Genomic DNA, 72,089 nt, shown 5'->3' with positions numbered 1-72,089 from the left:
ACTATAGAATCCTTTCACTTGCTCGTTTTTCAATTCCACACTCGGCGTTAAAATACAACTTTGCCCCCTTGTATAACAAATAACTATTATTATGGGACCAATGCTGAAATCGCAAAAAAAGGCTGTTTCATACTCATACTCATATTTATACATTTCGACTGTCATGATGCCGCTCCTTTCTATTGAACAGCCAATTTTTTTTCGCGATTTCAGCATTAAATAATAAAATATAAATAAATATTGGGGACACCTTACACAGATCAACTTAGCCCCAAACTAAGCAAAGCTTGTACTATGGGTGCTAAGCGACGATATACATACTTAACTAGATAAATACATACTTATATACATAGAAAACATCCATGACTTAGGAACAAATATCTGTGCTCATCACACACATAAATGCCCTTACCGGGATTCGAACCCAGGACCGCGGCTCAACAGGCAGGGTCACTACCGACTGAGCCAGACCGGTCGCATTGGTCCCGTTGTTCATAATGACCTCAAAAGTCACTGTGTAAAGTTTGAACGGCCTTTTTTATTTCAGCCTGTATAATGTCATGAGCATAAATGTGTTTGAAGATGTAGATAATTTAGAACACCTCGTCCGTATCGCCATTTCTGACTGACTGTACTTGGGTCAATCCGCGGTAAGAGTAACACGAGTCACGATTTTCTGGCATGTTATATTTATTCACGATGTAAGTTCAAATGATAATCTATCTCTAAATAAATAAGTGTTACTTTCCGTATGGGCATTTTTATTTGGATCCTGGGACACCCCAATTAGCGAAAGTTGTTAACAAAAATTAATTCACTGTCAGTTTTGTGACGACAATTTAGTATAAAATCTGTTTAAAAAAATACTTTATTCACATTCTGAATAATCTACATTCAGAATCGCTTAAAGTTTATGTTATTAACACAAAAACAATATTGTTATAGAAATTTCATGGTTAATTATCGTCACGAAACTGACAGTGATTTAATTTTAGTTAACAACTTTCGCTAATTGGGGGGTCCCAAATTCTGAAAATGCTCGTATATATGCATAGATCCTTTCATTTGCAGCTGTAGTTCAAATACTCAATGAAGTCGTGACTCACGTTACTTTTAAGTGGATTCACCCACTTAGTTATTAATAATACATACAACTATACATCCTTACAAGTAGTTTAGTAGAGTACTTACACTACGTTTTAAATAAACTGGACATTATAAAAATAGATACAAGCATAGAATTAGAAAGCTCTGTTTTTATATCCCAAATACTACGAAGACAACTTTGCCAAGTCAAATACAGATGTACGAAAAGATTTTGCCTTCGAATTGTTACGGAAACGTACGAACGTGTCATGCTGTTTCAGTCAGTCTCAGTACAAGATGTACTGACATTGACTGAACTAGCATGACAGATACGAACGTTTCCGAATAAATACGAAACTCTTTTCGCACTATATCTGTACTTAATCGGTCGTGTCATTCAATATGTCGTGCAAAATGTTCGAATTTAACCTTTAAATTATGAGAATGCGATCAAGGCAGGCGACTTCGTGAATGACACGATTTGTATCTAACTTTGTACTTGATAAACTGTCGTTTTAGTAATTAGGATATAAAACAGATCAGGTAAATAACTGGGGCCCATTTCCCAAAGCTGAAAGTTACAAGTGGAAAGTATCTTTTCAACTTGTCATATTAGACATTAGGTCCATTTCTCGAAGCTACAAGTTACAAGTGGTTGTCAATGTCTAATATGACAAGTTGAAAATATACTTCCGCTAGTAACTTGTAACTTTCAGTTTTGAGAAATGGGCCAATTGACTACCACTTGTAAATTGTAACTTTTAGCTTCAAGAAATGATCCAGTCGTTATAATTATAAGTATTATAACTAATCTTTATGTACATCAAGGTATAAAACCAACATTAACATAGGATTGTAAGAGACCATGGAGAACCATTAAATTATATGATCGGACCAAGTTAAGAGTGCAGCGATTTTGTTAGTATAGCCTGTGTAAGTTTAAAATAAACAAACAAGTCAGCGCATAAGCTCGACATTAAAAGTATCTAACACTTTCACTGTATAGGCTAGGAAAATCACTGCTAACTTATCTTGGTCTGATTCTATCTGCCTCCCTGTCGCTTAAATAAGCAAGTGCGATAGAGACGCAAATAACATGATTTTGAATCGCGTTAGGCAATTCTGCAGTGAGTAATATGTGTCATTCCATGGCTATAAGGCCCTTATTATGCTTAATTCCCAATAAGAACGAATTTCTGACCGAATTTCAGATTAAAGCGTCCTTATTGCAATTGAATCATGAGGAAGGGACCCTTCTGGCTGGAAAGTCACATAATCTTATTTATTTTTACCCCAATGACCGTTAATGGAAATATTTAAAAAAATGCATGGATTTTTCTATTCTCCGGCCGGAAAGCATCAATTTTCAAGTAAGCGCTTCCCGGCTGCGTCAAACAGAAAAATATTAGTATACACACCTTGGCTAGGAAATAAGAAAGGATCAGATCAAGTTTGTTGACCTCGACTCCGCCTCGGCCGAAAATTACGAGTATATGTGTTTTTTTTAATGAAGTTAGTAAGTAATAGTTATTTGTTATACAAGGGGGCAAAGTTGTATTTTAACGCCGAGTGTGGAATTGAAAAACGTGCAAGTGAAAGGATGCTATAGTTGAACCACGAGCGAAGCGAGTGATTCGAAAATAGAATCCTGAACTTAGCGAGTTTTTCAATACACGAGAAGTAAAATACATTTGCACCCGTAACACAAAACTTTTCCCCTCACTACAGCGAGGAAACTACAACGCAAAAAATGCATTTATCACTGCTTCCAGTAGTTCTACAGGTGGTAAATCATCTTCATTACTAAATTCACCTACCCTTGTCAATTTTAAAGCAGTTAATTTTACTATATTCAAGGTCAAATTACTTTACCCACTAGTGGATAAAATGCGATTTTACCCGCTGGCATTAAAGATAAAACACGTGTTTCCGAGCTAGTGAGGGGAAAATATTCTTTATTGCACCACAAAGACAACAAATTTACAAATAACAGAATTACATTAAACATATAGGTAGCAACAGGCGGTCTTAAATAGGCAGTTAACGAGCAGACGAGCCGCCTATGAACATAAGCAACATCAGGGGAGTCACTTATGCATTGCCGACCTTTGAGAACCCCTAAATACCTGCTTCTTGAAGAACCCCATGTGACATTTCTTACTTTACTGGCCTAGGTATGTAATCTAATATATCATTGGCAGTGAAAGGGTTGGAATATAAAAATATTATTTTTATTGATGAGTGAAAATTACAGTCGAGCGTAGTGAGGTTTTTTAATGTCCCTTTTAGGGAAATATAGCTCTCATATCTCCTACGTATTGTACACACGTGATTCAGACAGTACTTATAAATCAGTGATTCCTAAAAAGTTTGTGCGGGCATTTTCAGAATTGTACTTTTTTCACATTCCGAATGTAAATTATCGCTTAAAGATTATGTAACTAACACAAAAACCATATTTTTATAGAAATTTCATGCTTATTTATCGTCATAAAACTGACAGCGAGTTAATTTTGTTAACAACTTACGATTGGGGGGGTCCAAAATTCTGAAGATGCTCGTACATTTGGAACACATGTTCGATATTGATAAAAATTGGTAGGCTGGTAGAGTTCATGATGCTGAGCAAAATCCACCAGGTTTCCCTAAAAGTCCCCTGGGACTGCCTGCAGTTTGTATGAAATTTTCCTTTTTACCGAAAATGTATAAAAATTTGGTAACAAATAAGGAAATCCAAATGTAACTTTTTGGGACTTACTCAAATTAACATTGAAATTTCAAATTGACACATTTACCTTTAGAAAATGAGATTTGTTTTTCAACTTTGCCCAGAAGATTGAAATAAGCTAAGTGTGCAAAGTTGAAACAGAACGGCAAAGTTGGACTGGGTACCTACTAAAACATACAGGGTGTATGTCTTATGTGTGCTTAATATAACGTTTGTACGAAGATTCGAGCATTAATAATTTAAAATTAATATAAATATAGCTATCTGTACATTTACCCCGAGAAGTTTAAAAATAAAATACTAAAGTCAAAGAAGTTGTTTCAGTACGTGAGGCACTGGATATAGTCCGTGATTACCATTTTGATTTTTATTGAGCTCCCGATACTTCGACGCAGTTGCATGCATCATGATCACGGGGTGTGTTTGGACAGACCGCGATCGCGACCAGTGGTAACGCTGAGAGTGAACGCAGCCTACGCCCGCGAATGAGGGTAGATCGCGCGCTGTCTACGCAACTTTGACGTCCACCCACCGTCTTTAGTTTCCCGTGATCGTGATGCATATTGCATGCAGCTGCGTCGAAATATCGGGACCTCAATAAAAATCAAAAAGGTAAATCACGGTTTATATCCCGGTCAATATAAGTCTAATGAAACTAACCGTGAATCATTTAAAACTCTTATATGCTTACATTTTGCATTTACCTAATATTGCCTACATTTATGTTATGTTACAGTAAAAAAGTGTTCAATCTATACAACTTAAAAAAAAATCCATTCATATACTTCATCGATTCAATTGGAGTATTTATAGTATTAAATATAAATAAATAAATAATATAGGACATTCTTACACAGATTGACTACTTATCCCACGGTAAGCTCAAGAAAGCTTGTGTTGTGGGTACTCAGACAACGATATATATAAAATTATAAATACTTATATACATAGAAAATATCCATGACTCAGGAACAAATATCTGTGCTAATGCCCTTACCGGGAGTCGATCCCAGGACCGCGGCGTAGCAGGCAGGGTCACTACCGACTAGGCCAGACAGGTCGGTAAATATGAAGAGTAAAACATTGAAATATTTTTGTATGTAAAAAAGTTGTTTTTTATTTAGTCTGCCTTTAATGAAGAACATACAAATATGTAACGAAAATATTAAGTTACAATTAAAAGCTCACTTAGCTTTCAACTTTGCATCAAGGTTAAGCCATTTGGGCAAAGTTGTAATCTTATTTCTTCTTTCTTTCTAATATTTTGTGTTAGTATAGATCCCAAGATGGAAATGACGGCTGGTAGAGAGGAATGGAGGAAGATGATCTCCTGCCTAACCCCAAATAATGGGAAAAGGACAAGGGAATGATGATGATGACGAATATCAATTCCAAAATGAATGAAAAAATGAAGTATACAAACGATATATATTATTATAACCAGAGGGCGGAATTGCTCATGGCAAAAATCCAACGTCAATAGAGTTGGAATGATAAATTTTATCGACATTTTCAGCTATCGATAAATTCAGTCTCCTTTTACATTTCTGACTTTAAACCTCTTTGATTAGCTATTCGACCATTTGATTTTGACCTCTTTGATTAGATTTAAAGTAAATTGTATGACATATAATTACAATTACCATTTCTGTCACTAGTCCTTTTGAAACTAATTCACGTTTGAAAAAAATGGTTAATCCAAAACGAAAAACAGTCAACAAATGGATAAAGAAGTATCCTTGGCGTACTTACGTCGAAAACAACTCAACAATATACTGATAATTTCAGTGTAATCGATAGTCGATAGAGTTTAACGTTCCAACTCTATTGACGTTTGATTTTTGCCATGAGCAATTCCGCCCTCTGATTATAACCTATGTAGAGTTCAGAATTAAAAATAAACCATTAAGAATTAATCGTCTTTTTGCAAACACCCTGCATTTACGTCAATTTCTAAATATGTAGTTGTAAATGACTTGACTCGCGCATATGACCCTTTGAAGTTTGATGGTTCGACATAGGCACATAAAGTATTGCTTTGCGCACTTGTGCAATAAAGTAGCACCTTAAGTTCTGTAACCGTTTTTTACGATGCGATAGGGTAACAATACAATTTTCTAGCACTTTACATGCATATGAAGAACGTTTACATACATACATACACACTTACATTCTCACAGTAGAAGTTAAAACACATAATAATTAATATATAACACATAATAATTAATATATAGAGAGAGAACGGAGAGCGTTGTGTGTTAGAGCGAATATGGTGGCCCGCAGATTTGTTAGTTGCTCCATTGAGGTTAAAAAGACTCTTTTTAGAGCATTTTGCACTACCTTTTACACTGCTAGTTTGTGGGCGTGCTATACGCAGAAACAATACAACGCTCTTCGTATTCAGTATAACAACGCCTTTAGGGTGTTGATGGGACTACCTCGTTTTTGTAGTGCATCGGGGATGTTCGCGGACGCCAGGGTAGATTGTTTCTACACTACAATGAGGAAACGCTGTACATCCCTGGTGCGCAGAGTGCGGGCTAGTTCCAGCAGCATCTTTAGGGCGTTGGCGGAGAGATTTGACTGCCAGTATCTGAACCATTGTCACATGATTCACATGCTGGTAGCAAAGTCCACCGGACTGTTGTAAATTTAATTAAGATAATTAAGTTAATTATTAAGTATGATAATTATAATTTAGCTCTTAGTGTATTTTAATTTAATGTATTTTAATTTTAATAATATAATTATGATCCTATGTTGGTCGCAAAATAAATAAATAAAATAAAAAAAAAATAAAAAAAATAACATAACTTTTTACAATTCGGCGGACAGGAATGAAAGAGGCGCGTTCCTAGCACACAGTCTAAGCTCGTGTAGGTGAACGCATACCATGCTTGTATGAGTAAGATATGACAGGTCGACTATTCGCGTTTTTGACAGGCAGTAACTGTGAGGTAACCGAGAGGGGGTGGGCGGCACTTTCAGCGGGGAGCGGGAGTGGCCATACTGTACGATAGTACTCTTTATTATACTGTGACTAGTGAATAAAGATATCTTCAACCGGGGGGAATAGGGACAGTAGGTACTAAAATAGTTATTTGTTATACAAGGGGGCAAAGTTGTATTTTAACTCCGAGTGTGGAATTGAAAAACGAGCAAGTAAAAGGATTCTATAGTTGAACCACGAGCGAAGCGAGTGGTTCGAGAATAGAATCCTGAACTTGCGAGTTTTTTAACACACGAGAAGTAAAATACATTTGCACCCGAGTGTAACACAAAACTTTTCCCCTCACTATAGCGAGGAAACTACAACGCAAAAAAATGCGTTTATGACTGCTTCCTAGTTCCACAGGTGGTAAATCATCTTTATTACTAGATTCACCTACTTTTATCAATTTTAAAGCAGTTAATTTGACTTTATTCAAGGTCAAATTACTTTACCCACTAGTGGATAAAATGCGTTTATACCCGCTGGTATTAAAGGACAAAACACGTGTTTCCGAGCTAGTGAGGGGAAAATGTAATTTATCTGATAATTTTTTAATGAATACTTACACCGATTGCATCATGAATATCTAATCACTGTTATTTACAATCGAATGATACAATGTACATAAGTATATTTTTAGAAAATGTCAGACAAGTTTCATTTTAAATTTTGGTCCTATTTGCCCCGGTTATCCCTATTCACCCCGGATTAAACTCATAATAAAATTATTTGCCGAGGTTTTGCTCAAAATTGTATACGTCATTGAGGCTATCTCTCCAACTAAAGTGAATTGGTATTTTTGACTCAAGTAAGAAATATGAAAGCTTATAAAAGTACCTAAAGTATGAAGGAAAATTATAACAACTAATGTTATAGTTTATTCTACTGCATTATGATTTCGCTCATCAATTTATAAATTTTACTTCCAATATTAGTATTTCAATAGTACAGTCAAGTGCAAAAATACGTATCGATTTTATCCGCTCAAAAATATGTACCGAGACCTTATTCCGCCAACATAAAGTGCTATGGGACATATTTTTGATAAGTTGTACGCACCCATATTTTTACACTTGACTGTATAAAAGATGGCTGTGTGACTCAACACCGTATAATACTTATGTTCAGCCTTACCACTCAAACTCGTGTGCGTGTGGATTGAGTGAGCACCTTCCGAAAATTAAAAAAAATATGCTGATCATTTAGTAAAAGTTCTTAAACAATTGTAAAACGAATCTCTGAATTTGTAAAAAGATGAATCAAAAGATACAGTCATTAACATGTGCTCACTCAGTTCTTACAAACTACCAACGAAAACAGTGAATGTATTCATTTAACATATAATATTTATATACTAACATTTAGTAAAAAATATGCCAACTTACCTCTATAAATTTTAGATCATCTAGTGACGTATTTAATTTTTTACAACTAGTTTCTTATGCTCACTCAATCCTCACACTTTTGAAAAGCCGAATTTTGATGAAAAACATAAGATTTAGACCGCTATTATATATGTATAGTTTAGTAAAAGTGAAATGGGAATTTGTAAAATACAAAACGAACCACTAACGTATCAGGTTTTTTTATAATAAATTTTTGTAAGTGCTCACTCAGTCCACGTTTTGAGAAAGTTAAAAATGTAAATATCTTAAGATTTGTAGCACCACAGACACTCAAAAGTACTTCAACATTTAGTAAAAAAATTTACTAAATATCCACCATCTAATATTTTATATTCGTTGTCTGGTTTTAAAGATATTCAGATATAACTTGTCTCATACAAATGTATCATGTAGGGTGGCCACACTATGTCGGCTCCTCATAGCTATACGATGTTGAGTCACGTTGTCCTCGAAATATTAAAGCACAGATTTTTTTCATTTTGAGTAAGCTCGAAATTAAAATTAATTATAACTATTATCAATAAACAAGATCGCATTATCTTAGTTTTAAGTAAATTAACAATCAAACACGCGAAATACAATGCTTTTTACCTCGTATACCAGTTAAATAAATTACAGCTAATAATTTAAAGCTATGAAGACTTAAGAGTAGCAGCAAAAGTACCTGAGCCAACGAAGTCAGTCAGTTCAGTAACTTTTTTATGAACAAGGGGGTTAGAATATTTCACCGACCCAGCTCATCGTCATCATCCTCCTTAATCCCGGCATTTGCCACGACTCATGGGAGCCTGGGGTCCGCTTTGACAACTAATCCCAAGATTTGGCGTAGGCACTAGTTTTACGAAAGCGACTGCCATTTGACCTTCCAACGCGAAGGGCAACTAGACCTTATTGGAATTAGTCCGGTTTCCTCACGGTGTTTTCCTTCACCGAAAAGCGACTGGCAAATATCAAATGACATTTCGCACATAAGTTTCGAAAACTCATTGGTACGAGCCGGGGTTCGAACCCGCGACCTCCGGATCGTAAGTCGCACGCTCTTACCGCTAGGTCATCAGCTTCGACCCAGTTTCTTGTCTATCAGACATCGTCAAAATGAGCGAAGAAAGAAATGAGAGAAGAAGTGCATAATCTAGTAGAAAATAAATAGAGATTAACCTTATGTACCACAGATGTCATATATACCATAGATCAAGCAAACGTATCTACTTAGCGTGTCAAATGAACTCAGTGAAATCCACTGAGTTGTCCGTCTTTACTCGCAGCTTGCAGCTTTCGGGCGTCAATTTTTGTAAGTTGAAGTCAACCAAAACATAAAAAATGCCTCGTTACGTGATATTCAATTGCAACAACACAAAAATTATGAACAATCAAGAGCCTGAGACATATTTAAAATTACAGGCAAGAATTAACTTCAGTACAAAATTTGACACGCTCGGCCCCTATACAAATATATGAATTTGTTTCTTCTATCTAAATTAAGTTCTGTGTTATGTACCTAGATTATTTTGCGTCATTATTCGTAGGTACTTTTGCTGCGTTCTATACGATTAAACTAAAAGGTCACGTTTCAACGTTGTTATTTGATATAAATTTAGTTCTCCTAATAGGCGAGACGACTAAAAAAAACGAATTAGTCCGTCAGTTAGATTATCAAAGAATTTTAGACACGTATTTTTTTTTTAATACTACGTCGGTGGCAAACAAGCATACGGCCCGCCTGATGTAAAGCGGTCACCGTAACCTTGCCGTAAAGCGCGTTGCCACCCTATTAGAAACTTGTACACTCCCTTTTGCTGTGTTAAGTACACAGCAAAAAGGAATGTGTAAGTTGTTCTTTTTTCTCGTAAACGAAAAATGACGACGGTACAGTGCGTTGAAGTTTCGCGTGACGTCACGCCTAGGTACAATCTTTACTTAGAAGTGACGTCACAAGCCCCCACTTCGGAACTTTGTTGCTCTATATCTTTGCATTTTTTCATTAATTAGAAAAAGCGAAAAATATGTGTTCAGTATTTTTGTACGATCTAACTGACGGACTAAGGCACTGGTCCCACCGCGAGCTAGTAAGCTATGAGCTATCGGCTATAAAAACGAACAAAAGATAATCACTCCCGCGTAAATAAAAGAGACACGGCGATGTTTATAGTTACTCGCCCAGCGGTGAGCTATCAATATCGCTGTGTCTCTTTTATTCGCACTGGAGTGCTTATCCTTTGTTCGTTTTTATAGCCGATAGCTCATAGCTTACTAGCTCGCGGTGGGACCAGTGCCTAAACAGAATGCCATTTTTTTATGTAGTCTATTCTAAAACATTTTCGGCCGGTGAGTAAAGCCATATATCATAGAACAGAACACATCCAGTTTTCGGTAATTTTGGTTCGGATCCATCGGGTCCATCCACATATTACGTCACACCAAATTTCAAATTTTTTGATCCCCCCCCTGTCACGCTTTTTTTGTATCCCTTTAACATGGATTGTCACATTTAGTATGACATACGCTGTGACGTAATATGTTTTTTTTTTATACTACGTCGGTGGCAAACAAGCATACGGTCCTGATCGAAAGCGGTCACCGTAACCTATGGACGTCTGCAACTTAATGGGTGTCACATGCGCGTTGCCGACCCATTAGAAACTTGTACAGTCCCTTTTGCTGTGTTAAGTACACAGCAAAAAGGAGTGAACAAGTCTATGTATATGGACGCCTTTTAGTATTAGAGAAGGAAATATTCTATCAAATATCAAACGCTACAACCTAAGTGCGTTTTTACATTATCCGATCCGATATCGGATGTCGGACCGATATCCCATACATTACAGGCGCCATCTTGGATTGTTTCCATTGAAATCCTTCCGATATCGGATATCGGATCGGATAATATGAGAACGGACTAAGCATCTATCTAAAATTAATAAAATATTACATAAACTGCCCAACGAATAGTCTATGTATAACAGCACCAGAATCTACGACTTGTCATTTATAAATCATCTCTTTCTAACACTCGAGAGTGAAAGAGAAAGATACTTTATGTGACCATTAACTTAAAAAAAGTGTCGTTTTAAAGTAAAAGGTACCATATTGTCCTTAAGGACGCTCTAACAGATTATTCGTATAAAGATGCGTGCAAATTTCGTCCTTATGGTAAGCGACAGTGGCATTTTACTTGAAAACGTCACATAGGAGCAAATAAATAAAATGGTATATAAAAACCGATCAGTAAAATTATTCTGAAAAAATATTTTATATACAACTTTTTACTACTTGGCTATTTACCGACCGGTTCATATATATTCAAATTTATACTTTATAATATTAAGACTAATTATTTGAATAATAAATTGTTTTTTCCAAGACAATAGTACATTACAATACAAGTCCGAAATAAAAGAATGTTCGAAATGAGTGGCGATAAATTAATAAATACATAAATAAATATTGGGGGACACCTTACACAGATCAACCTAGCCCCAAACTAAGCAAAGCTTGTACTATGGGTACTAGGCGACGATATACATACTTATATAGATAAATACATATGTACATAGAAAACATCCATGACTCAGGAACAAATATCCATCACACAAATAAATGCCCTTACCGGGATTCGAACCCGGGACCGCGGCTTAGCAGGCAGGGTCACTACCGACTGCACCAGACCGGTCGCCATTAAAACACGACCGCACGTGTATCGTACGTTTTTTTTAAAAAAAAAAAGGAAATTCGTAACTAGTACCAAAGACATAATGTAACTCCGTATAGACGGATAATTTATTTATTATTATTATTTAGAGCCTAATGTGTCCCACTGCTGGGCAAGGGCCTCCCCTCTCTTTTTCCACTCATCCCTGTTTGTAGCAACATTACATTACATTTGGAGACAAAAAAAAGTCTTCTAGCCATAGAGAAAAAGGTACGGTGGCCAAGATGGCGTTACACCTTAGGGGAACGCTCGGCTAGATGGCTCTGATATTCATATTTGACAGTTTAACACATATCAAGCTAAGAATATGGGCCAAATTGTCAAAACTGAGGTCCAAAAGTTTTAAGCCTGTGTCGAGAGACGGCAGTCTATGCACTGTGATTACACATTTCACTTTGACAGTAACTCTCTATAATACTCGATCCTCTTTGCTATTACTACATAGTTTAATTTATCGCCACTCGTTTCGAACTTCCTCTTTTCCCCACTTGTATCGTAATGTACTATTTTATACTTCATATGTAATAAATTTTAATGAAATTTCAGATAAAAACGTCCTTATTTCACTTGAAGCATATCTTCTGGGTACGTTGCCGAATGGCACAAACGCTCACGAAACGAAACGCTCGTAGATATCTATCTCTATCGCTCTTGGGTATTGGCGCGACAGAGCCAGACTACCTTTCGCGGCGTTTCGTTTTCGTTTTGAGTCGCAGAAATGCCACCTTTATTGCACTTCAAGCATATCTTCTGTGATGGAAAACCACAATTACGTTGTTATAAATAACGTTAAAATCCTTATAAATTATAAAGAGCATTTCACTATACTTATATCTATGAACCACCCCTTATATTATTTAATCAAGTATTTTTAACATATTAAGAGACATTATATAACTGGTAGAAGCAGGAAAAATGTTAAAAACACAATAAAGTGAAAATAATTGGAATAAATAGCAAAACAATACAACATTGTATTGCCTATTCATTTAAAATATATACACTATAGTCAGTCCGTCGGTGTTTTACAGGTTGCACTTCGGGGAGTGTGCTCAAGAGCTACACGAGCTTATTCCACCGTCCCCATTCTACCATCGGACTCTTAGACGCACGGCCGGTCTCCATTCTTACTTGGTAGATATTCCGCGAATTCGCACGAAGCGCTTTGCTTCTTCTTTTCTTATGCGCACTGCCAAGGAGTGGAATTCCTTTTCCGGCGGCTATATTTCCGAGCTCATATAACCCGTCAATCTTCAAATCAAGAGTGAACAGGCATCTTCTGGGCGAGCTCACTCCATCGGAGGCCACGTCTTTGCCTTTGGCTAGTCTGTGGCCAAGAGTAAGCCCATTTATAATAATAATAAAAAATAGGCACTGGTCCCACCGCGAGCTAGTAAGCTATGAGCTATCGGCTATAAAAACGATCAAAAGATAATCAATCCCGTGCAAATAAAAGAGACACGGCGATATTGATAGCTCACCGCTGGGCGAGTAACTATAAACATCGCCGTGTCTCTTTTATTTGCACGGGAGTGATTATCTTTTGTTCGTTTTTATAGCCGATAGCTCATAGCTTACTAGCTCGCGAATCGACCAGTGCCATAAACACGATGTTTTATAAAACAATTCTTGGTATGACTTATCTGACAGTTTTCGTTTGTAAAAGAAGGTTTTGATATTTGCTATAAAATTATAACATGACAATTGATAACTATAATATTTTATACGTTTGTCAACAATAGACAGAAACAGGCATTTTTGGAAAAACCGATACAGTATCGCTTTTGACTCTGGTTTCAGTCAAAACCGACACTGTAAAATCGTATATAGACATATTAAAATTGTTAAATGAAATTTCAATGTATATTTTCTGTATAGACGTCATTGTCGTCTATACAAGACAATGAATGCATTTCATGTGCCGGAACACATTAGTAGATATTGAATTCTAATTAATTTTAAATTAGAGTTCAATACGAACGTGGATCCACGTTTCGGCACACGAGAGGTTAAGTGCATTATAAACACCTAAGTAACACTGTCAGCTAAAGACCTAATGGCTGGTTGCCCCAACATAAGTGAAACTTTTTATACGGTTAGAGTTTACAGCTTTGCCCATCGCGTCACAGTTTAGTAAGAGCGAAATTATCTGAAATATAATAGATTTTTTTTTTACCTGGTGTGAAGCAGAAAGTGTGCTTTGACAATCGCGTGGACACAGTGAGTGCAGTGTGCTTACCTTCGTCGGTCGACACAGCCGCGCTACCAGAACTCTACACTACAACTACAGCTGCGGACTGCTCTGCGCCCTCCGCCCCCGTCCTATCAGCGCGCGCGCAGCGGGCGGAGCGGCGAGCGGCGCGGCCAGTTCACGGAGTTGTCGGAGTTTAGCCGTCGCGTGAACTCCTATATGCATGAAGAGAGGCCTCCGAATTGGCCCGAAACATGTCGCAGCAATAGCGATATATTAAGGTGAGTACAACCGTAGATTCATTAATTATTTGAATATGTCTCACGAAAGTTTAATGAGTAGAATAGAATTTATTCGCGAGCACAGTCAGGACTACTTAATAATACATAACAACACAAACAGAAAATAACGAAGTGCCACGAAATGGTCTCATCTCAGCGTGTTGCTGGTGACTTCCAAAATAGTTACTAAATTGTTTACCGATGGGCAAAGCTATTTCGAAAAGGCAAAGTTGCAAACTTTTATAGTAGAATAAAATTAAATGGACATTTTAACAATAACTTGGCGCATCCGACCATATAGCGTTTGATTGCTTACATATTTTGTAATCAGAGGGATAGCTTATATCTACCGATGTAGTGCGAAAAAGGTTTCCTTCGTATTTGTCCGGAAACGTTCGTATTTGTCATGCTAGTTCAATCAATGTCATTACATCTTGTACTGAGACTGACTGAAATATCATGACACGTTCGTACGTGTCCGTAACAATACGAAGGCAAACCTTTTCGCACTATTTTTGTAGTCATCTATATTTTTTTCCTTTTAACGTCTCTGTCTTCTATACATGACAATCGGTACATTTATTGACGCCACAAAACTTTATTATTGCGTGGCGATCTAAAAATTAAGTAATAACAATCACATATTTATACCAAAAGCTGCCCTGTTACTTTTATACATATTTATACATACAATAAAATACCTATAAGAACCTAATTTTAGGTTAGTAAGCTATTTAAATCAAGTATATTACAATAATTACATTTACTATATGTTAAAATTATCTTTTAAGACACCTAACACTTCTCTAATCATTTTATTTGAATCTTAAATCATTATAGAACTTTTTCACAGTTTCATTATAATATTAAGGCGGTGGATTTTAAGTGTCAATTTCGACACAGTACTGTGACCAAGTACTATATTGTTTAATTTTTATCATAATTATACTACATTCCAGGATTTGAATTACTTCCCCTATATGCGTTTGCGAAAGTCTGCCAAATATTGGAGCATATTTTTGACAGAAAAAAATAAATTACACTGCATTGCTTTGAAGATTTTATAGGTTTGTTATACATTAAATAGACTGTCATGTTTTCATATTTTACAAGCACAGAAAGGAAGGCGTCCTTTAGGCACTGATCCTACCGCGAGCTAGTAAGCTATGAGCTATCGGCTATAAAAACGTACAAAAGATAAGCACTCCCGTGTAAATAAAAGAGACACGGCGACATTGATAGCTCACCGCTGGGCGAGTAACTATAAACATCGCCGTATCTCTTTTATTTACACGGGAGTGATTATCTTTTATTCGTTTATATAGCCGATAGCTCATAGCTTACTAGCTCGCGGTGGGACCAGTGCCTTAGCGCCATTTACGTCCATTATCAAAACAGCAGGTATAATATTTGTACTACTTTCGAGTAGTATTACTTTGCCTAGCGTAGTTCTTTGCTATATGTAAAAATATTACGTCTTTGCTAAAAACGTAATATTTTTCACGCCTTTCGTTCTCACGATCTAGCGATTATTAAATATATCGTCTAATGACAACCAAACGAATTCATAACTATTTGTAAAAAATAATAAATTACTGTTTAATAATGACTATTTATTGTCATTATTATTTGTTTTAGATATCATCTAAAGAAATATCAAGATGACAAAATATCGAGCCCCGGATTATAATGATTTTTCCCTTTTAACACTTTCGCTACCAAGAACCCGACTGTCGGGCACACCGCTCGTAGAAGCGTAGCCGATTACATGGGTTTCCCCGTATGTAGCGAAAATGTCGTAGCGCCGCGTAGAGCCCGGTTTCGAAAGTGTTAATGTAATGAAGTACGCACAAAACTCATCTAATATGATTTATAGCAATGAAAGAAATATATGTTCTTTACTCAAGAGACAAAAAAGTGGTCAAGAAAAGGTCGACTATTAGATCTTTTAAAACGTTTTCACAAAACCCATTTCTTTAAATAAAGTAGATATTCAATTAAAATTAGAGTATGTTTAGGGTTACACGTTACACCGTCGACCATTTCTTAAAAGCCATTTAATAAAAAGACAAAAACCAAAGAATTAAAATGTAAGGCGACTTAGACAGCCTTATTAGATGACCGTACAGTGATTACGGTTCGTTACAACCAAATTTTATAATACCATGTTCTTAGAATATCGCAATGTTAAAACGGATTAGTAGTAAACTGTCTAAAATTACAGAAATACCAATTTTCATGCCAAAATGACATTGGTCTGTTACATCAAATATACGAAATAATAACCAAAATTCAAAATGACACTTTCTCAGAATACCAACAATTTTATTTACAGTGTGCATTATTTTCCTTGCACTGTGTTTTATTGATAACTTTAGTTAATAAAGCTAACTATTTATGAAAAACTTTAAAAATACAGTTTTCATGGATTTTAGGCATTTTGAGAAAGTGAAGTTTTGGTTTTAAGTTAATTTGACTCATAGACATTTTGGAAATACGGTAATTTGAGAAGTAGGTTTAAGTCTTTTCAATTAGACACTATGAGACTAATCTGTTCTGGCATCGCGACGTTTTAGGAAAATGGTATTATAAAATTTGGTTGTAACGAACCGTAATCCGTACAGTGACACATACTGTGACTACATAAATTCCGGCACATTTTCTTAACAAAAGTTACATTAAGTTCTTATTAATAATGCTTTGAGTTTTTGTAAGTCCTGTTTGAAGGTTGAATACCCGTTCTATGTAAGAAATTATTCGTATTGTATTGGCCCACCTTATATCTAGGTTTTCCCCAGATTTCTACCGGGGCTGGCTGGTACCTTGTGGATCCTGTAAGACAAAGCAAAATTATTTTTTAACATCAAAAAAAAATTACGTGTTCCAATTTCGGAATATGTATTTTTTATACTACGTCGGTGGCAAATTAGCATACGGCTCGCCTGATGGAAAAGGGTCACCGTCACCTATGGACGCCTGCAACGCAAGGAGTGTCACGTGCGCGTTGCCAACCCATTAAAAACTTGTACACTCTTTTTAGCTGTGTTAAGTAAACAGCAAAAATACCAGTTAGACCAGCTTGACACAGACACGCCATAGTAGTTTATAGTCAAACAATTTGCGCCGTCCCCTATCTAAATATATCGGTCCACACAACTAATTCCACAATTTTTCACAAACATGCAACAGTCGCCTATAGCAGACAAAAACACTTACTCAGGCGTCCCATTGGCGCCATCAAACTTAACGTAGCGGTCCTTAGCGCCGTCACCACTACTTCGTTCCCGTGAAAACTGCCGAGCGACTAGACCGTCTACCGACGTCATAGACGTCTATAGCCGACAAATAATTTGACTTACTTAGAAATCACCTTAGTCCCATATGCTTAGTTTGAATCGACTGTGAAATGTTTTTTAACTATGACTTTGTTATTGTTTTTAAACCCTGAAGCAAAAACGACGCGAGTGTTATAACTTTGACGTGTCTGTCTGTCTGTTTGTATGTGTGTCTGTCTGTGGCATCGTAGCTCCGGAACGGATGAACCGATGTAGATTTAGTTTTTTTGTTTCAAAACTGAATTAGTCGGGAGTGTTCTTAGCCATGTTTCATGAAAATATTTGCACTATGTCGGGGGTTTTTCAAAATTTTAATTTTGTGGTTAGGTTTTACTTACTCAGGTGTTCCATTGGCCCCGTCCCGTATCTTAAGCGTAGCGTTCCTTAGCGCCCTCGCGACTAGCTCGTTGCCATGGAAACTGCCGAGCGCCCAGGAAGACACGTCCGTGAGTATGCCGTTGATGGCTGACGATTGGGGATCAGTGAATGTGCCTAAGAATCTGAAAATATATTAGTTTAATTGGTAATAGTCTTCGGTTAGCACGATAGTTACTTATGAAATAAAAAGTGACCGAACCAGTAACCTGTTGACCATGAACGCTATAAAGAGTCAGAAACGTCGGCTGGTATTATAAATTCATTATACGCGATATAATGTTTTCATAGTTACTTTCATTTCAACATTTTATTTATTTATGTATTCTGGACTAACTCGAATTTTTATGTACATAGGTCACAAGGAAGAAAAATAAATTTAAGCAAAAGATTTTATGATTAAATTTTGAGTATAGCGAGGCATTCTAAAATATAATTCATCACAATATTACGGTGGATTCTAAAATAGAGTTTAAAGCCTAGTGAGGAATTTTATGTCGTTAAGCTTAAGCGTATATCTTGCTTCACAATGATTCTAGTATTTTTATCTCGTAAATCTAAATCCAAAAAATTCAATTAACGAAACAAAAATAAATATAACTCACCGCATCTCCTTATAACTATCCGTCTCGGCGAACTCCAAAAAGAATTCCAACATCTTATCAACCTCTGTAACCGGAACATCGCTCTTACTGTCCACTTTAGGCTCACTGTCCTTCGCTATAACACAGTCCGTCTCAAACTTATTAGTTAACTTCGGTTCATCATCCTTTTTTATACTTTTCTTTATGCTTTTCAAAAATGGATTTTCATCGTCGTCCATATCTCCGTTGATTTTATCGTTAGTGCCGTTTTCGATAGCTACGTTTTTGTCTGAGTCGTCTTTGGTGGAGAAATCGTCCGGGGTGACGAGGTATACGTCTTCTGGGGCCTCTTTGTAGATGCCTAGTTGGCTGAAAAAAAAAAACATATTGTTAATATTTTACATACATACATTAGAGGTAGGCAGAGCACATGAACTCAAGTCTCAGTGCCACGCTTGGCAATTAAGGGGTCGAAAGAAAACGAAATTGTGACATTGCAGTGACAGGTTGCCTCTCGCCTACGCCACAATTTAACCTGCCCCACAGTCGACTACGACACCCACGGGAAGAAATGCGGTGGTGAAATTCTTAACCCGTCACCGCACGTTAATAGTTTGCTGTTATAACTACACGTAAATACTATTGAAACGGGGCTTAATCGCGCATAACTCAGTTTTAAAACTGATTTTCGACTAAAATTACTAACTGGCAAAAAAAAGGAGAAATTAAAAAGTGGCAACACTGTAGTGTCATCCCGTGTCCTTATTAATTGGAAACGAAAGATATCGATATTGATATTTCAAAATTGGTCTCTTAATGGTTGACTGGTAGAGTATGCCTCATGGCATTAAGTTCGCCTTTTGTACATTTAGTTGTTCTTTTGTGCAATAAAGTTTAAATAAATAAAGATAGAATAGAATAGAATAGAATATTTTTTATTCGAAAGCACACAGATAATAAACAATTTTACACTGACAGAAAAGTAATAAAGTGCCACGAAATGGCCTCACCTCAGCATATTGCTGGCGACTTCCAGCGCTGGTCTTCCGGTGAGACCATTAAGTGAGAAAAATCACGGAAGGTAACATACAAAAGAAGAAACATAAGGAACAAAAGCATAAATTTCTCATGCAAAGAAATGCGTAAGAGCTGTTTATGGACTGAAAACCTTAGATTCATGTAGACCTTATTTTAAGAATCAGAATATTTTGTCGCTCCCGTCTATTTACATATTTAATGCCTGCATATTTGTGTATCAGCATGGCCATCTCTTCCAGCAAGTCAAGGAAGTTTATCGAAATCCTGTACGTCCACAATATCGGAACAAATTGTATATACCTCCAACAAAGCTGTCACTCGTAGCAAAGAATGCATTTATAAATAAATAAAATAAATATTGTAGGACATTCTTACACAGATTGACTGAGGCCCACGGTAAGCTCAAGAAGGCTTGTGTTGTGGGTACTCAGCAACGATATATATAATATATAAATACTTATATACATAGAAAACATCCATGACTCAGGAACAAATATCTGTGCTCATCACACAAATAAATGCCCTTACCGGGATTCGAACCCGGGACCGCGGCGTAGCAGGCAGGGTCACTACAGACTGCGCCAGACCGGTCGTCGATTTATTATGTGTATAAAGATTTATAATCAAGTGCCGGACGAGATTAAGGATTTACCATTCAATCGATTTAAAATAGAATTAAAGAAATGGCTTGTGGATAAATGCTTTTATAGTATAAACGAATTTCTCAACTATAAATAAGCTAGGTTATTGAATAGATTAGAATGTAAGTACATTATGCATGCCTGTAAGGTAGTTTTAGTGATACCCCTGAAGTACACACTTGTATTCCTAGATATATATTTCCACCTTTCTGTACCTAAAACTGTGCGTAATAAATAATTTCGTAATAAATAATTTCATTTCATTTCAAAACTAAAAAAAACATGACAAGAATAAAAACATGGCTAGACGGACTTTACGTTTTGATGGCGACCGAACCTGAATCGGTCCGGTCGGATATAGCGTGGCCTACTACTATGTTTCTTTCTGTTTTTTTACAGGGTTATTGTTCCTACTTAAGTACTTACACAACCGTAAATTGTTCCTATGCCACCAACACGCCACAGTCGTCTATAGCAGACAAACAGTTGAAAAATAATCCTCCCCGATTCCTCCCAAGGGGATAATGAAATTTCTTGTACCATACTTAACTTTTTTACATCTATTTACATTTTTTTTACATTGCGAGTGTGATGAAAAACATTGTGTGTAAATCGAGGAGTATGAATATTACTAACTCGAGTCTTTAAATCGCTCCGGCAAGCCGTCGCGATTTAACTTACTCTCGTTAGTAATATTCAACTTCCTCCCTTTTCACAACGTACTATTACTGCACAAAAGAAAACCTTAAAGTACAAAAGGCGGATTTAGCGTCAAAGACATTTGCCACGGCTCATGGGAGCCTGGGGTCCGCTTTGACAACAAATTCCAAGATTTGGCGTATACACTAGTTTTACCAAAGAGACTGGCATCTGACCTTCCAACCCGAAGGGTGGCTAGGCCTTATTGGAATCAGTCCGGTTTCCTCACGATGTTTTCCTTCACCGAAAAGCGACTGGCAAATATCAAAGTAGATTAAGTATATCTATTTTTAGGGTTCCGTAGTCAACTAGGAACCCTTATAGTTTCGCCATGTCTGTCTGTCCGTCCGTCCGTCCGTCCGCGGATAATCTCAGTAACCGTTAGCACTAGAAAGCTGAAATTTGGTACCAATATGTATATCAATCACGCCAACAAAGTGCAAAAACAAAAAATGGAAAAAAATGTTTTATTAGGGTACCCCCCCTACATGTAAAGTGGGGGCTGATTTTTTTTTCATTCCAACCCCAACGTGTGATATATTGTTGGATAGGTATAAAAAAATGAATAAGGGTTTACTAAGATCGTTTTTTGATAATATTAATATTTTCGGAAATAATCGCTCCTAAAGGAAAAAAAAGTGCGTCCCCCCCCTCTAACTTTTGAACCATATCTTTAAAAAATATGAAAAAAATCACAAAAGTAGAACTTTATAAATACTTTCTAGGAAAATTGTTTTGAACTTGATAGGTACAGTAGTTTTTGAGAAAAATACGGAAAACTACGGAACCCTACACTGAGCGTGGCCCGACACGCTCTTGGCCGGTTTTTTTTCTTTAGTTGTGACATCAAGAGTCTTTTAAAACTCTAAAGTTATTTTAGTTATCTTTTATTTGTATCAGTTCGTTTTTTTTTTGTTTTCATCATGTATAATTTTTCTTTTTTTTAGATGTACTTTAACACTTAGAGACTATACATCTCTAAAATCTCTTATTAATCATAGTAGCTTAGTACTTTGTATAATTTATTGAAATGAATTTCCATAGAGTAGGTACCTAGTCTGTTAATTTAATATTTCTTTTTTTTGATGAATACTTTTGCTGATTAAATTGTATCTCGTTTTTTAATGCATGTTAATTATAAGATGTAATGTTTTGAAAAGAAGTGGCCCGCCGAGTTTCTTGCCGGTCCCATAGTGGATACCCCCCTCCCAACTGAGGGGGGACTGAAATCTTCTCGAGGCTGAGGCGTAGGGTTAGAGCCGGCGTAGCTTTATTTGACGTTCATAAGCGCATTGTGTTATGCCTACTTGGAATATAAATATTTCACATGCGCGGATCCAGGGGGGGGGGTCATGGGGGTCATGACCCCCCCCTGGAGCCTAGGTTAGCCATACAAATAGACCACGTGACCCCCCCTCTGGGGCCTGGGCCTTTACTACGTGACGCCCCCTGGGCACGAAGCTGGATCCGCGCTTGATATTTCATTTCATTTCAAACTAGCTTTTACCCGCGGCTTCGCCCGCGTAATAAAAGTATTCATTAAGATTTTCATTTGGATCCTTAGGTTTCTCTGTAGGTATATTTACATACATACATACATACAATCACGCCTGTATCCCATAAAGGGGTAGGCAGAACACATGAAACTACTAAAGCTTCAGTGCCACTCTTGGCAAATAAGGGGTTGAAAGAAAACGAAACTGTAGGTATATTTATCTGCGATTATTTCGATTGCACATAATACTTTTGCTTGCAATGATTGTAGAAATATTACAGATAGACCACAGCGTAGGTTATTCTATATACGCTGGGGAAACCTTTATAAACATCCCACATAGCCCGTATTTCGACACTATGATCGGTGGGTAAAAAGTACTTTTTTCAATTATCCCTTACAATTTTTTACATTTTGCTTATACTTATCGCAAACGTAATCTTCAAGCAAGCAAACAACGATCGTCTTAGAGCACATTGATTGTAAGAGACCGCCGACCGATTATCCGTATCCCTCTAACGATACCCATATTATCCGTATCCGTATCCGTATCGCTATCGCTATCGCTATCGCTATCGCTATCGCTATCCCTATCGCTATCCCTATCGCTATCCCTATCGCTATCCCTATCGCTATCCCTATCGCTATCCCTATCGCTATCCCTATCCCTATCCCTATCCCTTATCAAGATGTTTAATGATATAACAACTTTAAGTTCTCGCGCTTTGTACAAAAAAAAAAAAAAAAAAACGTTTCGGCCAGGTTGCACTGGCCGTGGTCGCGGAAGACTGACGTCCCAGCAAAATGTCACCGGAGATGTAAACAACACAAAACTACCCGATATTAATTTATATAAATGTTCGGGGTAGACAAATAAATATAATCTACCCGCTTTTAGTTAATGTTTAATTCCCACCATGTTTATTTTAAAGGTAAAAATAATGTTAATTAATCGCGTTCGACCTGTATGTGACTTTAAATATATGTTTAATGATTTCTTATCAAGTGCTAAAATATAAAGTTTCATGGTTTTGTCTTTTATAATTAAGAAATCCCATACAAACTTTCAACGTCTTTTTCAACCCCTTCATCCCTTTTTTTCGAAATAAAAAGTAGCCTATGTTCTGTCTCAGGGTCTAAAGATTGTCTGTTCCAAATTTCATCAAAATCGGTTGCGTGGTTTAAGCGGGAAAGCGTAACAGACAGACAGACAGACAGACAGACAGACAGACAGAGTTACTTTCGCATTTATAATATTAGTATGGATGGATAGTATGGATGGATGATATTTCGTATATAAGTTCCGAAAAACTCATTGGTGCGAGCCGGGGATCGAACCCGCCACCTCCACTCTTTACAAGAGGAGTAAATCAGACGCCCTTACCGCTAGGCCACTAGCGCTTCGTGATATTTCGTAATCATTTATGTAAAATATAATTGAAGGGCTGGTAGCTTTTAGCGGTAAGCGCGTGCGACTTTCCTTCTGGAGGTCGCGGGTTCGAACCCCGGCTCGCACCAATGAGTTTTTGTGAAGGAAAACATCGTGAGGAAACCGGACTAATTCCAATAAGGCCTAGTTACCCTTCAGGTTGGAAGGTCAGATGGCAGTCGCTTTCGTAAAACTAGTGCCTACGCCAAATATTGGGATGGCAAGGAGGGTGTTTTATGTAAAATCCATACTAATATTATAAACTAGCTATTGCCATCCCTTCGACTATTTTCACCTTAAAAATCACGTCAATTCGTCTCTCCGTTTTGCCGTGAAAGAAGGACAAAAAGACACACACACTTTCCCATTTATAATATTAGTATGGATGGGAAAGTGTGTGTGTCTGTTTATCCGTCTTTCACGGCAAAACGGAGCGACTAATTGACGTGATTTTTTAAGTGGAGATAGTTGAAGGGATGGAGAGTGACATAGGCTACTTTGTCTCTTTCTGAAGCGTGCGAAGTCGCGGGTAAAAGCTAGTAATTATATAAAGACTTACTGATTATCCCCCTGAGCGCACTCCAGCAAGTATTTATTCCTCCTATGTATGTCCTGGGCCAGTTCATATTGAGCTGTCGAGGACAGCGAGTGAACCGTCTCGTCGTTCAAGTTCCGAAAACTCATTGGTACGAGCCGGGGATCGAACCCGCGACCTCCGGATTATAAGTCAGACGCTCTTACCGCTAGGTACGCTTTCGGAACTTATGTGCGAAATGTCATTTGATATTTGCCAGTCGCTTTTCGGTGAAGGAAAACATCGTGAGGAAACCGGACTAATTCCAATAAGGCCTAGTTACCCTTCGGGTTGGAAGGTAAGATGGCAGTCGCTTTCGTAAAAACTAGTGCCTAAGCCAAATTTTGGGATTAGTTGTCAAAGCGGACCCCTGGCTCCCATGAGCCGTGGCAAATGCCGGGATGACGCAAGGAGGGTGTTTTATGTAAAATCCATACTAATATTATAAATGGGAAAGTGTGTGTGTCTGTTTATCCGTCTCTCACGGCAAAGCGGAGCGACAAATTGAAGTGATTTTTAACCCCCGCCGTAAAAACGACGGAGTGTTATAAGTTTGACGTGTCTGTCTGTCTGTGTGTGTGTCTGTCTGTGGCATCGTAGCTCCCGAACGGATGAACCGATTTAGATTTAGTTTTTTTTGTCTGAAAGCTGAGTTAGTCGGGAGTGTTCTTAGCCATGTTTCATGAAAATCGGTCTACTATGTCGCAGTCGGGGGTTTTTTCAAAATTTTAATAATTAAGTGGAGATAGTTGAAGGGATGGAGAGTGACATAGACTACTTTGTCTCTTTCTAAAGCGTGTAGTAATTATATAAAGACTTACTGATTATCCCCCTGAGCGCACTCCAGCAAGTATTTATTCCTCCTATGTATGTCCTGGGCCAGTTCGTACTGAGCTGTCGAGGACAGCGAGTGAAGCGTCTCGTCGTTCACCACGGAGTGGATTATGTTCGTGATGTAGCGGCGCTCGTGTTGACGGAGAGATGTGTCGAATAGGAGCTCCGTCTGTAATTTAAAAAGTTTGTTATAAAAATTATAAACTGAAATAGATAATAAATTAATAAAAATAAAAATCATTTATTTCAGACTCAAGGTCCATAGATGGTTAGTAGAACATTACAACTCTAAAGAACTAATATTAGTGTTAGCAAAGACCTATATAATCTTCGTATAGACAGATAAAGTCTAAGAAAAAAACGTACCCCAAAACCATACAGAAAAAGGTACGGTGAGCTAGATGGCGATACACCTTTGGGGTACGCTCGGCTAGATGGCGCTAATATTAATTTAATATTTAACATTTTAAAACATATCAAGCTCAGAATATGGGCCAAATTGTCAAAACTGAGGTTCAAAAGTTTTAAGTCTGTGTCGAGGATGGTAGTCTATGCACTGTGATTACACATTTTACTTTGACAGTAACTCTCTTTAATACTCGATCCTCTTTGGTGTTAGTAAGACATTAGGCTAAGGCTAAGACTTAAAAAAACTAAAACAATTGACAACATTTCATATTTTTGAGTACTACTTTTTATTGATTGGTTTGAAAGAACTCGATACTAAAAGATACACGTATTTTTTTATTTTCCCAAAAATTGCTATTTTAATGAGAAAATCCCTTCTTATTACTACTTCGAGCAGAAAGAGCGTAAGTTACAAACGTCAAGACACAGCTTCGTGACGTCACATGTGTTGTTTCATACACCTAAGAAAACGACAAAATCATTTCTAAAAAAAAAGTTTTAACAGTCAGCTCAAATAGTCCAGTATGTTTGACTGTCAAGGTGTCACTGTCAACCATAGTGAATGACTACGAACAATAGACTAAGCCATGAAATTTTTAATATCTTTGCTACGAACTGTGATAAGTGTCACTGTCAAACTCAAGTGACATCCCAACTGGAAGATTTTTTTGGTATAGTGGCAGCTCTAAATCAGCTATTTGACGTCACTTCCCCTTTAAACTATTTTTAAGATTTTTTATACTAAAAATACGTAAAAAAAAATTAAAAAAATTACTTACGTGATCTACAAGCGTATATCTCGAAATGGTTTTCGATTTAGGGACATTGAACATTTTAAACACTTAAAACCTACATAGCGACAGCGTGCAGCATTTGCCATCAGTTGAGCATGGGGCCATTTTCACGCTCCATAAATACGCTCAAGATGCTGTATCATACACGAAAGAAAAACCGGCAAAGAGCGTGTCGGGCCAAGCTGTGTAGGGTTCCGTAGTTTCCCGTATTTTTTTCAAAAACTGTTCAACCTATCAAGTTCAAAATAATTTTCCTAGAAAGCTTTTATAAAGATCTACTTTTGTGATTTTTTTCGTATTTTTTAAACTTATGGTTCAAAAGTTAGAGGGGGTGGGGAATCATTTTCGAGATTTTCACACTTTTTAAAATTTTAGGTAGTATTAAAATTTTAAAGTGTGTAAATCTCGAAAACCAGGCGACTTTTACTAAACCTTAAAGTCGATTTTCTGGACCAGTATAAGGTGCCCTCTTGGTCATTAAAAGGTTGTCCATTAATTATCGGGCTCCCTGTATAAAAAAAAAAACAACTAATCAATTCTCTAAGGGCCGGTTGCATCAAACAATCTGTCATCGTTAAAGCGTTCGTTAAATTTTATTGTATAGGAAGTTCCATAGACGTCTGCTGCGTGACGATGATGTGTCTGTCAAATGTGGTTGATGCAACTGGCCCTAAATGAGCATTTCTTTATTTTTTTGCCATTTTTTACTTTTGATTTTTTTAGGGAGTTTTAGGTGAATTGTACTCAGAATCACGAGTACTTTCAATGTCACTGGGAGACAAAAAGTGTCCTAGAATTTCCATACATTTTTGTTACTTTCCTCTTTTGTTACCCCATATAACATGTACGGAAAATGGTAACAAAATAAGAAAAAATCGTATGGGACAATTTTTTTAACTACTAGGATTGAAAAAGCTAGTGATTCTGAGTAGAAATAGCATAAATTTTTCGACGACCGGTTTGGCGTAGTTGGTCGTGAGCCTGCCTGCTAAGCCGCGGTCCCGGGTTCGAATCCCGGTAAGGGCATTTATTTGTGTGATGAGCACAGATATTTGTTCCTGAGTCATGGATGTTTTCTATGTATATAAGTATGTATTTATCTATATAAGTATGTATATCGTAGCCTAGCACCCATAGTACAAGCTTTGCTTATTTCAAATAACCTAACCACAAAATTAAAATTTTGAAAAACCCCCGACCGCGACATAGTGGACCGATTCTCATGAAACATGGCTAAGAACACTCCCGACTAACTCAGCTTTCAAACCAAAAAAAGTAAATCGAAATCGGTTCATCCGTTCGGGAGCTATGATGCCACAGACAGACACACACAGAGACAGACAGACAGACACGTCAAACTTATAACACCCCGTCGTTTTTGCGTCGGGGGTTACAAAAAAGAAATGCTCTAGTAGCTTAGCCTTCTGCTTACCTCAGTATCGTCCTGAACAAACTCCAGTATAAGCATGAGTATATTAGTCCGGAAGGAGTCCCTCATGGCGGGGTGTTTCTTGCCCGGGGTCGCCTTGTTCGGAGTCTTTGCCTTCTTGCCTGGCCGCCCGGGGCCGGGAGATGGACGGAACGCCTGTAAAGAAGAAAAAAAATATTCTAAAAACCTTTTAGGTACAGTCAGCCAAAAAAGTGGTTTACCTCGTTTTGGCCTTATATGTTTGAAATAGAGTCGAAAAGTGGTAAACCACTTTCTTGGCTGACTGTACAACTAGGGAACAAACCAAATTATTTTATTAAATTTTTTTGATGTTTTGTTTTCACGTAGTTACACTACTACATATAAATCGCTGTATTAGATTAAGATATTTATACCGGTTATTCCTTATACACACCTTTATATTATTAAGAACTAGGTATCTTAAAATAAACTAACAAATTAAACGCCTAATAGACGCGTCGGGTGACCGGAAGGCTGGAGCATATCTTGCCCAGCGCATCGGCATTGCTGTTCAGCGCGGCAATGCCGCCAGCCTTCTGGGCACTCTACCGGCCGGCTCTGACTTAGGTTCGATTTTTTATTTATAGGGTTTTATTTTATAGGTAGATTTAGTTTAGTAATAGTTTAATTTAGTAGTTTATAGTGTAGTTTTATTTGTATTAGTTTAATATCTATGTGAATAAATTCATTAATTAAACTAAATAAGTAAACCTAAATGTATCTAAACTTAAATAAACAGTATAATAACAAATATTACGTGTATTATATTTTACGTGTTACGTACCTGTCTTTGTTAATAAAATTGTGTTAGTGCGTTACTGTATTAACAAACCTTTGTACTATTTCTATTGTAAGAGTAAGCCCATTTATAATAAAAAAAAATTGTTAAGTGCCTTTAATTTAATATCATTGTTAACTTGCGCTGTATACTGTAGAAAAAAAAACGAAAGAAAAACGACAAGGCCCACTGGTGGCCGAGACGGGAATCTAACCCGGGTCTTCAGCTTACGCGGCTAACGTCATTACCACTAGACCACCCGCCCGCCCGCTAGGCCACCAGTGGGCCTTGTCGTTTTTTCTTTCGTGTATGATATCTATTTCAATTTATAACTTTTTAGGTAACCGACGAAAAAATGGCACGTATAAAGATTTAATAATGTATAAATAAAATAAATAACAATTCATATGTACCTAAACTCCTTAACTCAAATAATCTTTTCAATTTAAGATTAGCAGTTAAGTTCATAAATGCATGATGATTAATATTTTTTTTAAAGAAAAATTTACCACTTAGTGACATTATAAAGAAAGGTACGATTATTTCATCAATATACGGTTGTACTCGCGTTATTATATAATGCCTGAGGACGGACCTGCTAAATGACTCAAAACATGTCGCAACAGTTGCGATATTATCTCACTGATTGAACGAAATCTCAGGCATTTGTGGGTATACTATCAAAGACACAGATGTCATATATACCATAGATCAAGCAAACGTATCTACTTAGCGTGTCAAATGAACTCAGTGAAATCCACTGAGTTGTCCGTCTTTAATCGCAGCTTGCAGCTTTCGGGCGTCAATTTTTGTAAGTTGAAGTCAATCAAAACATAAAAAATGCCTCGTTACGTGATATTCAATTGCAACAACACAAAAATTATGAACAATCAAGAGCCTGAGACATATTTAAAATTACAGGCAAGAAACAACTTCAGTACAAAATTTGACACGCTCGGCCCCTATACAAATAGATGAACTTGTTTCTTCTATATAAATAAAGTTCTGTGATCAAAGACATATGCAACTCCGTATAGACGGGTAAAGTCTAAGAAAAAAACGTACCTCAGAGCCATAGAGAAAAAGGTACGGTGGCCTAGATGGCGTTACACCTTTGGGGAACGCTCGGCTAAATGACGCTAATATTAATATTTGACATTTACTCAAAACGGAGGTTCAAAAGTTTTAAGCTTGCGTCGAGAGATGGCAGTCTATGCACTGTGATTAAACATTTTACTTTGACAGTAACTCTCTATATACTCGATCCTCTTTGGTACTATTCACGAGTACTTACATGGATAGCTTTAGGTGTGATGGGCTCCGTGATTCCATCCCCAGTTTTGCCGAGCGCTCCGCCCTGCCAACCCATCTTATGCATCATGCTGTAACAAAATTAGTTAAACATTAACTTAAGACATAACCTAACACACCAAAAAATTAAAATTTTGAAAAAACTCCCGACATAGTACTGAAACATGGCTAAGAACACTCCCGACTAACTCAGCTTACAAACAAAAAAACTAAATCGAAATCAGTTCATCCGTTCGGGAGCTACGATGCCACAGACAGTCACACACACAGACACGTCAAACTTATAACACCCCGTCGTTTTTGCGTCTGGGGTTAAAACTGATAGTGAAGAACCGAAGTGATAGTTAAATTAACACATACACAACCAGACAAAAAATGGCACACTATGCCTGACATCGGAAGTTATGTAGAATAGAATAGAATTTTTGGGTCACTATCGAATGTACCTTATCGCTAAACGACCATTTCAGTTAGATGACATAAAAGTTAAATATACGGTCAATTCAACTGCGACGACATAAAAGTATAATACACACTCAGCAAAGCGTCAATTTAGCTGAATGACTAAGAATTAGAATGGACAAGTTGTTAAACTTCTGGAAATATGAATAGTCCTTATGATTACAATACCCAATAAGCCGAAAGTGATATAAGTTGATTGACATGAACACAGAACGAGTTAGTAGCATAACGTCATGAAATGTCTGAAGTAAAATAATTAGTATATGTGTGAATTAGAATTTGTTTGTCATATTTAATTATGAAGACGTCACACAATCCAGACGTTTTGCTTCATGGGTATTTTGCATTGCAAACGTTTTACTACCGGACCATTTAGCGTTAATGTCAATTAAGTAATAAAGATACTCGAAGATAAAGAAGTTTTGCTGCTAGCTCATTTTAAATTGTAACATTATGAGTTCCAGACGTTTTGCTAAATAGGCATTTAGCATTCATGTCTATGTGGTCACAACGACATAATACAATCCCGACGTTTCAGCTATATTGTCGTTTAGCGATAAGGTAAATTTGATAGTGACCCGAATTTTTATTGCTCTCATGTTGGTGTACAGATCTTACACTAGGTAAAATAGTTACATAGCAACATGATACTCTACAGGGTATTGCAATATGGTAGGCATATATTAAAAAAGAAACAAGCATCTTATAACTCAAGTACTTAATCCTAACTATAAAAATCCAGCCTATTTCCTGCATGTACGAGTAAGTAAAATAATATACTGTGCTCTATTAAGTAGGTTTTTAGTTTGTTTGTATGTTTGCTCTTCAGTTATATACTGGGGGAGGCAATTATAAATCCTAATAGTCATTACATGAGGGCTTTTATTACTAACTTGTAAGTTACTTGAAGGTATGGCTAGTTTGTCTCTATATCTTAAATCTATGGAACATGTGTGACGGTCTTTGGCTTTTGTATACAAACTAGGGTTCTTGCGGACAAATTTACTACCTTCTAGAATATATATGTAAAACCGGCTAATTGTATAGCCCCCTCATGCGAGTGCCTTGGCCGTAAGCCCGAACAATGCCGGAGGGCGCTGTGGTGAATGACATACATCGATCGGTAAAGAGGATGAAACGGTTTAGTGGGTAGGGCCAAGTTTCCCCCCTCTGGCAAGGGGAGGGGAAAGAAACGGCGAGTCCCACACAACGTGCGTAACCCACTTCGTCAAAAAAAAGGTTCCTTAATACGATTTTCATACATCAGAAAGTTTCCTGACCTTTCTGCCTTGCTGTTGTTAACCCTCGGAGCTGCGGGCTGATGCTCCGGTGTGGCCCGCTCATCTCTAGCCGTGTCGGATACGGGAGCACCCTCCTTCACCCAGCTCTGCTTCGTCCAGTCGTAACCCCACGGATGGGGCAGCGAGTTCGGAGGCTCTACGGGACCGTTGATGTTTGATTGTCTGAAAGGATTATCAATGTTTTGTATATAGTAATACCCCACTTCAAGAAATGTGTTCCAGGAAAAAATCACATAAAGCGAATTTATACCAGGGTCACTTGAATAAGGTATCAAATTTAGAATCAAACCAAAAATGAGAGTGTGCACGGGAAAACGTCTCACTTTGTCGATTGCTACAAAGCCGCTTTGTCAGTTTATTCATATAAAGATACAAGTAAATCTCGCCTTAATGGCAACCGACAAAGTGGGACGTTTTACTAAACACACTCACAAATAGTTTATATTTAACTTGAAAAATTACAACGCTTGTTTAAAGAAACTTTAACATTTTATATTTAAAAAAAAAAGTGCTATTTTTTATGAAAATAAAACAATCTCATGTTTTCTGAGTGGCTTTTTGCTTTCAATCCATCAAAATTAAAAAATCATGTTATAGCGAATCCACACTACTATACGGGGTCGCGTAAAGTGGGGTATTACTATTACTGTATTGTGGATTTGATGATGATGGGGACATTACGACGGGGACTATAATTGTACAGTGCGGGCTCACACTGGCCTCTGAGTTCTATTGCTAAATCTCTGTATTTTGCTCATTTTTCATTGATCGTGGATTGGATTTTATGTGTGTTTGGTACAGATATTTCCATTATGGTGATAATTTTAGTGATTGTAACTGTACTATTACTATTCTTTTAAAAACAATTTTTTCAAGAAATATGCAATGTAAATGAACTGTATATTTACACGATGATTTTGTGACTGTTTTGTTCTGATTAATTCATTTAATCAGTTTTTGATAGATACAGATAATCACAGAAGTTCATTGTAAATAAATAATTATCTTATCTACTCCCTGTTAGTACAGTGTTGAAAACGAGTTTCAAAGTTCACTAAATTGCTCTATTAAAAAAAAATCACAGTAGTTTCTAAAACCATCTATATGAAATATATGTCACATCAAAATAAACATACACTTCACCCTTCCCGAATGATTCCGGGTCTCGATACAGCTCCTCCTTAGCCACCACCCGTTTGGCCTTCACCGGAGCCTCCGGGGGCTTATCCGGGGGTTCCGCGCTCCGTTCCTCGTTCTCAGAGCTCTCCGAGGCCACAGACTCCTCCAAAAGACACGGCACACGAAAGTTGTCTGTATCGTAAAATATCGAGCTCTGGAACAGGTTGTAGTGCGGATAGTAATCCTGGGAACTGTGCGGCGACGGTTGATAACAGTTTTCCATCACTGTTTACATAAGAAATAGGGAATTTGAACACAAAAATAACTCGTAGGCGGTTCAGTTTTATGCACTTAGAACGATTAAACGGTAAAGATTTGTAGTGGAATATAGAAATAATGAATTAAATGAAGTTATCATAGCTTTAAATGTAAGTTTTAGAGTCTTAAAGTGTGTTATTTTGAATTAATTTATTTATTTTTTCTGCGACGACAACAATCTCAGAAAAATGTAAATGTCAGATTGACGGATGTGGAAATTGTTGCCAGAGTTGAAAAATCTTTAGTAAGGGTGGAGCGATCGATATTTCAGCGTTTTTTTGCAGATCTGAAACACGGCATGTTTTTTTTATCAGTCCCATCGGACAAGCTAAGATTGTAGGTCGTACTGCCTTACTTTTTGTAATCGAATTAGGTTCGGAAATATAATAATAGAAAATTATTTTGCTAAAGTCTGGCAACCACAACTTGTCAGTTATTATTAAGAACGCAGAAAACTGTACTCATTCCTTCATTTTAAGTTAATAGTTACTAAAGTAAGACAAATATAGCACGAATATCTGCCAACGTTCGTACTCCTAGACCAGATGAATAAAATATAGTTATTGAACTATTTCGTGAAGTAATTTCCATGAGTAATAAATTCAATCGGACAGTTGGGCGTCATTTGTATTGACGTTACGCACGTCCAACACTTCTGGTGTTTCGGGTGTCCATGGGCGGCAGTGATCGCTTACCATCAGGCGACCTGTTAGCTCGTTTGTCTCCTATCCCATAAAAAAAAAGAATAATATACATATTCCAATCTAGACTAGTTTGGGTAAAATTAGGTATTGTTTTCTCAAAAATAGGTTCAAATGTTTAGTAAAGAAATTTAAATATTTATTTCAAGTTAAAAGTTTTTTTTAGGCTATGGATAAAATTAAAACAAAGTAATAATTTCAATATTTTTTATTAATCTACATGATTTATTTACCTAACTTGATGTATAAAGTAAACATTAGAAAAGTTGCTCTTACATTTATGACAAATAGAATTGTCGTAAAACAAATAAAAAGATCTTCAATAAAATAAAATAAAAAATCTAAAGTTTTACTTTATACATGAAGACTGCTCATTTTCTAACACTTGTCAGAAATCAAAAGAAAATAGTTTGAAACGAGTTTTTTTAAATCGACAAGAGTTACAAATTTCCTTTTCGCACGTGTATCGTACGATGTTTTTCGGTACAGATACTACAGATGAGCCTCTGAAGTTTCGAACTGACAAGAAATGAAACACTTCTCGTACTAGTGCATAAAAAAACACCATCTGCACTGAAATAGTACATTACGATACAAGTGCGTAAAAAAGGAAGTTCGAAACGAGTGGCAATAAATTAAAACACGACCGAAGGGAGTGTTTTAAATCGACACGAGTTAAGAATTTCCTTTTCGCACGTGTATCGTACGACGTTTTTCAGTTCAGATGGCCCTCCGAAGTTTCGACCTGACAAGAACTGAACCACTTCTCGTACTAGTGCGTAAAAAGCACCATCTGTACTGAAATAGTACATTTCGATACAAGTGCGAAAAAGAGGAAGTTCGAAACGAGTGGCGATAAATTAAAACACGAGTTACGAATTCCCTTTTCGCACGTGTATCGAACGACGTTTTTCAGTACAGATGGACCTCCGAAGTTTCGACCTGCCATATAATGAACCACTTCTCGCACTAGTGCATAAAAGAACACCATCTGTACTGAAATAGTACATTTCGATACAAGTGCGTAAAAAAGGAAGTTCGAAACGAGTGGCGATAAATTAAAACACGACCGAAGGGAGTGTTTTAAATCGACACGAGTTACGAATTTCCTTTTCGCACGTGTATCGTACGACGTTTTTCAGTACAGATGGACCTCCGAAGTTTCGACCTGACATATAATGAACCACTTCTCGTACTAGTGCTTAAAAGAGCGCCATCTGTTGTTGAATTAATAATTCTTTTGATTTTTGACAAGAAAATGAAGAGTTGTTTAGCTTTTGCTGACGCTTTGGAGACCGGAACTCGATTGGTGTTTCGCCAACTGAAAAGAGAATATATCATTAATATTTTTAGTAGAACGGAAAATCATAATAATACGCCCCTAGGGCAGCGTTTTTCAAACTGTGGGGCGCAGCGACATTATAGGCTTGAAAAAGAAAACATGAAAAAAAACCGTGAAAAAAAATTCTGGAGTATTAGGTTTGCACTCGGCTGGATACTATAGTATCCAAGCGGTGGGTACACTAGTGACTTACCTGGTGTTACTCGGTCATCCAGTAGAAGCGAGAGCCCATGCGAGCAGGTTTGCACTCGGCTGGATACTATAGTAGTAAGCGGTGGGTACACTAGTGATTTACAATACAATACAATACAATACAAATCCACTTTATTGCACAACCTCAGAAATGTACATAGGAACACACACATTACAATAAATTACTTACCTGGTGTTACTCGGTCATCCAGTAGAAGCGAGAGCCCATGCGAGCAGGTTTGCACTCGGCTGGATACTATAGTATCCAAGCGGTGGGTACACTAGTGACTTACCTGGTGTTACTCGGTCATCCAGTAGAAGCGAGAGCCCATGCGAGCAGGTTTGCGCTCGGCTGGATACTATAGTATCCAAGCGGTGGGTACACTAGTGACTTACCCGGTGTTAGTCGGTCATCCAGTAGAAGCGAGAGCCCATGCGAGCAGGTTTGCACTCGGCTGGATACTATAGTATCCAAGCGGTGGGTACACTAGTGACTTACCCGGTATTACTCGGTCATCCAGTAGAAGCGAGAGCCCACGCGAGCAGGTTTGCCCTCGGCTGGATACTATAGTATCCAAGCGGTGGGTACACTAGTGACTTACCCGGTGTTACTCGGTCATCCAGTAGAAGCGAGAGCCCATGCGAGCAGGTTTGCACTCGGCTGGATACTATAGTATCCAAGCGGTGGGTACACTAGTGACTTACCCGGTATTACTCGGTCATCCAGTAGAAGCGAGAGCCCATGCGAGCAGGTTTGCGCTCGGCGTCGTCGGGGAGCGCGGGTGTCGCGTCCGGGAACACTAGCCCGGGCTCCGCTTGGGGCTTGGGCCTGCAAAATTTATTGTCATTTTAAGAGGCCTACCGAAAATAGTTATTAGTTTTACAAGGGGGCAAAGTTGTTGTTTAACCGCACGTGCTAATATTGATATCCGAGCAAGCGAAAGATTCCAATATTAAACAAATTTTTAATATACACCGTGTTTTTTTTTGTTTTCCGTTAAATTCGATACGTAGCTAGGTTCATTATCAGGAACCACCCTGTATATCACTTTTAGTTATATTCGCAAAAAAAAAATAAGCGCTGGTGGCCCAGAGGTCAAAGCGTGCGGCTTTCTATCCGAAGGTCAAATATCAAATATCAAATATCTTTATTTTGCATAAAATATGGTATACAAGGTGGACTTAATATAATTTAGGACATGCATATTTCACCAGCAGCTGGCATGCAAAAAACACAAACATAATATATACAACTCTAGTTTTCTAAGCGAAATTTTGTAGGTACATGTCAATTCTTATAATTCCCAAGCTAATAAATATTCAATATGTCATACTTAAACTAATTTCAAATTACAATTGTCCTAGTCTTTTAATTATATCTAAAGTAGTCAAAAAATTCATCAATTGAATAAAAACATTCCTGTACCAACCAGCTTTTAAGTTTACGCTTAAATACATTTAATGGCAAGACTTTTAAATCATCTTGAAGACAGTTATAAATTTTTATCGCCATACAATAAGCGCGCTTTCCATACAAGACTATCTTTTTAGCTGGTATGACGAGACGATTTGGATACCTCGTGTTAAACCTAGTAAGGTCCAAGAAGGTAAGGAGCCCGACTCGTACCAATGAGTTTATCGGAACTTATGTGCGAAATGTCATTTGATATTTGCCAGTCGCTGTTCGGTGATGGAAAACATCGTGAGGAATCCGGACTAATCACAATTTTTTTTATACTACGTCGGCGGCAAACAAGCATACGGCCCGCCTGATGTAAAGCGGTCACCGTAACCTATGGACGCCTGCAACTCAAACAGTGTCACATGCGCGTTGCCACCCTATTAGAAACTTGTACACTCCCTTTTGCTGTATTAAGTACACAGCAAAAAGGAATGTACAAGCTCTAAGGAGGGTTCGGGTTGCCGACGACTCAAAGAACAATAGACGGAACAAGTTAATCACAATAAGACCTAGGTAGTTGAGCATTTCTTTTTTTTTTCGCTACTTTTATGAAATATGATATTTTTGAAACAAATTATATGCTATTTCTACTAAGAATCGTACATGTTGTGTGGGGTAACAAAAAAGGAAAGTTTCAAAAATGTCTGGAAATTCTGGGACACTTTTTGTCTCCCAGTGAGATTGAAAGTCCTCGTGATTCTGAGTACAATCGACTTAAAATTCCTTAAAAAATCTAAATACAAAAAATGGCAAAAAAAAAAGAAATGCTCAGTTACCCTTCGGGTTGGTCGGGAAGGTCAGGTGGCACTCGCTTTCGTAAAACTAGTGCTTACGCCAAATTATGGGATTAGTTATCAGAGCGGACCCCAGGCTCCCATGAGCCGTGGCAATGAAATGGTGATGAATCATACCTCTTGGTTAGACTTATATTGACCGGGATATAGACCGTGATTACCTTTTTTATTTTTGTCGAGCTCCCGATATTTGGACGCAGTTGCATGCATCATGATCACGGAAAACTGACGAAGGCGGGTGGATGTCAAAGTTGCGTAGACAGCGCGCGATCTACCCTCCTTCGCGCGTTGGCTGCGTTCACTTTCAGCGTTACCACTGGTCGTATTCACACTCGATGGTCTGTCCAAACACACTACACTCACTACGTTTGTTCAATTCTGACTTCACCGGTTTTTTACACAAACAAATCACTGGATTCCATACATTAGATAGTTTGAAGCCATCCTCACGATTGAAATGTTTATATTTGTGAATCTCAATGCAACTGCGTCGAAATATCGAGAGCTCGACAAAAATCAAAAAGGTAATCACGGTCTATATCCCGGTCAATATAAGTAATGAAAATAACCGTGAATCATTCAAAACTCATACCTCTTGGTGTTGTGAACTCTAGCCTCGGTGAAGTATCCGAAGCCCGGGCGCTCTATGTTGAGCTTGTCCAGCATGCACTTGTCCAGAACGCCTTGAGTGGTGCGGCAGCTATAATAGAGAACATTCAAGTCAGTTAATATAGACGATCGAATCTTTAATGAAAAAACCCCCGACTGCGACATAGTAGACCGATTTTCATGAAACATGGCTAAGAACACTCCCGACTAAATCAGCTTTCAGACAAAAAAAACTTAATCTAAATCGGTTCATCCGTTCGGGAGCTACTATGCCACAGACAGACACACACTGAGAGAAATTTGCATTGTGAATTTAACAAGTTCGACTTGTTGCGGTTTATCCGTTTGAATCAGCCAAACGTATGTTTAAAACAATATGTGTCAGGTTGTTTTTATAAAATCGACTTGTTGATTCAAATATATTGCCGATTCAAATGACAAGTAGCTTGTTGTTTGAACCAAAGAGCACGTAGGCGCTATTTTAACCAAAAAACTTGTTGAACGAACATGAAAACTGGTTGTATTTTTTCTCAGTGCACACACAGACAGACAAACAGGCAGACGGACGGACGGACGGACGGACGGACGGACGGACGGACGGACGGACGGACAGACAGACAGACAGACAGACAGACAGACAGACAGACAGACAGACAGACAGACAGACAGACAGACAGACAGACAGACCTGTCTGAAACTTATAACACCCCGTCGTTTTTGCGTCGGGGGTTAAAAAGCGGCAAATTTAAAAAAATCGCGGGCTAGCAACACTGGGTTTTAATTGTTCGCAATTCGCGTTAGAAAATCTTGAGATGGTTATTGAAAAATGTAATAAATACGGTTATGCGTCTGCGTTTAGTCAAGTTTGACTAAAAATTAATACCGTGGCAGGCAAAGGCACTGGTCCCACGAGCTAGTAAACTATGAGCTATCGGCTATAAAAACGAACAAAATAGAAATAAAATAAAATAGAAATAGAAATCATTTATTCGTGACAAGTGAAAACAGAAATTATTTACACAACACAAAAATATAGTACATACATAATAATTGCCACGAAATGGTCACGAAAAGATAATCACTCCCGTGTAAATAAAAGAGACACGGCGATGTTTATAGTTACTCGTCCAGCGGTGAGCTATCAATATCGCCATGTCTCTTTTATTTGCACGGGAGTGATTATCTTTTGTTCGTTTTTATAGCCGATAGCTCATAGTTGACTAACTCGCGGTAGGACCAGTGCCATAATAATATTATGTTTCAGTGATGTGTAAAGTAGAGGTTGTAATTTTTTACCGTGTCTGCAGCTGTTCGACTTACATTGCTGCTTTTAGTTCATTTCATAGGGATACCATAGACTTTAGTTTGCTGTACATTGCTACTGTCATAATCCGGTTGATAGACTGTATTTATATTTATTTATTTATTGATATGTGCAATAAAAAAAAAGTAAAAACAAATGTACAAATGGCGGACTTAATGCCTTATGGCATTCTCTACCAGTCAACCATCGGGCCAAACAGAGACAAGTCAAAATGGTGCAAAGAGAATGAAATATGTTGACTTGTAATTGAACACTACCAATAAGATGAATATGAATATGAATATGAATATGAATAACAAATATTAGAATTAATTGAAAACAACTGAAGTACTATACAAAATACTGATAAAATACATAAATTATGCATATATACTTATTAAACTTACCGTATTTAATAACATTTTTATATTACACAAGCTTTAAATAGTTTATCCTGAGACTTAATTCAACTTGTTTTAATTTATTGTTTGAAAGGATATTATCATTATGTAGCGGTAGCGTCCTACAAAAAAGTTAAGTAAGTGACTACTTTTGGTTTAAGGAGCTGGCAAGTAAGCGCGCCAAGCGTCATCAGCGCGATACCTCTTCTCCACGGGCACACTACATCTGCCCGAGTTGTGGTCGTGTTTGCCGCTCCCGTATTGGCTTACACAGCCACGAAACACGTTGTTGCCCCACCTGACACAGCTTGAATAGTCTGCTATAGACTCAAAATTATGACTTATACTTACTGTTCAAAGCTGAAATCTCCAGAGCTTTTGTCAACGCAGTTAGCATACTGATTGAACTCACTCATACACGCGCTCTTCACCTGAAAAAAAAAATGTGTGTGTAGTGTGACAGGCCAGATTAATACTAACTACTAGGATAAACTCGCCTCATTCGGTGACACGCCTAATTCGGCGAAACAATTAAAAATCGTCTTCCGGAATAGTGCTTCAAAGCTACTATCGCCGAATTAGGCGTGTCACCGAATGAGGCGAGTTTACCCTACTTACTCCTAAGTCCTAACCATACGATCCACAAATGACTTAGCGCTGTCAAGGAACCAACTGCGCAACCTAGTGAGGGTGCTCACAGGGCATTGCCACCTGAACAAGCACATGCACACTATCGGGAAACGTGCGTGAATTCTGTCTAGAGTCTGAAGAAACGCCCCTGCACATCCTGGCAGAGTGCCCCTCTCTAATGCGCACACGTAACATGATTCTGGGCAGCTATCAAATACACCCAGAGGATGTGAGGTATCTCGATTTCAAAAAGATACTACAAATCTTCGAATTTGTAGGACTTGATCGAGAGTTGTAGTAGGTGGCGATCACAATATTCACAATAGATCAGTAATGGTCGCAGTGATACATAAGGCGCTATGAAGCCTTACATAGCCCTTAACTAAGAAGAAGAAGAACCATACGATATAAGTAGCAGCACACTGTAATTTCGCACTTATCCAAATGTCAATATAACACAGAATAGATGCGTTCGAAATGTGGTGTTCGCGTAAAATGTTGGGAATTTCATGGATAGCACTGAGCACGTCGCACTTACGTATCTATTCTACAAGAGCAAGTCAAGAGTTCAAGACTCGCCTCTCTGCTATCTGCCGGGAGAGAACTATACTTGGCCATTTGGCCAGACGAGATCCCGACAGCCTTGAGAAGGCGTTGATCGTCGGACTAGTGGAGGGCCATCGTAAAAGAGCCGGATTACTATATTAAGGATTAAGGTCACACACGTTGGACTCCAGGAATCCTTTAGGAAGGCAAAAGCTCGGCCTGAGTGGAGAGCACTGCAACGTACAGCGACTTATGGTGGTCACCCTCAGTCATGAGGTTTCGACGAAGAAGAAGAGAACATTTGAAATGAAAACGTTTTTAGATTAGATACACTAAATCCATAAAAAACATAAGGAATGTTTTTTTTTAACAGTTGGATTGGAACAAACTAAACACTGTTAAAAAACTTAGAGATCCTTTAACAGTCGGAATTGGAACCTCGGGCCGCAGCTTAGCAGGCAGGGTCTCTACGCGCTAGGTCAGACTGGTCGTCAAAGAGATTTTGTCTCACCTTGCGGAAGAATTCCATGGTGCAAGCGGTGACTGCCTTGCCTTCATTGATGCACTTGCGAGGATCCTTCTCTTCGAAACGGCAGAGCATGAACTCCTGAAAATTTGATTATATGTTTAGTAAACATAGGTCTTGCAAACCAATTTAAGTCTATTGTATATTCTTTATTGAATCACAAATATAACAGATTAAAAAAAAGAGACATTAAACCTAAAGGTCCAGACAACCTTATAATTTAGTCAGCAGGCTAATAAATGTGAGTGTATTTAGTAAAACGTCCCACTTTGTCGATTACGAATAAGGCGAGATTTACTTCTATCTTTAAATGAATAAACTGACAAAGCGGCTTTGTAGCAATCGACAAAGTGGGACGTTTCCTGTGCACACTCACAAATTTATAAAATATACTCATCGTTCTTTGGTATTACCAAAGACCTATATAACTTTGTATAGACAGATAAAGACTAAGAAAAAAACGTACCCCAAAACCATACAGAAAAAGGTACGGTGAGCTAGATGGCGATACACATTTGGGGTACGCTCGGCTAGATGGCTCTAATATTAATATTTGACATTTTAAAACATATCAAGCTAAGAATATGGGCCAAATTGTCAAAACTGAGGTTCAAAAGTTTTAAGCCTGTGTCGAGAGATGGCAGTCTATGCACTGCGATTACACATTTTACTTTGACAGTAACTCTCTTTAATACTCGATCCTCTTTGGTATTACAGTAAAAATAATATTTACTTTATTCATAAAAACATTAAAAGTCTGAATTAGCTTTCTGTTTTATCTTTATCTATGATATTGCCTTATTGGTTGCATCTGGTTGCGACATGCAACCAGATGGCCAGGCCCCACTGGAAAGAGGAAGGATGGGAAACCACGCAAAAGATGGGTTGATGACATTGTAAAGGTAGCAGGAAGGAACTGGATGGACACCGCTCAGAACAGAGTAAAATGGCAAAGCTTGGACGAGGCCTTTACCCTATCAGGGACCACAAATAACTAAAAAGATAAATAAAATGAAAAGTAAAGAAGAGAGACAAGAATGTGGAAAGAAGGCTAAATAAATAAATAAACAAAAATTGCCTTATTATGTATGTGAGAAAGGTCACCGATACATTGCATTTCCCATTTTCGAAAATCTTATGTTGTGGAGGTGAACAAGTTGTTGATTTGAAAATAATATGCCTCGTGTCTCCGCACAGAAACAGTTAACTTATTCAAGGCCGTAAGTTTTTTAAGGTGGTTGGTTTCCTTCAGGTCACTACTAAACTGTAATGTATTTACAACTTTATTCATCAAAAAAATCTTTGTAATTAAATAGGCATTAAAAAAAACAAATTTAACTTTTTCCTTAATTTTTGTATAAACTATTTGTGAGCTGATGTAGAAATACATTTAAGACTCCGTTCATAAAGTAGGCTTACAGAATTAATATAAATATTAAGTTTAGTTTTCTCACAATAATTTTAAGTGTATAAAATCATAGACATATCATGTTATGTATTTGTTTACTACCTAATACCAAAATGTTGTTTCATTATAAAGACTTTAGTTACAAGTGAAAATACAGTAAATATTACTGTCCAAACCTAACCAAAAATAGGCCAATTTTATTGCTTCAAGTCTAAAAGCTGATAAAAATATCAGATCAAAACATAACCTCATTTCTATGATTATGCAATCATCAAACTGATTTAAACTATAACAAGGGCCTGAATGAAACATAAATAAACTAGTTCATATATTTCTTAGCCTATTTAAATTATATACTTACATTATTAGCCTGTTCGCAGTATTTTCCGAGATGGAAAGATCCAGCCCTTAAACTGGCCATGGAAAGATTGACCTCAGGCACGGTCAATTCAGACTCCTCTGGCAAATGAACCTCTGCCGTCAGCACCATTTTGGTTTATTAAAGTTTCACTAGCAATTTGGATGTTTTAATCGAAAGAAATTGGGAATTTTCTTCCACTGAAACCGTGGAAGAAATCTAAAGGTATTAAGTGACTAAATTGATAACACGTCTGAAGATAGTATGAGTGAAAGAGAAAAAGGCGTATTACACCTAGTGTGAAAGAGTAAAAATATACATGAAGTTTGTAACATCGACTTTTGTATTTAGTAGAGTAATAAGGTCACTTTTTGACGTTGACATTACTGCGTTTCGTCCAACGCAGTGTGTTATCGAAATTGTTAATAAAACAATAAATTCAGTTTTTAAATTATAATTCGCAATTAAATTGGACAATGATAATGACTAGAAAAAAGCAGTGTTTTGCAAAAGCAACAAAAAAGGTTTTAAATCCATCGATTCATTTTTCAAAATGTAGGGACACGGCAGTGCCTCAGCCAAGTCAAACGGTTATTTTTCTTATTTCTCCATATTTTCCAGCTGGCTGCTGTAATAACCCTCTATTTGTTCTTGGTTGAATCCTGGTTGACTGACATCTGAAACAAAATGAAAATAATTTTAAATCAATAATATATGATTCTGGAAAAATTGTTCAGACATGAACAAAAGGGGCATAATTGAAAAAAAAAATGCTTAAATTTAACTTTTTTTATTCTGTTTCATTTCACACCAACAAAGGAGTTATTAGAGTAACAGAGAAGAACTTTTCAATTGGTCAAATCAAACAAACAGATTTTCGAAGTTCTATCTCTGACTAGGAAATTTTTAGGCCGTAGAAGTACCTAGGATCTAGGATGTTTCTACAAAAAATATGGAGTAAAAATGTTACTAACCTCCAAATAATTCCAAGTTTTCTGCAGGCGCTTGATAAAATTTCGGGATATCATAGCGATTTTGCTATAAACATAAAGACCATTTAAAAAATTGGGATTATGTAGCCACGCAGACTCCAGGCTCCCTAATCAAGCCGTGGCAAATGCTTGGGACAGTAATAAAATTGAACATAGACTACAGTAATCGCTCACTAGTAGACGGGCCGTATGTCTCTTTGCTACCGACGCAGCACACAAAACAATGGATTTTTCCCCTCACTAGCTCGGAAACACGTGTTTTGTCCTTTAATACCAGCGGGTAAAAACGCATTTTATCCACTAGTGGGTAAAGTAATTTGACCTTCAATAAAGTCAAATTAACTGCTTTAAAATTGATAAAAGTAGGTGAATCTAGTAATAAAGATGATTTACCACCTGTGGAACTACTGGAAGCAGTGATAAACGCATTTTTTGCGTTGTAGTTTCCTCGCTATATAGTGAGGGGAAAAGTTTGTGTTACACTCGGGTGCAAATGTATTTTACTTCTCGTGTTTTAAAAAACTCACAAGTTCAGGATTCTTTTCTCGAACCACTCGCTTCGCTCGTGGTTCAACTATAGAATCCTTTCACTTGCTCGTTTTTCAATTCCACACTCGGCGTTAAAATACAACTTTGCCCCCTTGTATAACAAATAACTATTAATGTTTTAACTACCTACAAAAAGTTGCACGTATGGCTTAACACACTTGCGGCCTAGCGCTAAAAGCGCGCGACTTTCAATCTGAAGGTCGCGGGTACCAACCCTGGCTTGTAACATTGAGTGTTTCCAGCCAGCCAGTCGCTTTACTTGAAGAAAAACATCGTGAGAAAATTGCCGGAATAACACAAAGAAGAAGAATATATTGCTGTCAGATCTGACAGTTTCAACTGACAGGTTGCACACAAATCCAAATTCAGATTATGAATTTTTCAGACTGTCTGTAGCGTGCCTAAAGAATCAGTCAAATAAATAACTTACCGAATCCTAATAACTTACCGAGGTTTTAACTTACCGAATCGTAATTCCTCCTCCCCATACGCGGTATGTTCTTCGCCGGAATCGTCTTGATAACGTACCCCATGGCCTCGTCAAAAGGCCCATCCGCCTCGTTGCTTCTCCCGACCCTTGGAATATTCTTCCCCTTAATAAAAGACCCTTGGATTTCTAAAAAACAAATTAGGCAAAAAACTGCGATGCCGAAGCTTAGTTTAAAACCCATTGTAAAAAAAGCTAGCTGTCAAATGTTGGCGGGTATGTTCCAAAACTGGCGGTGAGGTACTGATGGAGTGATGGTGGATTTCATGATGTTTTATACGGAAAGATTTCGATTTATCCCGCATTCTGAGATGATTATCTAGATTTTTGATCGGAATACTAAGTAGCATTACTGGTATCGATAGATCAATGAGGGTTAGTGATTGTTATCTACATTTTAGGTGTAACTTTTTATAGCTTAGGTATAGTCTGACAAGCCGTATCTGTCGCTAGAAAAAGCGGCAAATTAAAAATAAAGTAGTTACGAATGTTTATCGTGCCATACAAAGTTGATTTAACACCTTTTCATTGTGACAAACATGTTTGATCGGCAATACGAAGGTTGTAACACTTATAACTCTAGTACTTAAGTTACTTTAGTTATTAAATATACATGGTTACTGGGTCCTTACAAAAAAACGATCTTAACACATCTACCTTTTTTTGAAGTCGGTAAAATTACGTACAAGGAAAATACTGACCAGGTTACCGAAAATTGCTTTAGAGAAAACCCTAATAGGATAACAAATAAATTGGATAAATAGGCAGCACTACATGATGCCAATTGGCAATCGTTTGGGGGAAATTAAAATTACTCTGGAGCTGCAAAACGAAATGGACATTATGGTCGTCTGAATAAGAGTGCTTATGCTTGTCACGTATAAGTTTATATCCCTCCTTATACATATAAAGAATGGGTGGACCTCTACAAGGAATAAGACCCGCTAGTTTTAGGCTCCAGTATTTATTTACCATGAGTCGAGTCAAGATCAAATGGCTCACGAAGCTGCTCGCTTCGCTCGGTGTCGTGACCGCGCTCACTGTTCAAAATAGCACACAACCCAAGATAACAGCAGCTGGTGTGAAAGATCTCGGATATGTGTCCTTAGTTCGAGATGGAACTCTGGAAGTGTACTGCTCAAGTGATAATAACAACCTCAAGTTCAGTGGAGCATCTAGTGACACAATTATTGTGAATGCCACTACTGTTAAAACGGAAATCACCTTCAGCGTTCAACGAAAAAGAACAATTTTACACTGCGCAAAAATAAATGCAACTGACAGGCTTTCTATGGATCTAGTCATGTTCCGTGTGATTCCTAAGGCTGATGTCACGAAATTCCAATGTTTTTCAAACAATTTTGAAACTTTAAACTGCTCATGGATAGGCAATGCACGTGGTGACTATACGCTGTCCATATCTTCAGAAGAAGATAACACAAAAATATGCTACGGTAGTTTGAGAGATATACGACAATCATGTCTATGCAATTTAACAAATATCAAAACTTCGTCGGCACGGTCGGCATCCGTAAATTTGCAGATTTGCGATGAGTTTGAATGCAACGACAAAGTGTTAGTCGTAGACCTACCAACAAATCGAAAAGGATTCGCAGACAATGGAGCAGTCTAGAGATGGGCCGAATATTCGGTAAATATTCGGTATTCGGCAAGTTTTTCAATGTTCGTATTCGGCCGAATAATTCGGTTGCATTGCCGAATATATACCGAATAAACAAAGTAAATAACTTATGAAGATCTTACGTATTCCATTGGATAATACTTATGCTCCTATTTTAGTTGCTTTCTAAGGAACTACTAAAAAGAGATGCCTCAAAAAGACCTATGGGTCAAAATATAAATACATTTTTTTTAAGTTAAAAAAACCGTAATTTAAGAGTTGAGAAGAGTTCCAGTTGTTTTAACTAAGTGTTAGTTGTCCAAAACCATTATCAATCATTTCATAGTAGTCTTTTTTAATCTTAACATCCGCTTTGAAAATATGGCGTAACCGAATATTCGGCCGAATGTTCGGTTCGGGCCCCTACACGTAAAGTGGAGAGTGATTTTTTTTTCATTTCAACCCTAACGTGTGATATATTGTTGGATAGGTATTTAAAAATGAATAGGGGTTTACTACAACCATTTTTTGATAATGCTCATATTTTCGGAAATAATTGCTCCTAAAGTAAAAAAAAAAAAATGCGTCCCCCCCTCTAACTTTTGAATCATGAGTTTAAAAAATATAAAAAAAAATCACAAAAGTAGATCTTTATAAACACTTTCTATGAAAATTATTTTCAACTTGATAGGTTAAACAGTTTTTGAAAAAAATACGGGAAACTACGGAACCCTACCTGAGCGTGGCCCGACACGCTCTTGGCCGTTTTTTTATTATGAATGGGCTTACTCTCGACGTGGCCTACGATAGAGTGAGCTCGCCCAGAAGATGCCTGTTCACCCTTGATTTGAAGGTTCTGATTTTTATAAGATTATGAATTTTAAGACTGTCTGTAATGTTGTCGGCTTAGAGAGGTGTGTCTTAAAAAAAAACTCTAAATACAATTATTGTTTATTTCAACATGAATGTTCAACTTACAACTGATATTATAAACTCAATAGTCAATATAAACTACAATAGGAAACAAAAACAAAATAATGATGATTTTTTCTTATTTAAATCTTACTATTAGATAACATTTATCGCTTCTACTCTTAATAGCTATTAAACAACTCTCATATCTCCGCGTATGGCAAAGCCGCAAAGCCATAATAGCATACGGTGTGTTACCACAAATTGTCTTTTTTTAAAGGAACGTAATATTAAATAGTATTTTTTAATACAGTCGCTCAAAAAGTGCCCGTTTTTTGTTTAGCGTGCGAGAAGTTGTATTTTACGCACTAGTGCGTAAAAAGTATGCGTTCCATTTTACGACTACTTACCGAGCTGTTTCAATATATTAGTATATTTTATTAAGACGGAATAAAACTATAAACATACTATTAAGTGATTAATGTTTAAAACATTGATATTTCATATGTAATTGTTTATTTTTAGTCATACTAAACATAATTTATAAAATGGTTTATACTTTGAAAAAGTGGCTCATAATGAGTCGTGTAAACAGAACGTGAAATGGAACGAAACCCGTCGTCTGTCATTTAAAGTAGTGGCGTCTTACCAATGTTACCAACTTAATGCAAGCACGTTCAAAAACCTTAATATGTTACGCGATTTGTCATAATAATTTTATGTTATTTGCAATACTTCGAGGCGTAAATGGTCGATTTAATTAAAATGTAGGTATATATTAAACAATCGTCCCAAATCGTAAATGTTTATATTTTTTATGGCACACAATGAAATAAATAAATTGTGTTGGATGGATAGCAAAATCGAAAATATGAACACAAGCTAAAAGCTTCAAAGCTCGAATTGTTAAAAAATGCGTCAATGTCACTGCGAAAATTGGGAGTTCGGATTGTTTATTGTTTTATTTCGTTGTAGTAGTGTTTTTTCGCAACTGTATTAAAAAACGTCGTTCGTCACACGTGCGAGAATGTCATTGTAAAGTAATGACATACTTCTCGCACTTATAACGAAATGTACTATTAATAAAGGTTCTGGTGGTGGTAACACACTGTATGTAAATAAAAAAAAAGTCGGGTTATTTGTATAGGCATAGTCAATCACGCGTCAACTAGCGTAAATTATCAGTGCTGCTACTTGTCAATAGATGTCGCGACGAACGACGAGTCTAATGCAGACCAATTTTTGCCTAATATTACAATAGTAGTAATCAGTATTTCGTTTTCAATTCCTTCTGCTTGTAATATAAGTTGTAAACTGTTCTAATATTAAATTTTTGGCCGACGACACACTGCTGCCACCTAGTATCGAGTAGTGGTACTGATAATTCACGCTACTTGACGCGTGATTGTTGCTAGATGTCACTTAACTATGCCTATACAAATAACCCGCATTAACTGATGTATGATGGGGTTACAATTTTTTCCCTTACTTATTCCTCTATCGTTATAATGTAATCAATAAAGGTTAACATAAAACATAATTCATTAAACAAATGTGTCGCTTAACTTCAAACCTGGGTAAATCCATTCTGCTTTAAGGTTGAATATATAAAAATATAATATGATCTGAAAGATAATCAACATTATAGCAATTTTGACTATAAAACTCCCGTGAGACTCATACATATTTAAAAAATATTTTAAGCGGGTTACTCACGTATTAAGTCGATATAGCGTTCGACATGTTTCGATCCAATTTTCGAGGATCTTTCTCAAGAGTAGCGACCCCGCCTTTACATGTCGAGAGCGCGACGCATACTGCGGGCGCTTGCTCTGTGTGCGCGGCTGCTAAGGGCGGGGTTGCTACTCTTGAGAAAGATCCTCGAAAATTGGATCGAAACATGTCGAACGCTATATCGACTTAATACGTGAGTAACCCGCTTAAAATATTTTTAAAAAACATTATAGCAAAATGGATTTACACAGTTTTGCAGTTCAATCACTCACTCAATAATCATATCACAATGACTAATACAGAGCCATACAAATTTATAATAAAGTACCTCAATACTTAAAAACCGAACCAACAGATTTAAACTTCATAATCGACTTAAATGTAAGCTGGTGGAAAAGTGTTACTATTATACTCAATTGCTGAATTTATGGAGGATAAGAATGTGTAATTTGTCCTCTAAAATTAAATAATTAAGTAAATAAATGATAATAATAAGTACTAAGTAGTTAAATTATTCATGTTATTTTACCAAAATGATATATGTGAAAAATTTGTAAAATGTATCGTTAAAGTACTAGTAATGTAAGATGTTTGTAAACAATGTTTTTGCTACACCCTTTCCAGGGTTCATTATGTATATGCTCATGTAACATATTGGAATGCAAATAAAGATCTATCTATCTATCTAATTTTTAACATCCCACAACTACGATATCTAACAAATAATCATATCTTTGTTTATAATATTTAATTATCAGGCCTCGGATTATTTTTCGCATGGTAAGATGAAAGAAAACTATGGAGTCGATATTAAAACTAAACTTTAATTCATAATTCATACTCATACTCACTAATTTTCTTAGTCCCGTAATACTTTTGTCCCTTGTGCAGGTTGACAGATCGAAAATGTTAATCGAAAATTAATCTTACTGAATGTAATTAAAATTATTTATGTGGTGTGATTTGGGAAGCCTTTTGCTTGGTAAAGGGTTACATTTACCCTGTAACTATATCAAATTAGTTACCTACTATTTTGTTTGGTTCAGACTACTTTGTTGCGGTAAACGTAATGCTAAATACTAGCTGATTTATCAAAAATCATTTGCATGTCAATGTCATGTCAATCATTCACGACGCGATGTGTCACTTAATTATTTATTGCAATCGGTGCGTGCAATAATTACGTAAACAATTATGTCTGATCCGCAAGTTTCTGCAATTTTATACTGGATAGAACCTTACAAAGATCTAAAATACGATCATGAGAAATGTGTTACTAGTACTTAGCATTACGTTTACCGCAACAAAGTAGTCTGAACCAAACAAAATAGTAACTAATTTGATATAGTTACAGGGTAAATGTAACCCTTTACCAAGCAAAAGGCTTAGGCACATAAATAATTTTAATTACATTCAGTAAGATTAATTTTCGATTAACATTTTCGATCTGTCAACCTGCACAAGGGACAAAAGTATTACGGGACTAAGAAAATTAGTGAGTATGAGTATGAATATGAATTAAAGTTTAGTTTTAATATCGACTCCATAGTTTTCTTTCATCTTACCATGCGAAAAATAATCCGAGGCCTGTTAATTATAGACGGCCAACCAAATCTTGGTACTAAAATGGCGCGAAATTCAAATTTTCTATTGGAATTAAAACTTAACCTTTGTCCCTTTTTGACAATCAATTTCTAAGTCTTATGGCTCAAGGCACGCATTTCATGAAAACATTTGGCCTTACATTTTTCAAATTGGCCGCCTTTTGACCGGTCTGGCTCAGTCGGTAGTGAGTCCTGCTAAGGCGCGGTCCTGGGTTCGAATCCCGGTAATGGAATTTATTTATGTGATGAGCACCGATATTTGTTCCTGAGTCATCGATGTTTTCTATGTATATAAGTATGTATTTATCTATTTAAGTATGTATATCGTCGCTTAGCACCCATAGTATAAGCTTTGCTTAGTTTGGGGCTAAGTTGGTTTGTGTAAGGTGTCCCCAATATTTATTTATTATTTTTTTTTGTGCCAAGCTTTGGTTGACCGTCTATAAGTAAGTAGGAGGCCTTTGCCGACTAGCAAACAGACTTTCTGATGATAAGAAAGAGAGATATATTAGAATACTAAAACTATATTCATCTGAAATGTGCTGAGGAAGAGGTTCATATAAAAAAAAGTAAAGAGCATTTAACACATTCACTACCAGGCAAAAAATGGCGCACGTCTTCAGAAACCGCCCTCTTGTATGGCGAGAACCGGTACAGCGGATTCCCCGGCATCTGAGAAAAGTTTATGAGTGGCCACTAGCCACCAGGCGGGTTCTTGGTAGTGTTAACAAATTCACAGGACTACGGGTCATGGGTCCGCAAATGTGCTTGTAACGAGGTCTTATGGCTGTAACTTCTTTTACATTGTTCACACGAGTATGGCCTTTCACCCGTGTGAATGTAGGTGTGGCAACGCAAACTACGCAAATCCGCAAACCGTTTCTTACAGGTCTCACATGAGAACGGCTTTATGCCACTGTGTATACGCTTATGTTTATTCCAATCCCCACACTGTGCAAATCGTTTGTCACATATATCACACTTATAAGGTTTTTCCCCGGTGTGAATTCGCATGTGCACGGTTAAATAACTGTTTTCCGCAAATTTCTTATCGCATATATCGCATGAAAAAGGCCTTTCACCAGTGTGTCTCCTTTTATGAGTTTCAAAATGACTTTTACTTACAAACTTTTCTTCGCACACTTCACAAGAATAAACAAATTCACCCAAATGATTTCGTCTATGTATTTGATAACGGTATAATCGTGTAAACTCTTCTTTACAAATTTTGCAGGTGTAAGTTTTGTGTTTCATGTGCTTACTCTTATGCTTGTTCAATTGGTTCAAGTGTGAATATCGTTTTTTACATATTTCGCACACGAATGGCTTGTCACCCATGTGTGCTCTTATGTGCTTAGTCAATTTCGACTTATTGGGCAATTCTCTTTTGCATATGTCACAGGTGAACTCAGTATCAGTGTGGGTTTGTTTATGAAGACTCAAATCTTTTCTGCGTGAAAATTTCTGATCACACAATTCACACGAGTAACATTTTTTGCCAGTATGAATTAGCTTGTGTTCCTCAAATTTGCTTTGTTCAAACATCTTATAGCATACTTTGCACGAATAGTACGTCCCATCAGTGTGAAGATTTAAGTAATGCCTATTGTATTGGCTCTTATACAAAAAACGCTCATCGCATAGCTCACAAGAATAAGGTTTATTACGCGTATGCATAATTTGGTGGTTACTCAACGAAGAGGGACTTTTAAACTTCTTTAAACACACTTCACACGAATATGGCTTTTTAGCGCGGCATTTATGGTCTCTATAATATTTTTGAAGTGCAAAGTACTTATCACAAACATCACAATAGTACGGCTTTCTGCCAGTGTGCAATAGCACGTGTACATTTAAAGCCTGTTTCAACTTATATCGCTTATCGCAAATTTCACAAGAATATGGTCGTTCACCCGTGTGTACACGTTCATGGCTTTTGTACTGACTTTGTGTTTTAAACTGTTTATTACATATATTGCACGTATATGGTTTTATATCTGTATGCCAAATTCGCATATGAATAGTTAAGACATTACTGTACACAAATCGTTTCTTACAAATTTCGCAAGCAAACGGTTTGTCACCAGTGTGTACGCGTTTGTGACTGTTCAAGTGACTCACTTGGGCGTAACTCTTTTTACATATATTGCACGAGTAAGGCTTCTCACCAGTATGAATTCGTTTATGCGATTCAAAACAGTTCAAATTGTCAAACATCTTGTCACATACTTCGCATGTAAATACATTGAGACCTAAATGAAGTCGTCGATGTATTTTAAAATGTGACAATTTTTCGAACTGTCCGTTGCATATTTTACATGAATACGATTTTTTGTCGACTTCTTTTGTAGTAGAACTACTTACGAACGCGGGCTGTGTTTTAGAAACACTAGAAGTATTAACTTCCATGCTTTTTTGTTCATACTGATTAGTCATTCCGAATTGCTCCACGTCGCGCGTTTTCTCGTCAATTATACTACTGTTAACGTTTGACTCCAAATTATTTCTAAGATGAAGCTTAACATGTTGAATCAAGTCCTCTTTACGTGAAAATATGCGATGACAAGTGTCACACACATATTTTGTGTCAATCATACGTTTTTTCTCATTATTTTTATGCGTGTTAGTTTTAAGTTTCTTAAATTTTTTGCTTGTGGATTTAGGTGGAGTCTCCCCTGTGTGACTCTCGACATGTGATTGGTTGAGGACAGATCGCATTTTTTTGGCATGGTGCGGAAGGCGCTGAGTTTTCACGAAGCAATGCCGTAGCGTATGTAGTTTGCTCGACGTTAGCTTAGTAATTTTGCAAGATAGTTTCTCCCTTGTGTGACCAACAGCATTTGATTGTTTGAGGAACATGGTGGGTCGTATTTTTAGCATATGTTGTGGGAGGCGCTGGATACTTACGAAGCACTCTTGTAGATGTAGTTCTCTTGATGTCAGCTGCGTTTTCATTTTGAGTGATAAGTCAGATTGTTTCTCCCCTCTGTGACTGTAGACTGTTGATCGATTGAGCGCGTTAGGCCGTTTTTTGAACCGGATCAGCGTATGGTGTGAAAGGCGCTCAATTTTCACGAAGCACTGACGTAGGATATGTGATTGGTTTGAGGTGAGAATTGTTTTCTGTTTTTTGACACCTGAAACGGACATTTTATATTTTATCTAAAACGACAATTCGTAGCGTCACATGCCTAAGGCACTGGTTAAACCAAAAGCGAGTAATTTACACGAATAAAAGATAGTCTCTTGCGTGTAAATAAAATAAAATAAATAAATAAATATTGGGGACACCTTACACAGATCAACTTAGCCCCAAACTAAGCAAAGCTTTTACTATGGGTACTAAGCGACGATATATATACTTAAATACATAGAAAACATCCATGACTCAAAAAACATAAATCATAAAAGAGACTCATAAAAGAGAGAGCGATTTATAAGTTCGTCTAGCTCGGCGACGAATTACTACTGGCTCGCGCTATCATTGCGTCTCTTTTATTTACACGGGAGTAACTATCTTTTGCTCGTTTCTATAGCCGATAGCTCACTCAATCAGCTTGTGGTGGGACCAGCGTTTTCCTCTCTGTATATTAGATTCTCTTTACTTTTACTTATATTCTGGGGTAACGTTACGGATAGAGAATTAGTGTTCAGAGCTAAAAAAAAGTGCTTTAACGATCAGTATGCGGTATACAATACATAGAATCGTGTAAGCCTTATTTTATCCAGTTAAATATTCTCATACTTCCTTGTCTATATTATATATATATATATATCAGTGGCGGAGCGTCGATACAACTCGATTCCCAACGGGTTCCCTAAAATTCTCTAGTATCTGTATAAGTCCATTCAAAACAGATGCCAAAACCCCTCCGGCTTTACCAACGAAAATTTTCACGCCCCGCCACTGATATATATATATATATATATATATATATATATATATATATATATATATATATATATATATATATATATATATATATATATATATTTATATATATATATATATATATATATATATATATATATGAAGTTGCATTGTATGTTAAGTATAACCCTGACCAATTCTCCTACTTCAATAGTTATCGCCAACAATATAAATTAAAATCTAGACCATGTAATACAGCATTATTTGCGAAAAGCTTTATTGGTATGGCGCCAAAAATGTATAATAAGTTACCTAAAGAGATTTTACGTATTAATAATGTAAATAAATTTAAAAATATACTGTACAAATTCTTAGTAACTAGAGCACTATTCTGTGAATGAGTTTCTCTCAGATTCGGGAAATTTTATAACTTTTTAACTTGCCATACATATTTTTTACTATATAATTTTAGACTTATTTTATAAAGCTACGTGATCTCTGTAGCCATATAGTATTTGTATGCCATGTGGCGAAGCATAGTGATACTTTTCTATACATTTAACCCTTAAATACATGTTTTTTTCTTTTAACATATTAATATATGTGATAGACAATGGTTTTCTGACTCTGGGAATAATAATAAAAAAAATATTTAAGATCGATTTTTATACTAAATCAGTGTTAGGAGTTAAATAGGCCAAATCTTATTTATACAAATATATCGTAATTGGTAAGTTTTATTTAAAAAAAATTATTACTATTACATTTGTGAAACCTTTATGATAAAATGTTTAAACATAAACTAATTACAAACTCTGAAAAAATCAGCCTAAATCACATACTAAAAATCGCCATCGTCCTGTTTTTTCACACTTTTCCGCCATTTCATCTTTATCCTTAAATAATAATAAATAATTAAAGCCGAGCCGAGCTCGTGAAAGCCGAGAAGGACAAGTCCAGTAAGTACCTAGACTTGGCTCACGAGATAACCGCCATGTGGGATGTTGATTCGACGATTATTGTCCCGATAGTCGTTTCAGCGAACGGTCTCATAGCGAAGAGTCTCGATCAACATCTCGAGAGACTCTCGCTAGGTGGTTGGATCAAGGGTCAGATGCAGAAGGCCGTGATCTTGGACACGGCCCTAACCACCGGCAGCTTGGGCCCTTGCCCCGCTGCTGGCGGCACCCTAGGTTAGGTTTTTTATAATGTGTTTATATATTTTGTATTGTTTTGTATGTGGTTTTGTATTTTACTTTTATAATCATATTATAAAAATACCTAGCCTAAGAAAGAAAATAAATACTGAGAATAATAATTAATAATAATTAAGCAATAAATGTGATTTTGGATAGCTACATATCGAGCCACGGGCCATCAAATACATGATGCATATCAGTGGCGGCTGGTGAAAATTTCTGCTAGGCAACACTAAGCAAAAAGAAACCTACCTTAACATTACTTTACGAGTACCTTAACGGTACTTTAAGAGTTTTGAATGATTCACGGTTATTTTCATTAGACTTATATTGACAACTTTAACATCCACCCGCCTTCGTCAGTTTTTCCGTGATCATGATGCATGCAACTGCGTCGCAATATCGGGAGCTCGACAAAAATCAAAAAGGTAATCACGGTCTATATCCCGGTCAATATAAGTCTAATTAGGTACTTTACTAAGTAGTAAACTAGTAATTAGTTTTAGGCAAGCCGGTGGGAATCGGCTTGTATGGACCAGCCGCTGCTGATGCATATATACATCACCATGCATTTAAGGGTTAAGACCTACTGTTGTACCTATGTTTGACAAATAAATGATTTGGAATTTGGGACTTGATAAACTCACCTTTCTCTGCACAATGCTTTGCCTTCTTCATATTTGACTTTTGAATATGTATTTTGACATGTCTCTTCAAATTAGACTTTTGGGTAAAACTTTTACCACATTTCTCACATGTAAGGTCCTTCCCTTCGTATTCTTTTACATATATTTCCTCATCAATGCCAGTATTTGTGTTCTGCGCGGATCCATGGTTGGTGGAGAGCGCCTCGTGGTTTCGAAGGCGTTCTAGTCGTACGTAGCAGTCCGGGAGTGCATATTCTGGGTGGGGAAAATCCAGGGGAGAAGAATTTGGACAGCAGTCTGCTTCAGGTGACACTCGACCTGATAATCATAAATCATAACATATATTTGTTTAGTTTTATCTGTTTGTTTAGTTTTAAGTTTTGTTTTTCTTTTAATTTTTAGTTCTGTATCCATACTAATATTATAAATGGGAAAGTGTGTGTGTCTGTTTGTTTGTCCGTCTTTCACGGCAAAACGGAGCGACGAATTGACTTGATTTTTTAAGTGGAGATAGTTGAAGAGATGGAGAGTGACATAGGCTACTTTTTGTCTCTTTCTAACGCGAGCGAAGCCACGGGCAAAAGCTAGTTGAATAATATTTAAAATAACACCTACTGAGTCAGTGCTATCAAATCACTGTCAACTTAGCTTGGTCTGATTCTAGATATTACATACATACATATAATCACGCCTGTATCCCATAAAGGGGTAGGCAGAGCACATGAACTACTAAGTTTCAGTGCCATTATAGATTTTTTATTGGATTTTTTTATTGAACTTTTTCTTAAGGCTGAATAAAAATTTATAATTAAATAAAAAAAATATATTTTAAAGTATTCTTCAATTAATAACTAGTATATTCCATAATCCATACTAATATTATAAATGGGAAAGTGTGTGTGTTTGTTTGTTTGTTTGTCCGTCTTTCACGGCAAAACGGAGCGACGAATTGACGTGGTTTTTTAAGTGGAGATAGTTGAAGGGATGGAGAGTGACATAGGCTGCTTTTTGTCTCTTTCTAATCCCCCCACTCCCCTTATATGGGGGGTGGAAGTTACTTAGGAGCATACCGCAATTTTTGAATTAAACGCGAGCGAAGCCGCGGTCAAAACCTAGTCCATACTAATATTATAAATGGGAAAGTGTGTATGTCTGTTTGTTTGTCCGTTTTTCACGGCAAAACGCAGAGATGAATTGACATGATTTTGTAAGTGGAGATAGTTGAAGGGATGGAGAGTGACATAGGCTACTTTTTGTCTCTTTCTAACGCGAGCGAAGCCGCGGGCAAAAGCTAGTACTACATAAACTTAAGGTTAGCTGGTAGAGAATGCCTTTTGGTATTAAATAAATAAATATTGGGGACACCTTACACAGATCAACTTAGCCCCAAACCACAGTATAATAAAGAGTACTATCGTACAGTATGGCCACTCCCGCTCCCCGCTGAAAGTGCCGCCCACCCCCTGTCGGTTACCTGACAGTTACCGCCTGTCAAAAACGCGAATTTTCGACCTGTCATATCTCACTCATACAAGCATGGTACGCGTTCACCTATACGAGTTTAGAATGTGTGCTAGGAACGCGCCTCTTTCATATATTTGATCGCCAGTGTCCGAGATGTGCCCAAACTAAGCAAAGCTTGTACTATGGGTGCTAAGCGACGATATACATACTTAAATATATAAATACATACTTATATACATAGAAAACATCCATGACTCAGGTACAAATATCTGTGCTCATCACACAAATAAATGCCCTTACCGGGATTCGAACCCAGGACCGCGGCTTAGCAGGCAGGGTCACTACCGACTGAGCCAAACCGGTAGTTAAGTTCGCCTTTTGTACATTTTTTACTGTGAAATGTGTCACTTAATTTCAAACCTGGGTAAATCCATTCTGCTTAAAGGTTGAATATATAAAAAATATAATATGATCTGAAAGATAATCAACCTTATAGTAGAATGGATTTACCCAGTTTTGAAGTTAAGTGACACAAATAAAGTTTAAATAAATAAATTAAACTTACCATGCACCACCAGCATTACATCAGGCCGATGAGGATGCTCCGGGCCCAATACCACCTCGCCCTTAACAGTATGATCCTTGTATAGTTCGGCGAGCACATCCACGGCACTGCTCTTGCACTCATTGTTCAACAGCTCTGTCTTTACTTGGTTTTCCTCATTTGTGACTTCAGCTTCTCCTTTATTAAGTGCTGTGAAGGTATAGGATAATTAAATTGGGGAAATATTTTGGTAGATGGCGCTAGTATAGGTTTTATTTTACCTTCCTAGTAGGTATGAGAGCTCATAAGAGGAAAAAACCTTGATTATTGTCATCAAAATTCATGTGGAGGACTACATATGAGTGAATCCACTTTTTCTTGTCTGTTATTGCCATGGTTACGGTCCCCTGAGTCACGCTCGTTTTATTCAAAATTATGCTACTGAAATTATGCAAGCATGCATGTAGTCCATGTTTGTAGGTGGCAAATTAAGGAAAGGGCTTGTTAACACCAGAAAAATGCATGTTTGCATAAATTTGTTTTTTTTATCATGCAGAAACGTCTGCGAGCGATATTACATATTTTTAAATTAAAGGAAAATGGAAAAATACACACCTCCGGCAGGACTCGAACCTACGACCTTTGGCCCCGGCAAGGCCAAAGGTCACAGGTTCGAGTCCTGCCGGAGGTGTGAATTTTTCCATTTTTCCTTTAATTTAAAAATCATGTTTGCATAGTTTAAGTAGCATATACATATTTGTATAAAACCAGCGTGACTCAGGAGACCGTAACCATGGAAAAAACTGACAAGAAAAAGTTGATTCAGCCATATATTATATTGTTTAATAAAATACCCTTATATTTACTCGTATGTCCTTTTTGCTGTGTACTTAACACAGCAAAGGGAATGTACAAGTTTCTAATGGGGCGGCAACGCGCATGTGACACTGTTTGAGTTGCAGGCGTCCATAGGTTACTGTGACCGCTTTACATCAGGCGGGCCGTATGCTTGTTTGCCACCGACGTAGTAAAAAAAAAAACAAGGTTTAGACCGTTAAGAGTTGCTACACTATCATATTAGGTGATTGTAATGGTAGATGTATTTAACTGTAAATAAATAAAATATTTTTTTTTGTACATAATACATATATAACAGGTATTACTTGTGTAGTTTTGTTTTATGAGATTTGACTTAAGACTGTGGTATAAAGAACATAATTTAAAAAAATCTTATCATTCATAAGATTAACAAGTATTAAACATATATCAGCGCCATCTCTAAATTAATATGAATGGTCACACCAGTAAGTAGAAGTGCATCAACAATTAAAGTCTGTGACTGGACATATAACACATACATAAAAACCTAACCACAAAATTTTGAAAAAACACCCGATGGTAACATAGTAAACCAATTTTCATGAAACATGGCTAAGAACACTCCCGACTAACTCAGCATTCAGACAAAAAAAAAACTAAATCTAAATCGGTTCATCCGTTCGGGAGCTATGATGCCACAAACAGACACACACTCAGACAGAAAGACAGACAAACATACAGACAGACAGACACGTCAAGCTTATAACACTCCGTCGTTTTTGCATCAGGGGTAAAAAAAAGGAATTGGGTGAATGTGATGGGTATGTGGATGTAATAAAATAAAAATAGTATTTAATTTATGAAAGTTCAGTAATTCTTTTAAGACATTTTGTAACAATGCATAGTTATTTTATCATTCAATAGACATTTTGAGTTTAAACACATTCGAAATGAAAAATCTATATGGCCGGCACTGACTGAATGCAGGCTGTTTGTCGCGAAGGTCGAGTTTACAGCTGAAGAGGGACACGAGTAAATGCAAAAAATGACAAAGAGCATTTTAAAAATAAATACTTGTACTTATGTCTTTGTATGTTCATTTATCATAATCTTTCACGCTCGATTTAAAATCACGCGTCGTTGGACTACCCGCGTGTTTAACAACTTATTCAACAATTCGGTTGCGGTCTTGCGGTGTGTACCTTACGGCTTCCGCGCTCAATTAATACGCTAAGTTTAGATCTCACTATTGGGAGACTGTGTAAAGTTATGCAGTGAAACTTACCATGATCGGAAACTTGATCGCATGGCTCCTCTTTCACATGTGCCTTCATCCATCCTTCAATACCATGCTGCCACCACTGTTCGCTCGGAAAAGTGCCAGGTCTTTTGTCGGATTCGCACATTTTCATACATTTCACTTTGAAATTACGATTGATATTATATCTTACAGAAATATAAGAGAAATTACTTGGAAAACAATGAAAACTAAAGGATAAAATCGCGAGAAAACAAAAGTGCAAGTATGCAAAAGTTTTTGAATTGACATTGACACCACGCCGCCTACAGATTCGATAATTGAAATGTACCAGAGACAATGACAGTTGCTTTTTTTTACAAATTGTTTAATGGTGCATTTACATTGGAAGATATTAATGACTTTATTATATAAAGAAATATATTATGATCTGAAAGATAATAAACCTTATAGCAGAATGGATTTACCTAAGTTTGAAGTTAAGAGACACAATTGATAATGAGAAATTCGTTTGTCGAGTCATTTCTGCCATTATAAAAATTTAAAAAATGTACGCGAAGCTTGAATGTTGCGCCTTTGTCTGAATAACTGTGTACACTCTATTTATTATTATTACTGTGAAAATAAAATACTAATAAATGAATAGAGCTGGTCAGATAAGTTCGTCACTCGATGAAAACGCGGCGCGGAATTCAAATTTTCTATGGGACGATAAACATTCATGTCTATTTTTTTTGATTTGCCGCCTTTTTCTAATGACGAAAGTCGCTTGAGGGGGTCTAAAATGCCCTAATTTAGGTACACCGAAAAAATGAAATATATCTTATTTTTAGAAATTAACATAGGGTCACGCTAGCGTGAAAAAGGTAATTTTGAACAAACATTTTTTATGGTGCCAAACAATTCCAGTTGATTTTTAACTACTAAAACTATTGATACTAGATATGAAAGGAAACGATGGGCTTACAAAAAAAAATCAAAAAGTAAGTTGTAGTTTTCATATGAAAATTTATTGAAGTGTTTCTCGATGTATGGCTATGCACGAGATCGATTTGCATGAAACTATTAGTTTGTTAAAAATTACCGTAACATGCCGTCTGTTTTTTTCCAAAGTCTGTATATTTCAATCTTCATTAATATGAAATCGAGGGATCTTTTGAAATCGACATAGAATAAAAAAAACGGCAAATATGAAAAATGTAGGGGGCAAAAGTTTATAATCCCATAGAAAATTTAAATTGTGCTCCTTTTTTAAACTCTATCAAACAAGTCTGTCAGTAAATAAGAACAAAGAAAACTATAGGTATCCTTTTCTCTAGCACCCTAAAGAAAAGGATGCATATAGTTTTCTTTGTTCTTATTTACTGACAGACTTGTTTGAGAGAGTATAGTGACAAGATTTGCTTAAACGTCTATATTTACGAAATATCCATATTTATGCTTTACTCCCCATGCGAAGCCAGGTCGGATCGTTAGTTCTAAATATTCAGTAGACTCAAGCAAAGACAGGTGGCATGCCATTGATAAATTCCAATTGTTTTGACCCCAGCCGGAGGTCGTGATCGCGACTAGTGGAGACATTGAAAACCAGTTCACTGTACCATTTTAGGGCGGCGCTGTCGCTCAATCAAATATAAGTGAATTAGATACGAGGTAGTGTATTAGCCAAGTTCATAAAGCCACAAATTAGCGATAAATATAATAACTATTTAATTATTTATAGACGGTAAACAAAATCTTGGCACTAAAAACGGCGGTAGAGAAATTTAGGGCTCAGCGGCCAATTGTCTTCATAAAGCGCGTGACTTTTTTTTATGGGATAGGAGACAAACGAGCAGACAGGTCTGATGGTAAGTGATCACTGCCGCCCATGGACACCCGAAACACCAGAAGTGTTGGAGGTGCGCTGCTGGCCTTTGAGATGGGTGTACACTCTTTTCTTGAAGGTCGTATCGGTCCGGAAATACCGCAGGCGACAATTCAATTACACAGTTTAGCCTTTCTAAGCATTGACGTTGGTGGAATCATCGCCGAGACATAACACTTGAAAATATCAAAATATCGAAAATGTAGGGGCGAAGTTCTAATTTCCATAGACAATTTAAATTTTTAGTGCCAATATTTTGTTGACCGTCTATAATAGTACATTACGATACAAGTGCGTAAAAAAGGAAGTTCGAAACGAGTGGCGATAAATTAAAACACGACGGAAGGGAGGGAATCGACACGAGTTACGAATTTCCTTTTCGCACGTGTATCGTACGACGTCTTTCAGTACAGATGGCACTCCGAAGTTTCGACCTGGCGTATAATGAACCACTTCTCGCACTAGTGCGTAAAAAAAACACCATCTGTACTGAAAATTTATTTTTCAATTCGCTAAAGCATACGCCTACTCTAAGTCCTAGTAAAAGCTAATCATTAATTAAAAGTATCATATACAAAATGACAGCATTACAATAGTATTATGTAAATGCGACAACAAGTTGAAACTATACATAATTAATGCTCTTATCACGTGTCAGACTATAACAAAATTGATAATGCAGTTACGAAACAATAAAACTACTGAATTCCATTACAACTTCTCAATTTTCGACCGCAAATGTAAACTTGCGGCATCAATTTTAAAATGACACTTTACTTTCCAAAGCTCGTATCAAAATTAACGCAAGTATTGGAAAAGGATTTCTTTTCTTTAAAAATAAGGTCGAAATTAGAAGTGCATTCAATATTAAAAATATTATTTGTAAAAAAAATCGATTGAACTGTCAGATAGCACGCGTTGGCGCCAGTATTTTTACAATTGTAAAGAAAAAAGTCGTAAGTAAAATAAGCATAGTGCATTTCTCATACTTTTTAAAATTTTGAACATCACTGGCCACTGTGATTGGCCGAGGTCACATTCCGAATTTGAAATTTTGCTTTACTTTGCGGACTGTCAAATTTTGAAATAAGAACGTACGGCCTTCACCTTAATGATTTGCTTTTAGATTTTTAGTGCATTTAATTTATGTAGGAAGTAAGTAATTGACTGGTTAGCATTCGTGACTTCTTTTATAATTTAGATTGTAAAGTTCAGCATGTACTCAAAAGTCGGTACATTCGTCTAAAGAATAATAAAAATACCTGGCAGTAATATTATGAACGTAAAGTCTATCAAAGACATATATAACTCCATATAGACAGATAAAACTGAGAAAAAAACGTACCTCAGTACCACACAGAAAAAGGTACGGTGGCCTAGATGGCGTTACACCTTTGGGAACGCTCAGCTAGATGGCGCTAATATTAATATTTGACATTTTATGTGAGGGCAATTTTGATTCACTTGACAATTTTATCGTTTTTTAGGGTTCCGTAGTCAACTAGGAACCCTTATTTCGCCATGTCTGTCTGTCCGTCCGTCCGTCCGTCCGTCCGCGGATAATCTCAGTAACCGTTAGCACTAAAAAGCTGAAATTTGGTACCAATATGTATATTAACCACGCCAACAAAGTGCAAAAATAAAAAATGGAAAAAAATGTTTTATTAGGGTATCCCCCCTGCATGTAAAGTGGGGGCTGATATTTTTTTTCGTTCCAACCCCAACATGTGATATATTGTTGGATAGGTATTTAAAAATAAATAAGGGTTTACTAAGATCGTTTTTTGATCATATTAATATTTTCGGAAATAATCGGTCCTAAAGGAAAAAAAAGTGCGCCCCCCCCCTCTAACTTTTGAACCATATGTTTAAAAAATATGAAAAAAATCACAAAAGTAGAACTCCATAAAGACTTTCTAGGAAAATTATTTTGAACTTAATAAGTTCAGTAGTTTTTGAGAAAAATACGGAAAACTACGGAACCCTACACTGAGCGTGGCCCGACACACTCTTGGCTGGTTTTTTAGACATTGAACTACATACTTATATTAAACTATTGAATCTATATCTTATGAAAAAATCTGGTATTTTGGAATCCCGAAGTACTTCAAAAACACGTGTTTTTGCGGGAAATAGTTAAAAAATAAGTCAATACAAACATACGGCCAATTATTAATATTATTATGGTCAGTGCAGCGATGGCATGCGCAAGGGCAGCAAGCGGCCTCGCGCCCGTGAAATCGATATGTGGACTAGTGGATGGCGTTATGCTATATGTAACCAGCATACAATACAATACAATAGCCCGTGTGGTGACGGGTTAAGAATTTCACCACCCCCTTTCTTCCCGTGGGTGTCGTAAAAGGCGACTGTGGGATATGGGTTAAATTGTGGCGTAGGCGAGAGGCTGGCAACCTGTCACTGCAATGTCACAGTTTCGTTTTCTTTCAACCCCTTATTTGCCAAGAGTGGCACTGAAACCTAAGTAGTTTCATGTGCTCTGCCTACCCCTTCATGGGACACAGGCGTGATTGTATGTATGATTGTATGTATGTATTAATTGTTAACAGGCAAGGCTGAGAGCGAGCGAGCGAATTTTTTAAGTATGTGTATATTTGTATACTTACAGTTTTACTCATTTGATACATTTAAATAATTTTTTACATTAACTTTGTATTTTTAAAACCCCCGATAGAAAAACGACAGCGTCAAGTTACCTGGTAGGTAACTTGACAAAATGCTGAGGGGAGACCTTTTCAGTGACGTTAATATAATACCTACCTATTAATGTGTATCATAGACGTTTGTAAGGAATATTGTTAACGTCCAGAATAAAATTATTTTCTTTATTTCTTTCTTCTTATAAATTTGACGTGTCTGTCTGTCTGTGGCATCGTAGCTTTCCGTTGGATGAATCGATTTAGATAACGTTTTTTTTTTGTTTGGAAGCTGAATTAGTCGGGAATGTTCTTAGCCATGTTTGATGAAAATCTTTCGTACATTTTTTCCATTGTTATAGTATTTTTATAAATATGAAGTTTATGAAGTTAGTTTTAGTTTTCGATTTCTTTCAACCCCTTTTTGCCAAGAGTGGCACTGAAACTTAGTAGTTCATGTGCTCTGCTGCCTACCCCTTTATGGGATACAGGCGTGATTATATGTATGTATGTATGTATGTATGAAGTTTATACTTAACTACGTTAACTTACGTAAGTACCTTACCTTATTTAACGTTATTCAAATACAAGTAGTAGTAGTAGTAGTAGTAGTAACTCTTCATTGTACAAAAACACATTAAAAATAACATACATTGAGATGCGAAGTACAAAGGCGAACTTATCCCATAGAGGGATTTCTTCCAGTTAACCTTTGAGTAAATGAGAGGAAAGAGTTAAATATTATTGAATATTAATATGTTATTTTAAAAGGTATGCAAAAAAAACATGGACCTGGAATGCCTGTATACAGTAGTTTTAATTTTTTTAATAATATCATTGGTTAAATCTATTTTTAACGCATAACACCGTCCCCGGATCTATATCAATGATCTATGGATCTATAACATTCTAATGCGGATAAGCTCCACGCACTTCAGTACAGTTTAGTTTAGTATAGTTAATCGCGCTCTCGACGACGCTCCTATTTATTATTTAATTTATTTATTTTAATTTAAGTTTAATTGGCTAAGATGTTGAAAATCGCTGTTGTTTTTTGTTTGGGTAAGATTTTTTTGATTACTTTCTGTTTTATAATTAATTAGATTTTTTATATGTATGCACGTTTTTGTATAATCATAATATATTTATATTTCAATGCTATTCCCTAAAAAAAACAAGCGTTAAGAAAAATATTAAAAAAAAACCATTCGAATTTTAATTATTCGATATGTTTTGAAGAATAAGAATAATTTGGATATGAATTTGATCAGTCAGAATAAAAAGTGACTTATTTGGTACCAAATATGTGTGAAACAAGTGCAAAATAAAGGTTTTATGGATATCAAGAACTTTCAATAATATATACGAAAAATTGCGAATTCTGTTTGTTTGTTTTTGACTTCCATAAATCACCAGTTGTAATTAATTAAGGTCATTATGAAAATTAATAAAAATATTATATTTCAGTATTATTTAGTTAAGTAGTTTACCAACTATTATTTTATAGACGTATTCTTACTAGGTACTTGTAAAACTAATATTTTTCTAGGTAGAATTTAACCACATCTTCAGTAAAAACACTACTTTTTTGTACAATTTTATCTAAAGAAATATGTGGTATTCTATGCGTAAAAGGTCTATGCCTAGAAGCATGAGGATATTTAAAATATCGGGAACCAAAGGAGTTACATATACTAAACCTAGAAGTCGATTATTGGTGGTTAAAAGTTTATTCGTTATTTACCGGACACCCTGTATATTAAATATGTATATTATGCGTTGTCTACCTTGTGTTTTATATTTTAAAGATTTACTGAAAGGTAAGGTATCATCACTTACAGGGATAAATCCGCTTTGAGTGTGTATATTTTTTTCAATGAAACGTGTTTTGTAATCTGCCATATGTACAATAAAATAAGGGACAGCGGGGCAAATCTCGACTTGGGCAATTGTAACTAATCCATTTTTTCTATTATTACACTATGATGTTGAGTTCTACATGTATCCACTGAACACGCCTACCATATATAACCGGTGGACACTCTATTTAATAATAAAACATGGAAAAAAATGGAATAGTTACATTGGCCCCCAGTCAAATTTGCCCCGCTGTACCTTACATACATAATAACAAAACTACAATTTTTCTAACTTTACAGCGACCCTGACCAACTGCCAGGTGCCAATCGACTTCGCCTACTACCACGATCTCCATTTACCCCACTCCCCCCCTCTCCACCCCACGTTAGCCCGGGAAGCTGTCCACACTGTCTTTAGCTGTTATGGCCGAGCAAGAGGCTATTACGCAGATTTAGACACTGGTTGTCAGGTAAAGCTGCCATGATAACTTACCCCACTCTCCCCCTCTCCACCCCACTTTAGCCCGCGAAGCTGTCCACACTGTCTTTAGCTGTCATGGCCGAGCGAGGGGCTATTACGCAGATTTAGACACTGGATGTCAGGTATCTACCAAGATAACTTACCTCACTCTCCCCAGCTTCACCTCCCTTTAGCCCGCGAAGCTGTCCACACTGTCTTTAGCTGTCATGGCCGAGCGAGGGGCTATTACGCAGATTTAGACACTGGATGTCAGGTATCTACCAAGATAACTTACCTCACTCTCCCCAGCTTCACCTCCCTTTAGCCCGCGAAGCTGTCCACACTGTCTTTAGCTGTCATGGCCGAGCGAGGGGCTATTACGGAGATTTAGACGCTGGATGTCCTGTATCTACCAAGATAATTTACCAAAGCATTTCTTTTTTTTGCCACTTTTATGAAGTGTGATATTTTTGGAATAAAAATGCTATTTCTACTCAGGATTACTAGCTTTTTGAATCCTAGTAGTTAAAAAAATTGTCCCATACGATTTTCTCTTATTTTGTTACCATTTTCCGTACATGTTGTATGGGGTAACAAAAGAGGAAAGTAACAAAAATGTATGGAAATTCTGGGACACTTTTTGTATCCCACTGAGATTGAAAGTACTCGTGATTCTGAGTACAATTGAACTAAAGTTCCCTAAAACAATCAAATTTTTTTTATTGGCAAAAAAAATGCTCACCCCTCTCTTCCCCCTACTTTAGCCCGCCAAGCTGTTCATACTGTCTTTAGCTGTCATGGCCGAGCGAGGGGCTATTACGCAAATTTAGACACAGGATTTATTTATTTATTCCCAGTTTACAATTGAACCTTAACAGCTAAGGCCCCAGCGGCACAATGATCAGGTAAGGCTATCATCTCAGCTATCATGATTTCCTAGCGGGGAAGATACCAGACGGGCCCTTTTGCCCGCGAAAATTTTAAGTTTCATTCGGTGGTAAGACCCTTGACACTTTTCGAGTCATTCGCTAAGCTCGTGGTTCAATACTGATACGACTGGTTAACTTGGGTCAAACAACAACTTCGCTCTCTTGTTAAAAAAGTCTTATGATATTTTATTCCTCATGTTTTCTGGGAGGTATGTCCAAAGATCCCCGATTAATCAGTTTTTATGTGTACAAATCCATACTAATATTATAAATGGGAAAGTGTTTGTTTGTCCGTCTTTCACGGCAAAACGGAGCGACGAATTGACGTGATTTTTTTAGGTGGAGATAGTTGAAAGGATGGAGAGTGACATAGGCTACTTTTTGTCTCTTTCTAACGCGAGCGAAGCCGCGGGCAAAAGCTAGTTATACATAATTGTGTTTTTCCACTGTTCCCAGGCGTATCACTTCTGCTGGCACCAGCGTCTAGTGGCGACAGACCTTTGTGCCAATGGGACTCTGTTCAACGAACAATTCCAGGTAGTCTATTTGTTTAATAATTATTATAAGTCAAACAAATTTTGGTAGTAACAAAATTTCAGCTCAATCGGAAACCGGGAAGTGGGTAAAATTGAGCTTCTACGTTTTGACGCACACTAACAAGGCAAGTAGAATATAACCACAAAATTAAAATTTTGAAAAAACCCCCGACCGCGACATAGTGGACCGATTTTCATGAAACACGGCTAAGAGCACTCCCGACTAACTCAGCTTTCAGACAAAAAAAACTAAATCTAAATCGGTTCATCCGTTCAGGAGCTACGATGCCACAGACAGACACACATACAGACAGACAGACAGACAGACAGACACACATACAGACAGACAGACAGACAAACAGACAAACAGACAGACAGACAGACACGTCAAACTTATAACACCCCGTCGTTTTTGCGTCGGGGGTTAATAATGAATCGGAAATCATTTTTTTTATGGGAGCTATATTTTTGCTCCTCCCTTTTCAGTATTATGGCGTTTATGATTCCGCTAACGTCAAGGTATACCTAGGCACAATTTATGAAGAGACCGCTGAGCCTTACATTTTTCAAATTTGCAAAGATTTGGTCACACATTTACTTATTTATTATTTATATGAGCCTAGAGTGTCCCACTGCTGGGCAAAGGCCTCCCTCTTCCCTTTCCACGAATCCCGGTCCTGACCCGTTTACCACCAGTTCTCATCAAAAGCGTCAAGGTCATCTCGCCAACGCCGTCGAGCTTTGCCGCGACCCCGGGTTCGATTTGGCGGGACCCAATTGGTTGTTGTTTTAGCCCACAAGTCATCCGGCATACGACTGTTTTATCACAAAATTTCACTAGAATCAGCTGAAAGCTGCGACTTATTAGAGGAGAACATACAAAAAATACATTGAGTTAAACTGTAGACCTACGCTCTCGCTCAGGTTAATAACGTCTTTTTTTTTTAGGTCTGTGATCATTTCTACAACGTGAGATGCGGGTCACCTTTTGAAGATTTATAAAAAATATGCTAACAATAAAACAAATTAAGAAGAATTTAATGTTTTATTAAAAAAAAATGAGTATTCCTTAAAATAAAAATGCATCTTAGAAATGCTACGCATATATGTATATCATATAAATATCTTACTAATGTAACTTTTGGACAAAAGTATAAAACGGTAGAAAAATGTATGAAAATTAAATGTAAAGTCTTAAAATTCATAATCTGAAAAAATCATAATCTTATAAAAATCAGATCGAGTGCACGGGGTTCCATACTATGGCACGCCACAGACAGTCTTAAAAATTCATAATCTTAGAAAAGATTTGTATGCAAACTGACAGTTCAAACTGACACTGACAGATCTGTCAGTGTCAGTTTGCATACAAATCTTTTCTAAGATTATGAATTTTTAAGACTTTCTGTGGCGTGCCAATTTCTCCACTGTCCACACACACTCTTATTTTTTTAAGATTATGAGTTTTCAGATTGATCTGACAGATTGCACACGTCTTTTTTTAAGATTATGAATTTTAAGACTGTGTGTGGCGTGCCTAAGTATAATTGACTGACTGGAGAGTGGATAAATACAAAACACAATTAAAAGGATTATGCGACGTTCTTGCCAATGTCACTTCTTCCTATTCGCAATTCTGGACAATCTGGATTCTACGCAATTAGTATTTCACCTCATTCGCTATTATGCACAGTCATTACTTGTGAACAGTGGTGATTCTTCCTGTTGGCAATTCTGCACATTCTGAATTACACACAATAGTTTTTGACCTCATACGCCATTGTGTGCAGTCATTATTTGTGTACAGTAGCGATTCTTCCTGTTCGCAATTCTGCACAATCTAAGTTCCACACAATAGGTTTTTCACCTCATTCGCTACTGTGCACAGCCGTTATTTGTGTACAGAATAGTTTCTTCCTAATCGCAATTCTACGCAATCCGAATTCAACGCAATAGGTATTTCGCCTCATTGGTTATTGTGCACAGTCATTATTTGTATACAGTATAGTTTCTTCCTATTCGCAATTCTACGCAATTCGAGTTCCACACAATAGGTATTTCGCCTCATGCGATATTGTGCACAGTCATTATTTGTGTACAGTATAGTTTCTTCCTATTCGCAATTATACGCAATCTGAATTCGACCCAATAGTATTTATTTTTTAGTATTAGTTATTAGATTTTATGCACAGTCATTACTTGTGTACAATCTCGTTCTGCACAATCTCAGATTCCTCAATCCCCGCAAATACGCACACGTAGAAAAGCAGAAATCTCCTAACATGAGCTATACGTCGCTGAGAAGTTTTATTCTGATCTATTATCAGCAGTTCTACTTCATCAAATGTCACAATGTGAACTATTATAGCATGACAAATACGAACGTTTCCCGAAAAATACGACGGAAAATCTTTTCACACTACATCTGTAATTATTTAGTAAACATTGGCCTATACCTCTAGCCAGCAAA

At 36.9% G+C, this 72,089-nt stretch overlaps 5 protein-coding genes across 6 annotated transcripts; 1 reads left to right on the top strand and 4 right to left on the bottom strand.

Annotated features, from left to right (window-relative positions):
• Positions 1 to 16,229: 16,229 nt before the first annotated feature.
• On the bottom strand, positions 16,230 to 33,496 carry LOC125238747. Its single transcript, XM_048146171.1, has 8 exons — positions 33,038 to 33,496; positions 31,881 to 32,063; positions 30,122 to 30,209; positions 28,032 to 28,184; positions 25,385 to 25,566; positions 18,709 to 19,056; positions 18,067 to 18,228; positions 16,230 to 17,225 (listed from the first exon to the last, which is right to left on the bottom strand). The coding sequence occupies exons 1-8, from the start codon at positions 33,301 to 33,303 to the stop codon at positions 17,177 to 17,179; spliced, it is 1,431 nt and encodes a 476-aa protein (XP_048002128.1). The 5' UTR covers positions 33,304 to 33,496; the 3' UTR covers positions 16,230 to 17,176.
• Positions 33,497 to 35,116: 1,620 nt separating this feature from the next.
• On the bottom strand, positions 35,117 to 43,844 carry LOC125238736 (NADH dehydrogenase [ubiquinone] 1 alpha subcomplex subunit 8). The gene is made up of 6 exons (XM_048146158.1): positions 43,614 to 43,844; positions 41,830 to 41,925; positions 40,494 to 40,573; positions 38,422 to 38,529; positions 36,279 to 36,402; positions 35,117 to 35,360 (listed from the first exon to the last, which is right to left on the bottom strand). The coding sequence occupies exons 1-5, from the start codon at positions 43,740 to 43,742 to the stop codon at positions 36,285 to 36,287; spliced, it is 531 nt and encodes a 176-aa protein (XP_048002115.1). The 5' UTR covers positions 43,743 to 43,844; the 3' UTR covers positions 35,117 to 35,360; positions 36,279 to 36,284.
• Positions 43,845 to 44,048: 204 nt separating this feature from the next.
• LOC125238826 lies at positions 44,049 to 45,870 on the bottom strand. The gene is made up of 3 exons (XM_048146275.1): positions 45,616 to 45,870; positions 44,585 to 44,648; positions 44,049 to 44,287 (listed from the first exon to the last, which is right to left on the bottom strand). The coding sequence occupies exons 1-3, from the start codon at positions 45,820 to 45,822 to the stop codon at positions 44,211 to 44,213; spliced, it is 348 nt and encodes a 115-aa protein (XP_048002232.1). The 5' UTR covers positions 45,823 to 45,870; the 3' UTR covers positions 44,049 to 44,210.
• A 5,990-nt stretch (positions 45,871 to 51,860) lies between these two features.
• LOC125238536 (zinc finger protein 271-like) lies at positions 51,861 to 61,575 on the bottom strand. The gene is made up of 4 exons (XM_048145870.1): positions 61,339 to 61,575; positions 59,256 to 59,444; positions 57,227 to 57,544; positions 51,861 to 54,646 (listed from the first exon to the last, which is right to left on the bottom strand). The coding sequence occupies exons 1-4, from the start codon at positions 61,463 to 61,465 to the stop codon at positions 52,251 to 52,253; spliced, it is 3,030 nt and encodes a 1,009-aa protein (XP_048001827.1). The 5' UTR covers positions 61,466 to 61,575; the 3' UTR covers positions 51,861 to 52,250.
• A 5,192-nt stretch (positions 61,576 to 66,767) lies between these two features.
• LOC125238822 (U-scoloptoxin(01)-Cw1a-like) lies at positions 66,768 to 70,655 on the top strand. Of its 2 annotated transcripts, none has more exons than XM_048146269.1 (4): positions 66,768 to 66,898; positions 67,990 to 68,164; positions 69,540 to 69,620; positions 70,568 to 70,655. In XM_048146269.1, the coding sequence occupies exons 1-4, from the start codon at positions 66,867 to 66,869 to the stop codon at positions 70,619 to 70,621; spliced, it is 342 nt and encodes a 113-aa protein (XP_048002226.1). In that variant the 5' UTR covers positions 66,768 to 66,866; the 3' UTR covers positions 70,622 to 70,655. The 2 variants fall into 2 exon arrangements, with proteins under 2 accessions (XP_048002226.1, XP_048002227.1); XM_048146270.1 differs by having other exon boundaries at positions 66,774 to 66,897; positions 67,995 to 68,164.
• The last annotated feature ends 1,434 nt before the right edge of the window (positions 70,656 to 72,089 follow it).

This window comes from Leguminivora glycinivorella, chromosome 24 (genome assembly GCF_023078275.1).
Source record: "Leguminivora glycinivorella isolate SPB_JAAS2020 chromosome 24, LegGlyc_1.1, whole genome shotgun sequence".
Classification (NCBI taxonomy): domain Eukaryota; kingdom Metazoa; phylum Arthropoda; class Insecta; order Lepidoptera; family Tortricidae; genus Leguminivora; species Leguminivora glycinivorella.
This window is presented reverse-complemented; position numbering and strand designations above follow the sequence as displayed.

What these genes read in the sequence shown, in the direction of transcription:
- LOC125238747 (XM_048146171.1), bottom strand. Translation starts at nt 33,303, where the DNA reads ATGGAAAACTGTTATCAACCGTCGCCGCACAGTTCCCAGGATTACTAT. An exon ending in TTGTTCAGGACGATACTGAG is followed by an intron (nt 25,567 to 28,031) that starts GTAAGCAGAAGG and finishes TTTAAATTACAG; the next exon opens with ACGGAGCTCCTATTCGACAC. An exon ending in TGCGCTCAGGGGGATAATCA is followed by an intron (nt 19,057 to 25,384) that starts GTAAGTCTTTAT and finishes TTTTTTTTTCAG; the next exon opens with CCAACTAGGCATCTACAAAG.
- LOC125238736 (XM_048146158.1), bottom strand. Translation starts at nt 43,742, where the DNA reads ATGGTGCTGACGGCAGAGGTTCATTTGCCAGAGGAGTCTGAATTGACC. An exon ending in GGAGATTTCAGCTTTGAACA is followed by an intron (nt 38,530 to 40,493) that starts GTAAGTATAAGT and finishes TCTCTATTATAG; the next exon opens with CTGCCGCACCACTCAAGGCG. An exon ending in AGAGTTCACAACACCAAGAG is followed by an intron (nt 36,403 to 38,421) that starts GTATGAGTTTTG and finishes TAAATTTTGCAG; the next exon opens with GCCCAAGCCCCAAGCGGAGC.
- LOC125238826 (XM_048146275.1), bottom strand. Translation starts at nt 45,822, where the DNA reads ATGGGTTTTAAACTAAGCTTCGGCATCGCAGTTTTTTGCCTAATTTGT. An exon ending in GGAGGAGGAATTACGATTCG is followed by an intron (nt 44,649 to 45,615) that starts GTAAGTTAAAAC and finishes TTATGTTTATAG; the next exon opens with CAAAATCGCTATGATATCCC. An exon ending in AAACTTGGAATTATTTGGAG is followed by an intron (nt 44,288 to 44,584) that starts GTTAGTAACATT and finishes ATTTTGTTTCAG; the next exon opens with ATGTCAGTCAACCAGGATTC.
- LOC125238536 (XM_048145870.1), bottom strand. Translation starts at nt 61,465, where the DNA reads ATGAAAATGTGCGAATCCGACAAAAGACCTGGCACTTTTCCGAGCGAA. An exon ending in TGTAATGCTGGTGGTGCATG is followed by an intron (nt 57,545 to 59,255) that starts GTAAGTTTAATT and finishes TATGATTATCAG; the next exon opens with GTCGAGTGTCACCTGAAGCA. An exon ending in AAAGCATTGTGCAGAGAAAG is followed by an intron (nt 54,647 to 57,226) that starts GTGAGTTTATCA and finishes TGTCCGTTTCAG; the next exon opens with GTGTCAAAAAACAGAAAACA.
- LOC125238822 (XM_048146269.1), top strand. Translation starts at nt 66,867, where the DNA reads ATGTTGAAAATCGCTGTTGTTTTTTGTTTGGG. An exon ending in ATTTAGACACTGGTTGTCAG is followed by an intron (nt 68,165 to 69,539) that starts GTAAAGCTGCCA and finishes CACTGTTCCCAG; the next exon opens with GCGTATCACTTCTGCTGGCA. An exon ending in TGTTCAACGAACAATTCCAG is followed by an intron (nt 69,621 to 70,567) that starts GTAGTCTATTTG and finishes TTTTTTTTTTAG; the next exon opens with GTCTGTGATCATTTCTACAA.